The sequence below is a fragment of the Pleurodeles waltl genome, chromosome 2_1 (genome assembly GCF_031143425.1).
Source record: "Pleurodeles waltl isolate 20211129_DDA chromosome 2_1, aPleWal1.hap1.20221129, whole genome shotgun sequence".
NCBI classification, from domain to species: Eukaryota; Metazoa; Chordata; class Amphibia; order Caudata; family Salamandridae; genus Pleurodeles; species Pleurodeles waltl.
Window position 1 is genome coordinate 815,760,266 of NC_090438.1, and position 72,089 is coordinate 815,832,354.

Here is a 72,089-nt window from a genome sequence, read left to right on the forward strand (position 1 = left end):
GAAAATCGCGACGGGTGCAACTGCACCCGTCGCACCCCAGCAAATCCGCCGTCTCCATTCGGAGCCGGCTTCATCTTTGCTGGGGCTTTCCCGCCGGGGTCGGAATGTCCCCCTCTGTCTGTTGATGCTTGGTGCAGGGTGTCCGGTACCCTGGGGATTGCTGCGGTGGGTCCTGATGTCATCACACTTGGTGGAGGGACATTCCTAGTCCTTCAGAGCATGGGTACTTCCTCTTGGACATCTGCTGCATTGGTCAGTGCTGGGGAGCCGCAAGGCAGTAGACCAGACTCTGCTCTTTGGTGCCTGTGGCTGCAGGGAAGTAGCTCGTCTACTCAATGGGATGCTGGTGGTGATTTTTGAAGTGCTGGCAGGCTACATGAGGCTTTGGTAGTTCTCCAGCTTGGAGGATGAGTCACTCTGTCATGACCTCCGAGACAGGTGTGGGCAGGCAGGATTTTGAGCCAATATATCCACAGGCCTTCTGCTGTTCTCGTCAGACAGTGGCAGTTCTTTGTCCTTCTAATCTTGATCCATCAAATCTGAGTTCTTGGATTCAGGGGTCCCACTTAAATACTTTAGGGGCATTACAGGGATTGCCAGACAGCAGCCTTTGGGTTACCTACCTGTCAGGTGACTACACCCTCTATATAACCACTTCCATTGGGAGGTGGCATAACCCTGACCTTAGAATACTAATTCCATCCAAAACAAACTGGAGGAATTTAAAAAGAGGTGTCCACATCAGCTGGTCCGCCTTAGGGGTGGGACTGACATGAGGTGGGAACACCTCCTAATCTTACTAATTTTCCCGCCTGGCTTGCCACTAAAAAGTGGAGTTAGGACAGGGGGTCGGTTCACCTCCACCATCTGGAGAGACCAGGGTTGCATTACAAAGACAGCTTGCCCTTTGATGTTTTCTGCTCTGGAATGTCCATCCTGTCTGGAAGAGGAGATAACACCTCGGCCCAGAGCAGGCATTTGTTCCTGGCCTCCGAGAGTGCTGGCTCTCACCTCAGGAGATCAGAAATCTGTTTAGGGTGGCTGTACTGGTTTAGATCAGTCAGTTAACACACTAGCAGTTGGGTAGGTTTTCATGGGGCACTTCTAAGGTGCCCTCTGAGTGCATGTTTTAATAAATGGATCACTGGATTCAGTGAGGGCTTATTAATATGAGATGTTTAATACCAACATCCCTAGTTTCAGAGAAGCTACTATGTAGCTGGGGAGCTCATAATGACCAGTGTCCAGCACATGCCCTCAAAATGGCTTCAGTTTTTACTTACCATGTCTAAGAATCGACAAAGACATAGGCCCATATTTATACTTTAAAAAAATTAGTGCCGGCTAACGCCATTCTGAAGCACCATGCAGGCGCCGTATTTATTGAATGGCGTTAGCCGGCGTTAGCCGACCGGCGCTGCCTGGTGTGTGTGAAAAAAACCACGTACACCAGGCAGCGCCGGCGTAGGGAAAAATGGCGTTTGGGCGTCCAAAAATGGGGCAAGTCAGGCTGAGGCAAAAAAATCGTCTTAACCCGATTTGCGCCATTTTTTTGGGGCGCCCAGACGCCATTAACATGACTCCTGTCTTAGCAAAGACAGGAGTCATGCCCCCTTGCCCAATGGCCATGCCCAGGGGACTTCTGTCCCCTGGGCATGGTCATTGGGCATAGTGGCATGTAGGGGGGCACAAATCAGGCCCCCCTATGCCAACAAAAAAATTAAAAAAAATACTTACCACAACTTAGCTTTTCTTCCCTGGGATGGGTCCCTCCATCCTTGGGTGTCCTCCTGGAGTGGGCAAGGGTGGCAGGGGGTGTCCCTGGGGGCTTGGGAGGGCACCTCTGGGCTCATTCTGAGCCCACAGGTTCCTTAACGCCTGCCCTGACCCAGGCGCTAAAATCCGGCGCAAATGCGGGTTTTTTAGTCCCGCCCACTCCCGGGCGTCATTTTTGCCCGGGAGTATAAATACGACGCATATGCATCGGAGTCATTTTTTAAGACGGGAACGCCTACCTTGCATATCATTAACGCAAGGAAGGTGTTCACGCAAAAAAATGATGCTAACTCCATGAACTTTGGCGCTAGACGCGTCTAACGCCAAAGTATAAATATGGAGTTAGTTTTGCGTCGAATTTGCATCGAAAAAAACGACACAAATTCGGCGCAAACGGAGTATAAATATGCCCCATAGTAAGGGCATGTCTGCTCATGCAGATATGTCGTCACTCATGATATAATACACCCTGCCTTAGGGCTGTAGGCCTTCCGTAGGGGTGACTTATAAATATCAGTTGTAGGGGACCTGGCACACAGGGATGTGTGACAGGTCATGTTTTTTATTTTGTCTGCACCAAGACACGCAGCCTGTGATGACAGCACTTGGTGTGTTTTGGTGCAAGGTCTCTGAGGGTGGCACAATTAATGCCGCATCCCTAAGGGACCTTCTTGAGTACCCCAAGTCCTAAGTACTGGGGTGCCATTTTCAAGGGACTTACAGTGGGTGCTAAAGGTGTTGCCAATTGGGAGAAAAAATTGTACCATTTTAGGTAGAGAGATCTGGCACCAGGGTCCTGGATAGCAGGTACCCCGTGCACCTCCAGTCAAAATCACATCAGATACCAGGCAAAAAAGTGGGCGGCTAACCATGCCCAAAAGGCTGCTTTCCTACATGACTCACTGCCAGTCAAAAGAGGATGGAACTAACCTTTCCCAAGAAAGGTTCATCTTCCAAGTGGAAGACCCTGGAAAGTCCATCTTCATTGGTGTGGACAGTCCCAGGTCTATGTTTCACTGTGAAGCCCATTCCCTGTAGGGCGATGGACCATCTGAACAGTTTGGGATTTTCACCTTTCATATGTTTGAGTCATCTGAGAGGCCTGTGGTCAGCTTGAGCAAGGAAGTGAGAGCCAAACGTGTATGGCCTCAACTTCTTCAGGGACCTAACCACAGCAAAGGCTTCCCTTTCAATGTCACTCCAAATGGAGTTCTCTCGGCAGTAACCTCCTGCTAATGAAAGTAACAGGTTGGTCATGGCCATCCTCATTGATTTGGGATAGGGCCGCTCCAATCCCATGTTCAGTGGCACCTGTCTGCACAATGAACTGCTTTGACTAATCTGGAGCTTTCGGAATGAGTGCTGAGCACATTGCTTCTTTTAGGATATCAAAGGCCTTTTGACAGCTCACTGTCCAGTTTATTTTCTCGGGCATCTTCTTGGAGGTGAGATCAGTGAGGGGGGGCACAATAGTGCCATATCCCTTCACGCACAATTTTGTCTTCACTGAGACACGCAGCCTGTGATGGATTTCTTTTGGTTCAAGGATTCTGAGAGTGTCACAATTGTGCGGCAGCCCTTAGGGCCTTCTTTAGTACCCCAAGCCCTAGGTACCGGGGTACCATCTACTAGGGACTTACAGTGAGTGCTAAATGTGCTGCAAATTGGGAGAAACAACTGTACAATTTTAGGGAAAGAGATCTGGCAGTGGGGATCTGGTTATCAGGTACCACGTGCACTTTCAGTCGCAATCACATCAGATACCAGCCAAAAAAGTCAGGGGCTAACAATACCAAAAAGGATGCTTTTCTACAGCAAGTTATAGTTATTGTTGTCTGGTTAGCGAGCTGAAAAGACTATGGGCCTGATTACAACCTTGCCGGAGGGGGTTAATCCGTCCCAAATGTGACGGATATCCCACCCGCCGTATTACGAGTTCCATAGGATATAATGGACTTGTAATACCGCAGGGGGGATATCTGTCACATTTGGGACAGATTAACCCCCTCCGCCAAAGTTGTAATCAGGCCCTATGTAATGAGGTCTGCTACTTATGTTCATTTGAAGGTGGTAGATAAATTGTGAATGAAAGCTTTAACTAACTTTAGAATTTTGGAAAGTTTGTGTAGCTTAAACTTGATTTGTTTAGGGAAAATAAGTTTTCCTAATTGTTTGTTTCAACAAATTTCTATGTTTTTTAACATTTTTAATAAAAATGTGTTTCAAATCATAAAGTCCAGTGTCACAAGTGGAGATCTGTTATGTGGAGTGTCGTACAGTTCAGTGGAGGAGAATGCTGTAAAGTCTATTGTCATAGACTGGAGTATTGTAGATTGGAATTGAGTGGAGAAGTAATAGCTTATCATACAGTGTACTAAAGTGTTATATAGTGTAGTGGCATGGTGTCCCACATAGTGGAGTCAGGTACCATAGACTGGAGCATCGAGTTGTGTAGTGAAATGGCATGTTAAACATTGGAGTAGGATGTTGTAGACTGTCAGATAGTGGAGAAGAGTGTTGAGGGTCAAGTAAAGTGTCATAGAATGGAGTATTCTTGAGTGGCGTGTCAAAGAGTACAGTGATGGAGAGTGTCATATAGTGGACTGCTGCGCCATATGAGGAGGGGCTTCTCATAGAGAGATGTTGGGTGGTGTGTCATTGAGTGTCATACATTGTAGTACAGTGGCCTAGAGTGGATGGGCATAGAGTGCAGTAGAGTGGCATAGAGTGGCATAGAATGTTGTACAGAGTTTTCGAGTGGAGTTGCATACATTGAAGTAGAGTGTCAGACAGTGGAACAGTGTAGAGCAGAGGGTTGTACAGTGGGATAAAGTATAGTAGAGTGGAGTACATTGGAGTGGAGTACACTGGAGTGAGAAAGTGTAGAATGGAGTAAAGTGTCATAGAGTGGAATGGAGTTCTGTAGACTATAGTGGTGTGGAGTTCAGTAGAGTGGAGTGGTGGAGCATACATTTGAGTAAAGTGCCATAAATTTGAGTACCATGTTGTACAGTAGAGTGTGAAGGGGTGTCGCACAGTATTGAAAAGTGATGTATACTATAGTAGATTAGAGTGGCATGCAGTCTAGTTGATCTTTGAAGAGTGCAGTGAAGTACAGTACAGTGTAGAGTGTGGTACAGTGGATTGGCATACAGTGTTCTAGAGTACAATGGCATTGAGTGGCGTAGAGTGGAGTGGGGTACAGCAGAGAAGTGGAGTAGGGTAGAGTACTGTGTCAGAGTAGAGTGGAATAAAGTTGAGGTAAGTGGCCTAGTGGAGTTTTGTACATTGTTGTATGGAGGACTAGAGAATCATAGAGTAGAGTGGAGTAGCGTGTTATAGAATGGATACAGTATAGCGTAGCAGGTACAGTGTAGTGAAGGGCAATAGATAGGAGAAAAGTGTCAGAGAGTGCCATACAGTATAGTAGAGATGCAAGGTGGAGTTGCACAGAGTAAAGAAGTAGTGTGTGAAAAATTGGAGCTGCGTAGATTGGATTTTTGTATGGTAGCATTGAGTGAAGTAAAGTCTTGTACAGTGGAGAGGAGTGGTGTAACGTAGTGTGGAGTAAAGTACAGTAGACTGTATTGGAATGTTGTAGAGTAGAGCGGCATGGAGTTAAGTGCACTGGTGTAGTGTAGGTCATAAACTGTTATAAATTGGAGAGGGATCTCGTACAGTAGAGTGGAGTGCTGTATCACATAGAAAAGAGTAAAATAGAGGAATAGTGTTTCACATTGGAGTGTATAGGCATAGAATGGAGTATAGATTTGGACAATAGAGTGTACAGGGATATAGTCGATTATAATGTTGTAGAGTGCCATGAAGTGTGCTAGACTTTTATAGAGTGATGTTATATAGAGTGGAGGAGAGTGTCATACGATGGAAATGTATAGAGTGGAGTGGTGTACACTTTGGTGGCGTAGAGTGTATTACAGTAAAGTGGAGTAGCATTCAGTGGAAAAGAGTACAGTGGATTACTGTACAGTGGAGTGTAGAAGACTGGAGTGTCAATGAATGAAGTAGCATACAATGAAGTGGTGTTCAGTGTAGTGGTGTAGAGTGGAGTACAGTACAATGGATTAGCATTGAGTGTGGTGACATACATTAAAGTGACATAGCATAATCTCCAGGAAACTCTAATAAACAGTAGGGTGGAGTGCTGTGTCGTACAGTGCTGGAAACTGCCGTAGAGTGTGTAGAGTGTTGTACAGTAGAGTGTAAGGGCATGGAGTTGAGTGCATATTTGGACAGTGGAATGTAGGGGAACAGAGTGGAGTAGAGACTAGTAAAGTGGTCAGAGTGTAGTAAAGATTTGTAGAGTGGAAGTTTACAGAGTGGAGTAGAATACACTGGTGTAGTGTGTAGTAAAGTAGTGCACAATGGAGTGGAATTGAGTGGAAAAGTGTAGACTGGAAAACAGTAGACTGGAGTCGAGTACAGTGGAGTAGCATGGAGTGTAATAGCATATGGCATAGTAGCATAAAGAGTAGTGCAAAATATAATAGCGTGTAGTGTAGTACCATACGAGTACAGTGGAGTGGCATACAGTCAAACGGTTTAGACTGGAGTGATGTATTGTGGGGTAGAGTGACAGCATACAGTAGAGTAGGGTGCAGTGGAGTGGAGTAGAATGGAAGACCATAATTAGAGAGGCAAAGATTGAAGTTGCGTACAGTGTATTAGTGTGTAATGGAGTGGCGTGCAGTAGAATAGTATAGAGTGGAGTACAGAATAGTGGTGTAGCGCATAATAGCATAGAGTGGAGTGGCATACAGTGGTTGGTATAGACTAGATTAGTGTACAGTGGAGTGGGGTACCATGAAAAAGCATATAGTGGAGTGGCGTAGGGTGGAGCGATATGGAGAGGAGTGATGTCCAATGGACTAGTTTACAATGGAGTGGCGTAGATTGGAGTAGTGTACACTGGAGTGGCACAGATCGGAATAGTGTATAGTGGAGGGGCATACAGTGAAATAGTGTAGAATGGAGTGGTGCACAGTAGAATGGCATAAACTGGAATAGCATATAGTGGAGTACCATACAGTGATGTGGTGTAGACTGGAGTAGCACACACTGGAATGGGGTAGAGTAATAGCACACAGTAGAGTGGTATACAGTGGAGAGGATTCCAATGGAATAGCGTAGAACGGAGTGAGGTACAGTGGAGTGGCAAACACTGGAGTGGCATAGAGTGGAGTAGCATACAGTGGAATGGCATAGAGTGGAATAGCAAACAGCAGAGTGGTAGAAAGTGGAATTGGGTAGAGTGGAATAGCATATACTGAAGTAGCGTATAGTGGAGTGGCATACAGTGGAGTGGATACACTGTGGAGGCATAGATTGGAGTTGCATACAGTGTAATAGGATAGAGTGGAGATGGGCACAATGTAATAGCGTAGAGTAGAGTGGAGCAGAGTGAAGTGTTCTACAGTGGAGTGGCATAGAGTATAATACTCTATAGTGGAGTAGTGTACAGTGGAGCGGCATATAATGGAGATGTGTAGCCTGGAGTGGCATACAGTGGCGTGGTATAGAGTGTAACAGTATAAAGCGGAGTGGCTTACATTGGAGTGCGGTCCAACAGAATAGGATAGAATGAAATGGTGTAGAGTTGAGTGCCATACACTGGAGTTGGTGTAGAGTGGAGCAGCATGCAGTGGAATGGCATACAGTGAAATAACATACAGTGGAGTGCTGTAGATTGGAGTGGTATACAGTGGACTAGAGTAGAGTGAAGTGGTGAACAGTAGAATGGCATAGAGTGGAGTTGTGTCCAGTGGAGTGGCATACAGTGGAGTGACGTTGACTGGAGTTGCATGCAGTGGCATTGCGTACAGTTTATTAATGTAAAATGGAGTGGCATACAGTGGAGTCTCATACAGTGGAGAGGCATTGAGTGGAGTGGCTGAGTAGAACAGCATATAGTGAAGTGTACACGGTGGCGTGGCATACAGATGTATGTGATGTGAAATTTAGCAGCAATGTAGATTATGGTTTGTAGAATAACGCAAAACAGCAAATTACACGCCTTGCATTTCTCTAGATTTACCAATCAATGCAGGGCTACACATGTTAGACTTGCGCTCCTTTTTAAATCTGACTTAAGTATTGCAGTGCCCATGTCACAGCATGAGTGAAGCAAAGGTTCTGCAATCCAGTCTTACATCTAGGCTTTAATTATGTTTTGGGCCATGGTATACCATGATAACTTTGCAGAATACTGAGGCACATGACGATAACAAGTCAATGACAAGTCAGGATATAATTGGGTAATTGCTGTTCTTAGAGAATGAAAAGGCAGCCATATTGTTTTTACTACACTTTTGTTGTGTTTAGTGCTGTGGCTGACATATAGGTAAATAGTAGGTTCCTACGTATTAGGTTCATTGTTGTATATTTTTAAATAAGTTGACGGCCATGTATCGCTGTGGTTTCACAAAAGTTTGTCTAATTCTGCTAAACCTCTGCTGTGACAAATATCACTAAGTTGAAATGCCTCATAACGTAAAAAATACCTACCCTACTTAACTGCAGTAGCCAAAAAGCATCATCTCTGTACCATAATGTATAATCCTTCTACATTTCATATAAATTCATTCAGCCATTTTCACACTATGTCAAATACAATAGTCTAAAGAAAATGTATTGGTAAAAAAAGCACATTTTGGGACCCCCTTTTTATTTGCACTCCCTTAAGGATTCACCAGAAAAATTTACATCAACTTGTAGAAAATGCTATAGGTATGAAAAGTTTTGTGGTGATTCGTCAAACGGGAGAAAAGTTATTAGGGAGATATTGTCCTAGGAATTTCTATTTTTGGGAATACTAGCTATAACTACAGAGTGACAATCAGGTTTAATGTAATTTCTTTCTTTTTATCTATTGTATTTATGTCTTTGCTTATTAGTTTACATAATCATGTGACCACAAAATCATCTTTTAGTTGTTTGTGTAGAAATTCTGAATTTTTACATCTGCAGTCTGATTTATTTTTTGGGCTTCTTTGCTACTTTTAGTAGGATTGTGCTACATACAGTGGCAGCTGGCACATATTTACAATAGGGGGCGGGAGGAAGGAAACAATAAGAATAAAACCAAAAACAAAAGGCACTTACCTGACGACGATCTTTTATCTCGTCCACTCTCCCACCTCTGATGAGCGAAGGTCAATCGACCCAGGAAACGCCACAAGCCAATCCTGATGCTGGTTTCATGCCGAACCAGAATAAAAAAAGCATCAGGATTGGTGAGAGTGGCCTCTCTTAGCACTCACCATAGCGCTGGAGACCTGTGCTTTCTCTAGCTCAGCTGTCTTAAGACAGTTGGTGGGTTAGAGAAGTTTAAAGTGCCCATGTCAGGTGGCTGCTGCTAGACGGCTGGCCAAAGGGACATGCACACTTTAAACAAGGGCACAGCTCCCTACTGCCACTCTGCAGCATTTGCCCTGCCCTGTCCTGACACTCGGTTCAGAGCGAGGTGCTGAAAAATAAAATGGTACTAAACAAAGTTTATTACCATTTTACTTTTCCCTTGGGGGCTTTTTTTAGGGGGGGGCAACTCTCCTCCGCCCACGTGGAGGGGCAGTCCCTGGTTACAAATGACGCCCAAAGTGAATGAATCCTCGTTTTGTGAGCCAGAGAGTATGCAAAGAAATCTTATGTAGACTAAGATGTATTCTATTTGTTATGTATTTGTTTATAGATTTCCATTAGCATGTAACCATAAATGAGTCTTTCAGTTCATGTAGTAAATCTGAAATTTTACATATGCTTTCTAGCTTATTGTTTGGGCTTCCTTGCTACTTTTAGTAGTACTGTGCTACAAGATATCACTAAGTTGAAAAACTGTAAAACTTAAGAAATACATATTCTACTTACCTGCAGTACCCAAAGGAATCATCTGTGCACCCTAATATCTAATGCTGACAAATTTCAGCAAAATCCGACTGGCTGTTTTAACGCTATGTGAAATACCAAAGTCTATGTAAAACGCATTGGACTTTAAGCCCATTTTGGGACCCTCCTTTTTTCTTTGACCCCCCCCCTTTACTAAATGCTGCTAAACTGTCAGCATCCTGACATCGAAATGGGGGCAGCAGGTCTGAAAGGTTTCAAGGACATTCATCAAAAAGTGCAAAGAAACTGAGGGTGAAAAATCCAAAAAGTCTCTATCTCTGGTCACCCTAACTATAACTACAGAGAGGCTACCACCACTCTGGTCTTCCTAACTAATACTACAGAGTGGGTACAACTATACATAGTGTGTGTGTGTTTCAGAATATCTCCTTCTTCAGTAGAGAGTAACTAACAACCTAATTTTTGGGGCCCTGGCAATGTATTCTCATGATTTTGTACCACTCCAGAGTGAACTGGCAACCACACCCCTGCTTTGCAGAGCCTTTGGTTGTGTGCATCTTGGGGTTGGCTGTCGGGCCTGACTGCAGGACAGCATGGGGTTCGGCACAGTGCCTGTTGCACACCCAATCATGTGGGCTGACTATGTGATGTAACAATATACAGGGTGTCATTTTAGGTAAGGCAGACCTCCTGACTTTGTCAAGAGGTCAGAACACCAAAATGTAAAAAGTGGGCCTATTGGTTTTATCAACAAGCCGGCTTATCAGCCACATCAGCACATATAAAACAGACGTCTTGTTTTTGTCAAAAACTCACCAATTATCATATAAAATATATGTTTCATGAAGTCACACACAATACAATCTCTAATAAAAGTGTCAAAAATGTGTTTAATAAAGCTTTATTAAGAAAAGAAGTCTTCAAGTTTTTATTTTAGCATTTTTCAGGTTACAAAGTGCAACCATAGAAACAACCATAAGGTGTCTCCACACTATAGCTGCTCCTGTCGCTCATTTATCATTATTTTCTCTCCCTTTTTCTTTTTGGTGCCCTAGTAGCCACTTGGGACGCCCCGGTGTTATTTCTGTTAGGGGCCATTAGGGGACCTGCCACATCCCTACAAGCGGCTCCATGGGCAGGGCAGGGGCCGGCAAAGTGTTGCCACTGTTTATTTATTGTTAGGACCAGGTTTCTACAGGATATGGATTTTTTGACTTGCTGAGAACTATGGCACCATTTGACGAATCCTCAGGAAACTTATTAAAAAAAGGTTCATCCACCCAAGCTCCTTCCCCGAAACATTTTGGGGTAATTTGTGAAGTGGGGCTGAGAAAAAGGGTGGTGGGGGTGCCAAAACATAATTTCCCGGGGCAGTTCCCCATAGGAATTTCCCATAGAAAGTTTAGACACAGCTGCTGCAAAAACAGCTGAACAGAATTAAACCAAATTTAACAGAAATCTAGATCTTGATCTAAGAAAGGTGCTTTCTGTGATTTGATGAAACCTGTTCAGTAAATCTATTCAGTAGTTTTTGAGAAATTAGGATTAAAAATGTATAGATAACCTGCGGCTTGGTACCTTGACGGTACTTCTGCAGAGTACTGCTGAGCAATAAGCTGATATCATACAATTGATTGGTTGGTTTTGTATTACCTCATTACTACTGCAGTATTACATGATCTGATTAGCTGGTTGCAGCAACATGAAAAGAAAGTTGTGGCCACTCTTTTTTGACTGGGGACTTAGTTCCAGAGTCAAATAAATCAAAATAACAATAAGGAACAAGGGGGCAAGGAAGAGGTACCTTGACCCCCGGCTCTTGCCTGCAGGCCATTCAGCAGTGCATGGGGTAGGCTTAGGTAGGTATGATAATAAAATATAACTTTGCATTAAAAAGTGCTAGAAATTCATGTAAAATGACTAAAGACTGAAGTGATACTATAGTTAGGCATGGCTATAATATCTTACTGTACATTTTTTAAAAACTGAGAAAATCCCTGAAAATAAAAAAAAGTTAGTGTTATGTTATTGTTAGGTGAAAATGTCATTTAAAATGTTACGTTTTGAACAAAACAAAACACTGAAATTCACCAGTGATATTTAACTGATGCAACTATAACTCGTCACTATGCACTGCTCATTGCCTCACACATTACATCACTCATAACATGTTTTATTACATCATTGATAACATCAATGCACCATCTGGAATGACATTGTGCATAGTGAGGGCATAAGGTATAGTAGCTGCAGTTAACTAAAACTGGTGAATTTCACTGGTTATTTGAGTTTAAAATGTAATGTTTTAATTAACATTATCAGTTAATTATAATGTTGCTTTAACCTTCTGTTTTTCAGTGAATTTCTCATGTGTGTTTAATGTAAAGTAAGATATTATAACCATACCAAACTATAACATCAATTAAACCATTGTTTTTTTCAGTGACTATATAATTTACATACATACATACAAAGATTTACGTTCCTTGGTCAATCCGAAATGAGTATATAATTTACATATATACATACAAAGATTTACGTTCTTTGGTCAATCTGAAATGAGCGAGCCACATCAGAGCACTTGTACTGCAAAATGTTTTTATTTTGGCAGAAAAACATGATGCGTTTCGGCCCGTATGGTTCTACATCACACACAGTCTGCTAATTTAAAGTGCAGAAATTGTGCCAACTCAGTTTTGCACCAAAAAGTTTAGCACCGGCTTGCGCCATTTCTGTGCTCCACCCGAGCACAATATTTATGGAATGGTGCAAGCCGGTGTAAAGGCTAGGCTAGTGGCAAAAAATGACTTTAGTCGGGGTGGGCTGGCAGTATGGAAGAAGAGGTTTTTGCACCAAAAATTGACGTTAGGCAGGTTAGAGTAAAAAAATTACTCTAACCTGCCTAGAGTAATTTTCTGATGCAAAACCATCCATACCAACTGACTCCTGTCTTTGAAAAGCCAGGAGTCATGCCCACCACCCAAATGGCCAGCACAAGGCACCTGGATCCCCTGGACATGGCCAATGCACACAGTGCCATGTGGGGGGGGCCATTTCATGCCCCCCAATGGCACTTTAAAAAAATATATATATACTAACCTGTACTTACCTGACTTACCTGGGATGGGGTCCCCCATCCTCTGCTGTCCCTCTGGTGTGGGAGTGCCTGGGGCCTGGGGGAGGGCACCTGTGGGCTTATTGCATGGTGTTCCACCATGGAAATAGGCCCACAGGTCCCCTAACACCTGTCCTCACCCAGCAAGCTTTGCACCATTTTTTGACCCCTCCTCCCTCCCGTGCACCATTTTTGCACGGGAGTATAAATATGGCATTTAGTCCATAGAGTCATTATTTGCACAGGAACGCCTACCTTGCATCTCATTAAGGCAAGATAAGTTTCCACTCCCAAAAAATGACTTTAACTCCATAAATTTGGTGCTAGATGGGTCTAGCACCAAAGTATAAATATAGAGTTAGTTTTGCACCGAATTAGAGTAAAAATAAATTACACTAATTCAGTGCAAACAGAGTATAAATGTGCCCCATAGTTGGTAAACTACCCCTTCCAAAATTGGTATGGATGTTAGCGAGCAGTTGAATGTAGATCTTAAGCAATGAATTCATGAAGTCAGTTGCACCCTGATTGTCTGTAAATACTTATTTTCTAGTTTTTTTAATACTTAAGAGAATATTTGTTATTATACACTTGCACTGTTTTTTGTGGAAATTAGATTTTATTGAGTGATGACTCCCCCTTTCTTCTTCTTTTACGATTGTTTCACTGTCAAGATTCAATTTACAGCAACCTCAGAAGAAAACATTGGTTGTTGAGTGCATGAAGCCTATAAAGGAACAATTGTGATGAGATTACAATTCAACACTTTCCATTATATCTTAATGATGATAATATTGTAATGAATGGTGAGAAGAGTAATCCACATGACCACTAGAGTCTGTAATATGGTGAACTAAGTATCCATCTGCTGACAGCAGGGTGTACAGAGATGCATGCATGACCCTATGGGATGAACAGAGCGATATTGATCTAACTAGGGAGTGCAGATTTCATGGACATTCTCATGAAATGTTGCCAAATTATTATCGCCATACTACATATGATATGATATTGTCCAAAGTGGAAGTACAAGAATGAATGGAGGTAATAGTGGCTGTCATACCTGTAGGAGGATGGATGAATGGAAGTGGAAAGTCTTTTTTCTATATCTATATGTCAAATTGGCACAAACTACGAAATTGCCAAACTGCAAATGTTAACGATATTTGTGAAATGATTGTAAAATTGTATAATTATAGACAACATGAAGGAAGGAAGGAAGGAAGGTCCTTATGGTTGTTTTAACACTTACAACTCTAATCAAGATCAGTGAGAGTAATCAATAAACTTTCACTTGTAGGAATTTGACAGTGTACTTCATTATGTACTTGTGGGTGTTTTCTGTATTTCAGGCGACACTCAAATTATCTTCTCCTTGTCGTCTGCTCAGGATCACAACTCTGGGGATCTAAACTCGAGCCTGGTTCTTGTCGCCATCTGGATGAACACCAACGCTCTAAAATAAACAGCAATAAGACCAAACTTATGGTGCTGGGCACGAATACCATGCTTTGGGGACCTCAGACCTTAGGCGCTCTTCCAGAACCACCCCACTAGGTAGAGAACCTAGGCTTCTGGTTGGAGCCCATAATATTTCTCATCTATTTCAAGCAAGTATTAAGGAAATAATTGATCTTCTTGTAGTACTGCAATTTGTACAAATATCAAAAGGGAAAAGTTAAAACGTTTTAATTTTAATCTGAATAGTTTATTTTAAATTGGCAAACTCACTGCATACATTATAAAGCCGAAGGCTTTCTTACTGCAAATGGGCACAGGAGCCACTGTAGATCCAACTTCTGTCTTAAAGGTGTGCTCGAAATAACCAACGTTTCTTTTAATCACTGAAGGGTCAGCTTTAGCATCAATATCACTGTCTGAAGCTTTTCTCTTTTGAATAAACCAAGCCACAGCTTCTTCGATTTTGGATGCCAAAAATATCTCTTTGAAACAGCAATGCCTTGCAAGAACAAATGCTAAGTGACGTTCAAAAGGTGCAGCAACTTTGCTTGCTGCCATGCATTGTGTGAAATATTAATAATGTTGCCCCTTTGTGTCTTTCGTAGACTTGGAATAGTATTACATGTTAGTCTTCTGGGTCCTTGGGCTTAAAAAGTCTGCTGTGGCTGAATGTTTCACATACGTGTGACTGTTATGCTGTGATATTGTAATTTATGTTTGACATTAGCTCTGTTGTTCAATCATATGAATTTGTAATGTCCAACTTATTCTATTGTGGTCAGTGGCGTAACAAAACTTGAGCCCCCCCCTTGCAAAGTACATTGAGGGCCCCCCCTACAGACTTAATCAGTAGCTATCAGTTCCGGGTACTGTGCTGAGGGGGCATGCTGGAGCTCAGGACCCACTCTGCACCGCAAGGGGCTCCGGGGGCCTCTGTTACACCACTGCTTGTGGTGCTGCCACACTTTGCTGCTTGGGCATGCAGCTCACACCGCAGCCAGTGATGTATCAAAACTTGAGGGGGCACCCCTGCAAAGTACCTGGAGGAGGCCTCCTTTCCCCAGGCCCAGTCCGGGGCCTGCTGACCATGAACAGTGTATTGTGCTGAGGGTTATACCTATAGGGGCAATCCGGCACCTTGGAGGCTGCGGGAGCCTTTGTTACACCACTGACCGCAGCACAAAACAAGACACTTAGCAATATTTCTCATCTATTTCAAGCAAGTGTCAAGAACATAATTGTTCTGTTTGTAGTACTGCTGCAATTTGTAAAATTAACAGGGAAAGGTTAAAAAGTTCTAATCTGAATGGTTACTTTTAAATTGGCAAACTCACTGCATACATTATAAAGCTGAAGGCTTTCTTACTGCAAGTGGGCACAGGAGCCACCGTCGAGTCAACTCCTGTTTAAAAGGTGTGCTCGAAATAACTAACGTTTCTTTTATTCGCAGAAGGTTCAGTTTGTAAGAACGTTTCTTTTATTCGCAGAAGGTTCAGCTTGTAAGTGAGCTTTAGCATCAATACCACTGTCTGAAGCTTCTCTCTTTCGATTAAAGCAAGCCACAGCTCCTCTGATCTAGGATGACAAAAATATCTCTTTGAAACAGCAATGCCTTGCAAGAACAAATGCTAAGTTCCATTCAAAAGGCCATGAAACAGCACGAGTAACACTGGGAAAGGTCAAAGGGCAGTATCTCATAGTTATTTCTGCAGCGAAAAAGGGGAGAAACTCTAAAGAGGGTTATGATTGGCATTAATCTTGTATATATCAAGATATTCCGCTTCTATTATGTCCTAGTTGAGCAATCTACAACTTTCACTCAGGGTCTCAAAGGGTCTGTTAAACAATACAGTTTAGGTAGCTAATGAGAACATGTAAATGTAATACTAAGGCTTTCAAAACATGTTGGTCTCTCCTAGAGGTAGGCTTCAACCCAAAGCAAGGCAGTTATTGATACAGGCCTGATTTAGATCTTGTGGAAGGGTTACTCAGTCACAAATGTGACGGATATCCCGTCCGCCGTAATGCAAGTTCCATCGGCTATAATGGAATTGTTTGTGATGGAGTAACGCCCTCCGCCAAGATCTAAATCAGGTCCACTGTCTGCAATCCGTGCTTTTCACCAACAAATTACTGTATTTCAGGTGTGTTAGTATAATTAGTTCAATGGAAGCAAAACGAGATTACAACTCCCAAGATGAATTAGGTTATCACAGGAAACTCCATACTAGAAACAGTGTCCCCAATGACCAGAATTTAGGTGATCACTCTGCCCTAGAGGTTAGAGATCGAGATCCACAATTATGCTTTGGTTACTAAGTAGGCTGGGTGGCCAAAACACAATTCCTGGAAGTTTAGAATTGGCACTTGAAATTATCCCAATGAACTCATATTTCGACAAGGAAATAGAGGTTGGACTGATTAGAGAGACGAGACAGACTATGGTTGAAAGTTTTTTGGGTACATACTGGCGACTTGGATTAGTCTCATTCAACTCTCCTTCTGTAGATCTGCAAATGGCTGTATGCAATCAATACCCAATATATGACTACAAATGTAAAAATTACCGGCTAGAAATACTGTTCAAAGAACAATCTGTATTAGACGGTAACCAGCATCCAATGTTAACACAGTATCAATATAAATACATCAGCCCAATGTGTTCCAGTTAGCAAGAAAACCACAACCAAAAGTGCAAAAGGCGAGTGACGTCAGGTGACAAAAAATCTTTGTTTCTTTATGGCAAACACCGAACACAATTTCAACTAATAGACCAATGTCACAAATGGTTGTTTGTTTGTTATGCATGTCGACATAGTTTTGACCCTAGACTTGATGCAGTGTTCTCATCAGGACAGGAAGAATGAGTGGACATCTGAAATGAATAATAACTATATATTATACGGTGGTCTGGACCAGGATATGTAGAACATAGACTTGATGCACCTAGGATTACCTACATTGGCCAGCCAGTAAGGGGTATTATTGGGCCAAACGGTAGGCGAGCCAGTGATTGTAATCTCTCATGTCATATAATGAGGTTTATATACTCACTCAGATGGTGGGAGTATCCTAAGTGAAAGTAACAAGGGATGAATATTGCCCAAACATTAAGAGTGAGTGCAATCTACAATACACCAATATTGAATTTACCCTCATTGATTGAGAGCACTCTAAATTAGTAGTGCTGTTGCCAGGGGGAGGAAGCCATCCTTTCTCAGCCAATACAGCGATCAACAAAGTTGACACCACAGGAAGGATGCCCATCACTGTCCGTTGAGAATCTGTAGTGCGATGCGTGGAGCTGCGCACAATAAGATGACCACCTTCAAAGTGAGGGTAGGAACGTGAGTGCGCTTCAGAAGTCATCCTGTCACTATTTAATGGATGACAGTGGGAGGAAAGACTAGCCCGCCAATCACGGAAGTCAGATCGTCACCTTCCCATGGGAGATAGTGGGACGAGGTTGAGGTGGATGTGTATGGAGAATTGTTTGGGAGCCATGGGAAGTGCAGAGAGAGTAATTGTAAACAAATATTGCAAAGAGTTGAAAGCATTCACTCTGGGATAATAACTAGTGAACAGAAAAAACAGAAATAAATTAATTTCAATAATTATACCTCATCATTTCAAACAAAGACTCTATGAACAAAATGCCTTATACAAATACTATGACTCATTTGGTCATATCTAAATATGCCAATCACAACAGGGCTCAGATGCTTGAGAGTCCATTAGCATGCTGATCAGTGACCCGATAATAATACAAAACTATGCATCTCCTTGGCGGTGTTCAGTGCTTTTTCTGTTTTGAGTTACATTTGGTAATCTCATTTATATTCCAGTCTTCATAGAATGTGTGATTCTTTTCTATGTCATACAGGACCGAGGGGGCGTTCATCAAGATTACACTTGACCTAGCTAAGATGCTGAGCAATCTGTGCTTTAATATGTTGAATTGTCTGTCCAATATAGATGTAGTTGCATGGACACCTTATGCAATAAAACATGTTTGACGTATTACAATTGGAGAACTGGCTAAGTTCAATATATATGGTATCATGAACAATTAATTTTCTGTTCTGATTGAACTTACAGGCTATGCAATTACCTCATTGTTAGTGGTCTTTTATAGGTTTCAATCCCCAAGTTTAATTAAATGTCTTAAACTGCGTGTGGTTGTAAGCAGAACTACGTGATCTTTAATATTTCTATCTCTTATAATGCAAACAAGGGTATGGTGGTCATTCTGACCTCGGCGGTAAAAGGCGCCTACCGCCGGTCAGAAATCCTCCATAATCCCGCCGCGGTCACGGAAACCCGCCACGGTCATTCTGACCCGCAGCAGGCAAACCTCCGAAAATCCGACAGCCACAACAGACCGCCAGACCAGCGGTCGGCGGAAAAGTGGAGGTGACAAAACCTCCACCGTCACGCCAACAGAAATACGCCCATGCCATTACGACCCACGAATCCACGCGGCGGTCTTTCAAACGCGGTATTCCATTGGCGGGACACACCGCCGCGGTCAGAATACACACAAACGAACAAAACTCAGCCACATTGGCCGATTTGAATTCCACACACCTGATACACATACACACACCACTCCCACACACACAATACAATATAAAACACACACCCACATCACCCACAAACCCCTACGACTAAAAATTCTGAAAGAAGGCCAGAGCGAGACACCACCATCCACAAACTAGCAGCCATAGCCACTCAACACCATCACCCACACAATATCCACACACAAAACAACACACACCACCACACTCAACACACTTAACTACACATACTCCACCCCACACATCATACACACCACCCCATGGCACCCCAAAGACACCCCCGCTTCTCAGACGAAGAACTCAGGGTCATGGTGGAGGAAATCGTTCGGGTAGAGCCCCAGCTGTTCGGCACACAGATCCAATACACCAGCATTGCCCGGAGGACGGAGCTATGGCAGAGGATTGTCGACAGGGTCAACGCTGTGGGACAGCACCCCAGAAATCGGGAAGACATCAGGAAGCGATGGAACGACCTACGGGGGAAGGTGCGTTCCATGGTATCCAGGCACAACATCGCCGTGCAGAAGACTGGCGGAGGACCCCCACCTCAACCCCCACAATTTACAACATGGGAGGAGGAAGTCTTGAACATCCTGCATCCTGACGGCCTCGCAGGAGTCGGCGGAGGAATGGATACTGGTAAGTTGAAGCTTCACTACTGCTTCCCCCCCACCTGCATGCCAAATCATACCCCAACCCTCACCCCCATCCTCGAACCCCACCCTCACCCCCACCCCCATCCTCACCCCCACCCTCACCCCCACCACCATCCTCACCCCCACCCCCAGCACACCTATTCCCTGCCAATGTCTCACCATCACAACCCACACATCCAAAAACCTAGGCCTGCATGCGTCCACTAAGCATGGACACCCATCACCAAAGCATGCCCAATGCATATACACATCCCCCCCACAAGCCACCCTCACCAAAGCCCCCACACACGAATGCCAGCACTTGGGGACACGCGAACCCACAGATACACCCATATGCCACACATTGAAACTATAACCATACCTCTATACCCCTGCAGGACCCGACCGTCAACACACCGCCGCGGAGGGCCCAGAATTCTCCACACCCCCCACCCAAGAGGCCGTCAGCGATGACAGCAGCTCTGTCGACCTGGACACCGATGACCAGCCCGGACCATCGGGGACCTCTGGACAGTCGGTTCCCCTCACACAGGCACAGGCCACTACAGACCCAAACCCCTCTGGGAACACCAGCACAGCTCCCACCCAGCGGGCCCATGCCTCGGTCTCCAGGGCGCGTCAATCTGCGGTGTGTCTACCACTACAGGGCACCCAGGATAACCCACCACCCCAACAACAACAGGGACCTGGGGGCAGTGGTAGTGGGCACACCGGCCAGGGGGCAGAGGCCCAGGGAAACAGGGCAACTCGGAGGGCAGCTGTGCGACAGGGGGGGGACGGGCCCAGGGAACCCACTCTCCACGAGGCCCTCACCACCATCATGGGAGCATACAACCGCTCCCAGGAGACGATGGCGACGGTACTGGCCCGGTTCCAGGAGATCCAGGTACTGCAGGAGGAACACTATCGGGGGTACAGGGAGGACATCAGAGCCCTCACCTCCACCCTGGTTACCATGGTAGGGCTGCTGCAGGACCTCATCAACACCAGGACGGACACTCAACAACACCAAAGGGCCCCTGCCACTAGCCTGGACCAAGAACAGCCAACCACCTCCGCCGGCGCTAGTGGACAGGAGGCCCCCGCACAGCAGCAGCCCACCAGACCCCCACCTCCTGCAGGAGAAGAACCACCCCGCAAGAGGGCCCTGAGATCTCGCAAGAAGACAGAGTAGGATGTCAAGACCCCCGCCAGCAAAGGATACCACCTGATGTCATCCCACTGTCCCACATTGTCACCCTGTCCATCCTTGAACTGCCCATGCTCCATCTCTCCACAGGCCTCTGGACAATGCACCTGTGTGACTGTTACTCTGGACTCTGCCATGGACATTCCTTCACCATAGCCCCCACCCACTTGAAACCACCCATCCCATTTTGAGCACTTAAATAAACACCTATTTTGCACAAAACTATCTGGAGTCTGGCTGTGATTTCAAAATATTGTAATTGACATGACAGTGCAAATATGTCCTTGTACATAGTGAAGTCAACAAACAGCTGCCACAAAGCTGTAGTCCATGGGGAAACGAAGCACAGGACTCGTAGTGGGGACCCCAGATCTGAAATAGGGAGGGAAAAGCCACAACTCAGTCATCATACACTGGGGCAAATAGACAGGCAGCAGAGATGCAGGAGAGTAGTTCAGATTTACTAAATTATCTTTGAATTGTTACCTGTGTCCTATTGGAAGTACTGTTCAATGATTCTGTCCCTGTTGTCTGTTTCAGCCCCGTCGTCTTCCTCCTCGTCACTCTCCACAGGTTCCACCGCTGCCACAACACCACCGTCTCGACCATCCTCCTGCAGGAAAGGCACCTGGCGGCGCAAAGCCAGGTTGTGAAGCATGCAGCAGGCCACGATGATGTGACACACCTTCTTAGGTGAGTACATTAGGGATCCACCTGTCATATGCAGGCACCTAAACCTGGCCTTTAGGAGGCCAAAGGTGCGTTCGATCACCCTCCTAGTACGCCCATGGGCCTCATTGTACCGTTCCTCTGCCCTGGTCCGGGGATTCCTTACTGGGGTCAGTAGCCACGACAGGTTGGGGTACCCAGAGTCCCCCAATAGCCATACACGGTGTCTCTCTAGCTGTTCCATCACGTAAGGGATGCTGCTATTCCTCAGGATGTAGGCGTCATGCACTGACCCTGGGAATTTGGCATTTACATGCGAGATGTACTGGTCAGCCAAACACACCACCTGGATGTTCATGGAATGGTAACTTTTTCTGTTCCTGTACACCTGCTCCCTGTCTCTTGGGGGAACCAAAGCCACATGGGTCCCATCAATGGCACCAATGACGTTGGGAATATGTCCAAGGGCATAGAAATCACCCTTCACTGCAGCCAATTCGCCCACCTCAGGGAAAATGATGTAGCTCCTCACGTATTTCATCAGGGCAGACAACACTCTGGATAACACCTTCGAAAACATGGGCTGAGACATCCCAGAAGCAATTCCCACTGTTGTCTGAAATGACCCACTTGCCAAGAAATGGAGTACTGACAGGACCTGCACCAGAGGGGGAATCCCTGTGGGTTGGCGGATGGGGGACATCAGGTCGGGCTCCAGCTGGGCACACAGTTCATGTATAGTGGCACGGTTAAGACGGTAGGTCAGGATAATGTGGCGTTCTTCCATTGTCGACAGGTCCACCAGCGGTCGGTACACGGGAGGATTCATCCGTCTCCTCGCCAAACCCAGCGGACGGTGCCTAGGAAGGACAACATGGAGCACACAGTCAAGCAACCCACATGTACGTACTCACAGCTAGCACAGTAAACGATTCTCTATGCAGTGAATGGCGTGTCTGAGTGGCTATGCAAGGCCTAGGCCTGTGTGACGCAGTTGAAATTGAGCCATGTGGACCCTCGAAATGGCGGCTGCCTGACCTGTGAAGTGTGACAATGGGATGTGAGGTCAATGCGCTGGCGTGGCACACCGCGGCGGGCGGCGGGCAAAGACCGCGGCGCGAAGCCGCATTGCTTAACATTGAAGCCTATGGGTTTCAGGAGCCAATGGCGAAGGGCGCCGGCGGTGGCGGTACGCACCGCCGCGGTACGCACCGCCGCGGACGTGACCGCCATTTTCTATCTACTTATCCACTTGCGACTTGAACTTTCACAGGAGAGGACCTATTGTCACGGTTTCGGGCGGGTCTGATCAGGACTTTGGTTGGGACACCCCTTGAGGTCACCGAATATCCTAAAGAGGTAGAACACTGCGGCAGAGGAGCAGCTAAAGGCACACACGGAAAGGACAGCTATGGATAGGCACAGGAAACAGGAAAGTAAAAGCAGAGCAACCCTTGTGTGAACAAACAGGAAACGGATTACCAGTGGACAAACACGCTGGGGTTGTACACAGAGTAAGGCGCAGAACCTCCCACAGTGACAGGGAATCTCAATGCCTCTGTGCAGTTTGCTCTTACAGATAGTCACCCTGCCAGCCCCATAGAAAGGAGGCAGCAGAAGTGATTCTGTCTCTGGACCCTAGAGCACAAACAAGGATAGTACTTACATACACAGGACACGCTCTTGTGGGTCCAGCTGGAAACTCAGTGGCGATTCCTGAGAAAACAGCAATAGCACACTGTCACTGTTAGGCACGAAATACAACGTATAACACTAGACAAGGATGGGGGCTGGAATTGCCTCCTGGAAACCAGGAGCCAACCCCAGTACACAGGAGGACACGTATACACTGGTGAAGACTGATAGAACACTTACCAGACACAAAGAACCAAGAAGAAACAGAAACAGAAGGGAACAAACAAAGAGGCAGAGGCAAGAACTAGGAACAGGCTCAGGCTGAAGCAAAGGCGGGTCTAGGACTTGAAAACAGGGCGCAAACTTCTGTCTGGGACAGACAGAGACAGGACTGGGAAACTGAGAACAGGCTCTGGCTGGAACAGGCAAGGACAGGACTGGAATACAGGGAGTAGGAAATGAGCAGTAAACAGGACTGGGAAACAGAGAGAAGGTTCAGGCTGAAACAAGGCAGGAGCAGGGCAGAGAAACAGGGAGCAGGCTTTGGAAGAAACAAACAGGTACAAGGCTAAGAAGTAGGGAGCAGACTCTGGCTGGAACAATCAGGAGCAGGGCAGAGAAACAGGAAACAGGATCAGGCTGGAACAGGACAAGAACAAAACTGGAACACCATCCGACAAGGGGTCTGTAACACAAAGGAATTGAAGTCCGATGCACGACGGGGAGCTTGAGGAAATGGCTGCTTATAAGCAGTTCCAAGCTGGGCTGCACAGGAGAGGTTTCAGGTGTGTGTGGTTTCGGACACTTGCAAGTCCTGGAGGAGAGGATCCAGTGAAAAGGAGCAACTGGACTTCTCCCATTGAAAACAATGGGAAACAGAATCCGGGTTTTCATGACTACCAAGCTGTGCATTATGGGATTTGCAGTCCCCAGAAGCAAATGTAGTCCTACACAAGTGTACCATGGAGAAAAGAGAAACAAACAGGAGTCAGCAAGGGACTCTAGATAGGTGTTCAAGGTGATTCCCAGGCTTCTGACAGTCCCCTTACAGCGCCCCCTGGAAATGGGACGACCGAGTCGTAACAGTATACCCCCTCCCACCAGTCTGCTCAAGAAGAGAAGGCGATCCTTTGGCTGAAAAAAGTTGAAGAGGAAAAGCCAAAGCAAGAAAATCCAACACCAACCTTGGTTGATAAGTTTACAGTCCTGCCACAGATGAATCATCCAATGAGCAAAGCATGTATTAATACCCATATGGGCTCCGATGTCTTTCCTCTTTATTGTTCGAGTGATACGGGAGGAGTGCATGGAGTTGGTTTCTGGTGAAGTGGATTCAGGAGCAAGGAGATCTGGAATGGCATTACGGACGGTATTCTTTATGACATTAGTTTCCTGTTCAATACTTTCCTCCTTGGAAGAGCTGATTGGTGTATTAGTAACTGTCAGGTCTGTAACACCTTCTGACAAGCAGGATTTGTCTGTTTCTGCAGCTGTATTTACATTGATTGTGGTCTGAGGCTTGCAAAGCATAGAGACTTGGGAAACATGGGTAACTGGTGTTCTCAAAGTAAACATGAAAAAGTCAGAATTTTCTTTCGTCTTGGATGACTTCGGAGTATCAAATTCAGGAGCAACAAGAGTTTTCATGTCTTTAGAAACTAAATTGACATCTGAGAATGTAGAAGTTCCACAAACTAATTCTTTAGGGTGATCTTCTGACAAGACTGAGATTTCTTCATTGCAAGTGCTCTGTGGTGTATTTGTGGTATCAGAAATGGTTTCTTTGCAAGGCGTTTCTACTACAGGTAGTTGATCTTCAGCTCTGTTAACACTGAACGGTTGTTCTTTGAATTGAAATAGAACTGGAGTCTCTTCAGAAATCGCCTCTACATTGTTATCTAAATCTTCATCTTTAGCCTTTGAATTGATGATGGTTTCTTGCAATAAAACACTAAGAACAGTACTTATCATCAGATCTTCGAATACAAGATTCAAATTCAAGTCTTTAGTTTTAGTGGGAAGTATTACATCTTTCAGCACTTGAGCTTCGGTTTCAGATTGCTGGTTTTCAGGAGTCTTTAGTTTCAGGGACACAGCAGGTGATATTGGTGTGCCTGATTTTTCATCAAGATCAGATACCGGTAGCTCAGAGATCTGTTCTTCACTAATCGTGGAGCTGGAAACAGGATACGCAGTGGCAGGGAACAGCAAGTCAGAATCAGTGGTTGAGGCTGCAACTGTGTCCTGTTCTAGGAGAAGGCTCTCATTTCTTATGACAGGCTGATCAGTTTCAGATTCCTGGCTTTCTTCCTTGTCTGAAATCTCCACAGTTTGCTTTGACACAGAAGAGATTTTTAAACTTTCTGAGAAGTCCATTACAATCTTAGTAACTGCAGGTATTTCTTCACGGTCAGAAAAATCCATTAATTCACTTGAAACAGGAACTGTCTCTTCATTATCTGAAAATTCTATGATATTGTTTGAAAGGGCAGGAGTATCCCCACAATCTGAAAATTCTGGTGTGTGCGCCATTTGAACAGCACTATCTGCAGGTTTATTCACGGCAAGGCAGGAACCACTGTCATCACTAGATTCAGATTCTCCAACACTGTTGCACAACTTGCCATTAACCTCCAGTAAAGTCATATCTTGGTTTCTTAAGGTGCAGCTATTGGAGTCTGCATCAGAACTCTCTTCTTCCTTTGGCTTTATTTGTTCTGATAGAGGGGCTGAGACACTTCCTTCTGAAGACTGTGATCCATCCTTTGAATCAAGAGGTGTCAAATCTCTCAGAGATATCAGAGATTCAGTCACCTGTACAGGAATTTTCACTGGAGAACTACAGGCTGAGAGAGAGTCTGAAGAAGAGGCTGATATATTTATAACTGGAGCTGTCTTTTGACTGCCATTAATAGAAGGGACAATCTGCTCTATAGAAGTCTTTGGAGAGGCGCACAAAGTAGCATACTGTTCTTTAAGCCAAAGCTGGTGATCATTTTCTTTTTTCAGGTTTTCAAATTGCCTTGCAGTAGTTTCCATCAGCTGCTCTGTTACTTCTTCTACCTTACAGATAAACAGAATGTCTGGTTCTGGGAACAGTGAAATATGCATTGATGAAAAGAGCCCACGGGCAAGATTTCTAGTGTATGTTACAACATATTCATCATAGAAGTCCAATATCTGCCTTTTAATCTGCCAAAACTGCTCTTTTAGTGTGTGTATGTCCATATTGTTATCAAACCCACTCAGAATAGAAAAGGGTTTAGCAGAGCTTTTAGGGATTGAGACTGGTGTATTATCATCCAGTTTGGGAAGAGCACAAGCCTTTTGAGTGGAACTAAGGAATCCCACAGTCTTTACTGATCCATTTGATACAGGTTCTATCCAGCTCACTTGAAAGCACTGAGGGACTTGTAGATCCTTACAAGAGTCAGCACAACACTTAGGAATTGAGACTGATGTACTGTCATCCAATTTGGGAGGAGCATAAGCCATTTGAGTTGAACTAAGGAATCCCACAGTTTTTACTGATCCCTTAGATACAGGGTCTAGCCTGCTGACTTGAAAGCTCTGATGGACTGAAAGGTCTTTATAAGAGTCAGCACTGCACTTTGAATTCTGAGAAACTGGCCTAGATGGGCTGAAGCACTCAACAGAAAACAAGGGAATCCCTAGTGTGGCTTCTTGAACAGTTTCAGGGTTCTTTGTTTTGGCAGAGTGCTGGAAGTGAATTTGGGATGCACTAGCATGAGGCAAGGAATTAACCAGTTTTTCTTGAGTGTGAGTGTCTTGTGCAGAGGTAGCAAAAGCACTTCCACGGTTACGAACATTCTTACTGGCTTCAGCTAATAGATATTGCAAAAACTCATTACGTCCTTGTAATTCTTCTACAGACAGGGACTGGGGGTCATAGCCACAAATAACATAATAGTCTATCATTGAAAGATTAGCAAGCCACTCAGTATAGTACTGAACTTGCAAGTTCAGGTTTTCTTTAACAAGTCTATCCTTTAAACTAAGGTCTTTTTTAGAGGATTTCAGAGAATGTATAGGCTTAGAAAGGGGTGTCTTAACATGATAGGAAAGCCCTTTAGGTTTGTGTGTGCCTTTACTGCCAGGGGAGCTTGAAATGTTTGGGTCGTGCATTCTGTCACGGTTTCGGGCGGGTCTGATCAGGACTTTGGTTGGGACACCCCTTGAGGTCACCGAATATCCTAAAGAGGTAGAACACTGCGGCAGAGGAGCAGCTAAAGGCACACACGGAAAGGACAGCTATGGATAGGCACAGGAAACAGGAAAGTAAAAGCAGAGCAACCCTTGTGTGAACAAACAGGAAACGGATTACCAGTGGACAAACACGCTGGGGTTGTACACAGAGTAAGGCGCAGAACCTCCCACAGTGACAGGGAATCTCAATGCCTCTGTGCAGTTTGCTCTTACAGATAGTCACCCTGCCAGCCCCATAGAAAGGAGGCAGCAGAAGTGATTCTGTCTCTGGACCCTAGAGCACAAACAAGGATAGTACTTACATACACAGGACACGCTCTTGTGGGTCCAGCTGGAAACTCAGTGGCGATTCCTGAGAAAACAGCAATAGCACACTGTCACTGTTAGGCACGAAATACAACGTATAACACTAGACAAGGATGGGGGCTGGAATTGCCTCCTGGAAACCAGGAGCCAACCCCAGTACACAGGAGGACACGTATACACTGGTGAAGACTGATAGAACACTTACCAGACACAAAGAACCAAGAAGAAACAGAAACAGAAGGGAACAAACAAAGAGGCAGAGGCAAGAACTAGGAACAGGCTCAGGCTGAAGCAAAGGCGGGTCTAGGACTTGAAAACAGGGCGCAAACTTCTGTCTGGGACAGACAGAGACAGGACTGGGAAACTGAGAACAGGCTCTGGCTGGAACAGGCAAGGACAGGACTGGAATACAGGGAGTAGGAAATGAGCAGTAAACAGGACTGGGAAACAGAGAGAAGGTTCAGGCTGAAACAAGGCAGGAGCAGGGCAGAGAAACAGGGAGCAGGCTTTGGAAGAAACAAACAGGTACAAGGCTAAGAAGTAGGGAGCAGACTCTGGCTGGAACAATCAGGAGCAGGGCAGAGAAACAGGAAACAGGATCAGGCTGGAACAGGACAAGAACAAAACTGGAACACCATCCGACAAGGGGTCTGTAACACAAAGGAATTGAAGTCCGATGCACGACGGGGAGCTTGAGGAAATGGCTGCTTATAAGCAGTTCCAAGCTGGGCTGCACAGGAGAGGTTTCAGGTGTGTGTGGTTTCGGACACTTGCAAGTCCTGGAGGAGAGGATTCAGTGAAAAGGAGCAACTGGACTTCTCCCATTGAAAACAATGGGAAACAGAATCCGGGTTTTCATGACTACCAAGCTGTGCATTATGGGATTTGCAGTCCCCAGAAGCAAATGTAGTCCTACACAAGTGTACCATGGAGAAAAGAGAAACAAACAGGAGTCAGCAAGGGACTCTAGATAGGTGTTCAAGGTGATTCCCAGGCTTCTGACAGTCCCCTTACAGCGCCCCCTGGAAATGGGACGACCGAGTCGTAACACCTATACTGCAAGTGTTGCTGTGACCTCGGTCTGGAAGGGACAATGGCTGCTGCGCCTGGGGAAAGGGCCCCTGCCTTCACTGGAGAGGAGTTAGAGAAACTTGTGGATGGGGTCCTCCCCCAGTATGCGCTACTCTACGGTCCTCCAGACTAACAAGTGAGTTTAATTCAATCTGGATTTGGGGCCACTGGCTGGCTTGGGGGCCTGGCGGGGGGCCTGGCGGGGATGGGGGGCATGTTGGGGCTGGCGGGGGGCCTGGCGGGGGGCCTGGCGGGGATGGGGGGCATGTTGGGGCTGGCGGGGGGCCTGGCGGGGATGGAGGGCATGTTGGGGCTGGCGGGGGGCCTGGCGGGGGGCCTGGCGGGGATGGGGGGCATGTTGGGGCTGGCGGGGGGCCTGGCGGGGGGCCTGGCGGGGATGGGGGGCATGTTGGGGCTGGCGGGGGGCCTGGCGGGGGGCCTGGCGGGGATGGGGGGCATGTTGGGGCTGGCGGGGGGCCTGGTGGGGATGGGGGGCATGTTGGGGCTGGCGGGGGGCCTGGCGGGGGGCCTGGCGGGGATGGGGGGCATGTTGGGGCTGGCGGGGGGCCTGGCGGGGATGGGGGGCATGTTGGGGCTGGCGGGGGGCCTGGCGGGGGGCCTGGCGGGGATGGGGGGCGTTGGGCCACTGGCAACGAAAATGCAGACAAACTTGAACGTGGTATTTCTCCCTCCCTGTACGTGTCACATAGGTCCGCGCCCATGAGAAGATCGGGATTTGGCGTGCCATCGCCAAGGAAGTCCGGACCCTGGGGGTCCACCATCGACGGGGCACCCACTGCCGCAAGAGGTGGGAGGACATCCGCCGCGGGACCAAGAAGACCGCTGAGTCTCTGCTGGGGATGGCCTCCCAACGTAGGCGGGGTGCCTGCCGTCAACTGACCCCCCTGATGTTCCGGATCCTGGCGGTGGCCTACCCTGATTTGGATGGGCGCGTGAGGGCAGCACAGCAGACACAAGGGGGTGAGTCCAAGCATTATCTACTCTGTTGTCGCGCAGTGGAGGTGTCTGGGTGGGGGAGGAGGGCTGTGGGTCCCCCTAGGCCAGGGCGATATCTGTAGGCTGGGCACCCCCGTAAGCCCCTGTGTCCCCAGCCAACACCCTCAGTAGTGGGTCAGTACAGCCATCCCTGGTCCGTGTCATCCATGGGTGCAGTTGTCAACTCTAGGCGTGTAGGGCATATTCCACGGAATGCGTAGCGGACCCCAAGTGCGCAACTTAGTGCAGGGGGCATCTGTGTCTGTCATGTCCGCTAACTGTACCGGAGATCCATGTACTCAATATCCCTTTATTTCTCTCTCCCCCCCCCCTTTTTGTTTGTCTTTCTGTGCTTGTGTGCATCAGCATCATCAGGCGGAGGAGAAGTGGCATCGGGGCAGGAGGGAGCTGCATCTCACATGGCCCAGGAGGGCCATGCCACAGAGTCTGACTGGACCAGTGAGACGGAGGGCGAGGGGAGCTCCACAACGGGGACGACTGGACCCTGCAGCAACACGGACACGTCCTCGGAAGGGAGCTCCCTTGCGGGGGTGGCACCATCCGTGCCCCCGCCATTACAGGTACAGCCGCCACCCAGCGCACCATCACCGCCCTCCCAGCAGCCCCTCAGCGTTCGCCCCGTGCCCGCTCTGCCAGGAAGCCGGGCATCTCCTTCGCCCCAGGCACCTCAGGCCCTGCCCCTGTTACCCCCGCTGCCCTCAGTGAGGAGGTCATTGACCTCCTCCGAACGCTCATTGTTGGGCAGACTACCCTTTTGAATGCCATCCAGGGGGTGGAGAGGGAGGTTCATCGCAGCAATGCGTACCTGGAGGGCATTCATTCGGGTCAGGCTGCCCATCAGCGATCGTTCCAGGCTCTGGCCTCAGCACTGACGGCAGCCATTGTCCCTGTCTCCTGCCTCCCTCTACTAACTCCCTCCTCCCAGTCTCCTGTTCCTCTGCCTGTCCCACCCACACCCTCAGACCAGCCTGCACACACCTCAACACCCAAGAGAAGCTCATCCAAACATAAGCACCACAGATCACGCAGACATTCACACACGAAACATTCCGATGCAGACATGCCAACAGTCACTACCACCTCTGTGACCCCCACCTCTTCGTCTCCCTCCTCCCTCCCTGTGACGTCTACACTCACACCTCCATTCACCTCACCATCAGCCAGTGTTTCCATCACCAGCACACCCTCCAGTCCAGTCCGCACACGTGCAGTCACCACCCCCACTGCCATTTACACGTCCCCTGTGTCCTCTCCCACTGTGTCTGTCACCCCCTCTTCCACACCACACAAACGCAGCCACCCACCCACCCAACAGCCATCCACCTCAAGACAGCCTATCCCTTCTGCACCTGCACCCAAAGACAGCAAACGTGACTCACCTACAACCACATCCTCTCCCTCCACTCCCATTCCCACTGTACCTACCACTCTCCATTGTCCCAAGAAACTCTTCCTCGCCACTGCTAACTTCTTTCCTGACCCTGAGCCCCCCCCTCCTTCTCGTCGGGGTAAGAAGAGCACCTCAGCCACCACCAGCCCTGCAGCCCCCTTGACAAGGGTGCAGGGGTATTGGAGCCCACCAGCCCGCATGTCTGGATCTTCGCCCAGCAGCAAGGGGACAGCCAGCCCACCCCCTGGGAAGAGGAGCAGAAGGCGGAAGGGGCGCCGCAGGAGCCCGGCTTCTACATCCCCCCCGGACACCACCCAGACACAGTCACCAGCCACAGCTCCAAAGGGAGGAAAGGGCCACAGACTCCCGACTAAGGAGGGCAAGGGCAGCAAGTCGGAGAGGTCAGGCTGCAGGCCTGCTGCCCAGGAGGAGCCCACCACCCCCATAGCCGCTGGCCAGGTAGGACCCAGCCCAGCTGGCCAGGAGGGCCCCAACACCCACAGCCCAGGTGGGCATTGAAGGAGCACCATCCCCGCTGGCCAGGAGGGCACCACCAGGCAATGAGCAGTTGGCCATAGACCGGCCGCCGTCTCAAGAACCGCTGAACTGGGCCCCGCCGTCTCCAGCACCGCTGAACTGGGCCCCGCCGTCTCAAGCATCGCTGAACTGGGCCCCGCCGTCTCAAGAACCGCTGAACTGGGCCCCGCCGTCTCAAGAACCGCTGAACTGGGCCCCGCCGTCTCAAGAACCGCTGAACTGGGCCCCGCCGTCTCAAGCACCGCTGAACTGGGCCCCGCCGTCTCAAGCACCGCTGAACTGGGCCCGCCGTCTCAAGAACCGCTGAACTGGGCCCCGCCGTCTCAAGAACCGCTGAACTGGGCCCCGCCGTCTCAAGCACCGCTGAACTGGGCCCCGCCGTCTCAAGCACCGCTGAACTGGGCCCCGCCGTCTCAAGCACCGCTGAACTGGGCCCCGCCGTCTCAAGAACCGCTGAACTGGGCCCCGCCGTCTCATGAACCGCTGAACTGGGCCCCGCCGTCTCAAGCACCGCTGAACTGGGCACCGCCGTCTCAAGAACCGCTGAACTGGGCCCCGCCGTCTCAAGCACCGCTGAACTGGGCCCCGCCGTCTCAAGCACCGCTGAACTGGGCCCCGCCGTCTCAAGCACCGCTGAACTGGGCCCCGCCGTCTCAAGAACCGCTGAACTGGGCCCCGCCGTCTCAAGAACCGCTGAACTGGGCCCCGCCGTCTCAAGCACCGCTGAACTGGGCCCCGCCGTCTCAAGAACCGCTGAACTGGGCCCCGCCGTCTCCAGCACCGCTCCGCTGGGGACCGCCGTCTCAAGAACCGCTGAACTGGGCCCTTCAAGGCAAGACCCGCTGAACTGGGCCCTTCAAGGCAAGAACCGCTGAACTGGGCCCTTCAAGGCAAGAACCGCTGAACTGGGCCCTTCAAGGCAAGACCCGCTGAACTGGGCCCTTCAAGGCAAGAAGCGCTGAACTGGGCCCTTCCAGGCAAGAACCGCTGGCCCTTTGGCAGACGTGGCAGGGCAGGATCTGTCTCGGGCAGGGCTGCAGGATGTCCTCTGGCCAACATGCCTCCTCCAGTGGCAGTGGAGTCTGTTATGGACTGTTTGGACTGTGGCTTTGCTCTCCCCAGGATGGCCCAGTGGCAGGCCACCCACTGTATGGACTGTATGGACTGTGGCTTTGCTCTCCCCAGGATGGCCCAGTGGGCAGGCCACCCACTGTATGGACTGTATGGACTGTGGCTTTGCACTCCCCAGGATGGCCCAGTGGGCAGGCCACCCACTGTATGGACTGTATGGACTGTGGCTTTGCTCTCCCCAGGATGGCCCAGTGGGCAGGCCACCCACTGTATGGACTGTATGGACTGTGGCTTTGCTCTCCCCAGGATGGCCCAGTGGGCAGGCCACCCACTGTATGGACTGTATGGACTGTGGCTTTGCACTCCCCAGGATGGCCCAGTGGGCAGGCCACCCACTGTATGGACTGTATGGACTGTGGCTTTGCTCTCCCCAGGATGGCCCAGTGGGCAGGCCACCCACTGCATGGACTGTATGGACTGTGGCTTTGCTCTCCCCAGGATGGCCCAGTGGGCAGGCCACCCACTGTATGGACTGTGTGGACTGTGGCTTTGCACTCCCCAGGATGGCCCAGTGGGCAGGCCACCCACTGTATGGACTGTGTGGACTGTGGCTTTGCTCTCCCCAGGATGGGCCAGTGGTCATGGAGTCCCCTCGTGGATCTGGCGTCGTGTACTCAAGTGGCTGAGGTGCCCCCCCTTCCCTTCCCCCTGAGGTGCCTGTCCTATTTTCTTTCTGATGCCCCTGCAGTGTTCTCTCCGTGGAGTTCTTGTCGTGGGACTGGGCCTTGCCCCTTTGCACAGGACCCTTGTGGTCCACGGACAGTGGTTGGACTACATTTAGTAGCTGTATATATTTTGTACATAGTTTATTTATTTATTGGGATTACTGGTGTCCATATTTCAATATATCTGCCCGTTTATGATCTCTTCTTTTGGTCTTTGCATTATTTCGGAGGGGGGGGTTTGTGGGTTGTGACAGTGATCTGTGGGAATGCATTGATGTGTGTGTTGTAGTGGGTGTGGGTGGGTGGGTGTGTGCCGGTAATCTTTTCCCTCCCCTGTGTCGTAGGTGCAGTACTCACCGATGTCTTCCGCGCCGCCGGGCGTGCTCCTGGTACAGGAGCAGGTATAGGAGTGCGGGGATGACCTGCAACTCGGGTTCCATACTGCCGGAATCTCGCGTGGAGTGCGTAGAGGTGAGCGTTTTCCCGTTCGTAGTCTGTTTCCGCCGTGTTTTTATCGGCGGTGCTCCCGCCCCGGAAAAGGTGGCGGATTGGTGGGTCGTGATAGGGTGGGCGGTACATTGTCTGCCGCCTGGCTGTTGGCGAGGACCGCCGCGCTGTTTGTTTGTTCCGCCGTGGCGGGCGGAGTGTTAATGCGGCGGGCTGTGTTGGCGGTTCCCGCCAGGTTCAGAATTGCATATTTTGGACCGCCGGCCTGTTGGCGGCTTGGCCGCCGCATTATCACCGACCGCCAGGGTCAGAATGAGGGCCTATGTCTTTAAACTCATCAATGTCTTCCAAAAGATACCAATGGCGATGTAGTATCCTTACAGCCAAGATAATGGTCCACCTGCCCAATTTATTTGCAGGCAGAACATTGGTGTAATCAAGGCGGAAACTACTCTGGCTACGTCATTGGTACAGCCCTCTGATGGCCCAACGGACTAATGGACATACGAGGCTGACCGCTATGTTCACCCATCTAATTTGGATGGGTGAACATAGAGGTCAATGACTGCTGGCTTGGCAGTAATTTCTAAATTTGGTGGACAAAGTAGCCTCTGCTTGACAGACGTTGCTTCCTCTGCCAGGCCAATGGAGATTGCTTTGTCCTCCAAATATTAAATTGGGCTTTTTGTCTGAAGACAAAACCTTCATCTGAGTGGAGCCTGGTTTCTTTAACTGACCCATGCTCCATCACAGTCAGCCTTAACTCGCACCTGCATACTGGTCAAGTGCAACCACATGAGCGTTATTAGCACCTAATGCTTTTTGGTGTTATTTTTATATTTCAACTTTCAAAATTCATAACTTTGGTTTCCCTTACTATATTTTTGTCATTTGTGGTGTAAGTTTATTTATTAACATTTGCTCTATTTTTCTAAATTGGTTTGGGATGTCTATTGTTTTGCATACTGACTTTATTACTGTCTTGGTACTCCATAAATACTTTACACATTGCCTTTCGGTTAACACTGTCTGCTCTGTGCCATGGCTAGCAGGGGATTGAGCTCAGGTTAATTTAGGGGGTTATTCCAACTTTGGAGGAGTGTTAATCCGTCCCAAAAGTGACGGTAAAGTGACGGATATACCACCAGCCGTATTACGAGTTCCATAGGATATAATGGACTCGTAATACGGCTGGTGGTAAATCCGTCACTTTTCCGTCACTTTTGGGACGGATTAACACCTCCTCCAAAGTTGGAATAACCCCCTTAGTGTCTTTAGTAATTCGCCCTAACAAGGATTGTAGTTATTACTTGTGGCAGGTACCTACCCCTCTCAAATAACACCCCAATTTCTTACACATGGCTTTTAGTGTTCTCTGAATATATGGATTTGGCAAAGTATCTCAGGGAGTCTTTATTGGCATATCGGCATGATTACAGTTTTTACTTTTCATTCATTATATTCACGTTTTTCTGTTTCAGCTTAGCTATGTTATTTTGTTTATATGTTTGTTATCACATGGCAACCATTCAGGAGCTGGTGGCCTGACTCAAGCTTACTGTTAGAAATTGGGTTTTTGGTCAGCAGTCAGGTTACCCCCTGTCCAAGCAAAAACCCTCACTCTAGTCAGGGTAAGTCACACACAATCCAAGATTATCCTGTGCCCACCCTCTGGTAGCTTGGCACGAGCAGTCAGGCTTAACTTAGAAGGCAATGTGTAAAGTATTTGTGCAATAAATCATACAATACCACCATATAGCACCACAAGAATACACCACACAGTGTTTAGAAAAATATATAATATTTATCAGGATAATTGTAGGTCAAAATGAATAAAGTTGCAATGTGAATTTGTAGAGATATCACTGAAAAGTGATATAAAGTGTCTTAAGCCTTTAAAAAGCAAACAAAGTCTCTTTCAAGCACAAAGTACCTGGTTTGGAGTGGAAAATCTTCTCAGAGGGCCACAGAAGAAGAGATACGTGAAAAAAAGGTGTGTGCGTCGATTTTTCCCCAGCACACATGAACTTGCGTAGGTATTTTCCACGCGGGGAAGTCGTGCGTCATTTTCCGGCACGCGGACAGTCTCTTTCTGTGGATCGCGGGGTTTACCAGATGTCCCGGGTCTGTGCGTGGATTTTCCTGCTTGTTTTCCGGCTGCGTGTCGTTCTGCGGGGCTGTGCGTCGAAGTTTCTCTCTCACGGCAGGCGTCACGTCGATTTCTCCTCTGGAGGTCGGGCGGCGTTGTCCTTGCGAGGCCGTGCGTCGAAGTTCCGGTCGTCCCGAAGGCGTCGCGTCGATCAGCGTCGGTGTGCGGCATTTTTCTGGCCGCAGAAACAAGCTGTGCATCAAAGATTTCAGCGCACGGAGCGTCCAAGTGAAAAAGAGAAGTCTTTTTGGTCCTGAGACTTCAGGGAACAGGAGGCAAGCTCTATCCAAGCCCTTGGAGAGCACTTTCACAGCCAGACAAGAGTTCAGCAAGGCAGCAGGCCAACAGCAAGGCAGCAGTCCTCTGTAGAAAGCAGACAGGTGAGTCCTTTGAGCAGCCAGGCAGTTCTTCTTGGCAGGATGTAGTTTCTGGTTCAGGTTTCTTCTCCAGCAAGTGTCTGATGAGGTAGGGCAGATGCCCTGTTTTATACCCAAATGTGCCTTTGAAGTGAGGGAGACTTCAAAGAGTGGCTAAGAAGTGCACCAGGTCCCCTTTCCGTTCAATCCTGTCTGCCAGGGTCCCAGTAGGGGGTGTGGCAGTCCTTTGTGTGAGAGCAGGCCCTCCACCCTCCCAGCTCAGGAAGACCCATTCAAAATACAGATGTATGCAAGTGTGGCTGAGTACCCTGTGTTTGGGGTGTGTCTGAGTGAATGCACAAGGAGCTGTCAACCAAGCCCAGCCAGACGTGGATTGTAAGGCACAGAAAGATTTAAGTGCAAAGAAATGCTCACTTTCTAAACTTGGCATTTCTAGAATAGTAATATCAAATCCAACTTCACCAGTCAGCAGGATATGGTATTACCATTCTGGCCATACTAAATATGACCTTCCTACTCCTTTCAGACCAGCAGCTACCACTCCAATACTGTATGAGGGCAGCCCCAATGTTAGCCTATAAAGGGAGCAGGCCTCACAGTAGTGCAAAAATGAATTTAGGAGTTTTACACTACCAGGACATGTAAACTACACAGGTACATGTCCTGCCTTTCACCCACACAGCACCCTGCTCTAGGGGTTACCTAGGGCACACATTAGAGGTGACTTATGTGGAGAAAGGGGAGGTTTAGGCTTGGCAAGTACTTTTAAATGCCAAGTCGAGGTGACAGTGTAACTGCACACACTGTGTAGGAGGCTGGCCTGGTTTGTAGTGAGTACCAAGGGGTACTTACACTCTGCACCAGGTCCAGGTATCTCTTATTAGTGTAGAAGAGGTGTCTAGCAGCTTAGGCTCATAGAAAAGGTAGCTTAGCAGAGCAGCTTAGGCTGAACTAGGAGACATGCAAAGCTCCCACTATACCACTGGTGTCATATGCACAATATCATAAGTAAACACAATACACAGATATACTAAAAATAAAGGTACTTTATTTTTATGACAATATGCCAAAAGTATCTCAGTGAGTACCCTCAGTATTAGGATAGCAAATATACACAAGATATATGTACACACTACCAAAAATATGCAGTAATAGCAATAGAAAGCAATGCAAGCAATGTACAGTCACAATAGATTGCAATGAGAACACATAGGTATAGGGGCAACACAAACCATATACTCCAAAAGTGGAATGCGAACCACAAATGGACCCCAAACCTATGTGAGCTTGTAGAGGGTCGCTGGGACTGTAAGAAAACAGTGAGGGTTAGAAAAATAGCCCACCCCAAGACCCTGAAAAGTGGGTGCAAAGTGCACCTAAGTTCCCCAGAGAGCACAGAAGTCGTGATAGGGGAATTCTGCAAGGAAGACCAACACCAGCAATGCAACAACAATGGATTTCCAGATGAGAGTACCTGTGGAACAAGGGGACCAAGTCCAAGAGTCACACTCAAGTCGTGAGTGGGCAGATGGCCAGGAAATGCCAGCTGAGGGTGCATAGAAGCTGCCACCGGATGGTAGAAGCTGTGGATTCCACAAGAACGAAGAGGACTAGGACCTTCCCCTTTAGAGGATGGATGTCCCACGTCGTGAAGAAGCTTGCAGAGGTGTTTCCACGCAGAAAGACTACAAACAAGCCTTGCTAGCTGCAAGGGTCGCGGTTAGGGTTTTTGGCTGCTGCTGTGGCCCAGGAGGGACCAGGATGTCGCCAATTGCGTGAGGAGACAGAGGGTGCGCCCAGCAAGACAAGGAGCCCTCACAGAAGCAGGCAGCACCTGCAGAAGTGCCGTAACAGGCACTACGAAGAAGAGTGAACCGGAGCTCACCCGAAGTCACAAAAGAAGGCTCCACGACGCCGGAGGACAACTCAGGAGGTCGTGCACTGCAGGTTAGAGTGTCAGGGACCCAGGCTTGGGTGTGCACAAAGAAAATCCTGGAAGAGTGCACAGGAGCCGGAGCAGCTGCAAATCACGCGGTACCCAGCAATGCAGTCTCGCATGGTGAGGCAAGGACTTACCTCCACCAAACTTGGACTGAAGAGTCACTGGACTGTGGGAGTCACTTGGACAGAGTTGCTGAGTTCCAGGGACCACGATCGTTGTGCTGAGAGGGGACCCCGAGGACCAGTGATGCAGTCTTTTGGTGCCTGCGGTTGCAGGGGGAAGATTCCGTCGACCCACAGGAGATTTCTTCGGAGCTTCTAGTGCAGAGAGGAGGCAGACTAGCCCCACAGCATGCACCACCAGGAAAGCAGACGAGAAGGCGGCTGGATCAGCAATACAAGGTTGCAGTAGTCGTCTTTGCTACTTTGTTGCGGTTTTGCAGGCGTCCAGAGCAGTCAGCGGTCGATTCCTTGCAGAAGGTGAAGAGAGAGATGCAGAGGAACTCTGATGAGCTCTTGCATTCGTTATCTAAAGAATTCCCTAAAGCAGAGACCCTAAATAGCCAGAAAAGGAGGTTTGGCTACTTAGGAAGGAGGATAGGCTAGCAACACAGGTAAGAGCCTATCAGAAGGAGTCTCTGACGTCACCTGCTGGCCCTGGCCACTCAGAGCAGTCCAGTGTGCCAGCAGCACCTCTGTTTCCAAGATGGCAGAGGTCTGGAGCACACTGGAGGAGCTCTGGGCACATCCCAGGGGAGGTGCAGGTCAGGGGAGTGGTCACTCCCCTTTCCTTTGTCCAGTTTCGCGCCAGAGCAGGGCTGGGGGATCCCTGAACCGGTGTAGACTGGCTTATGCAGAGATGGGCACCATCTGTGCCCATCAAAGCATTTCCAGAGGCTGGGGGAGGCTACTCCTGGCTGAGGGGTTGGCAGCAGCAGCAGCTTCAGTGAAACCCCAGGAAAGGTAGTTTGGCAGTACCCGGGTCTGTGCTAGAGACTCGGGGGATCATGGAATTGTCTCCCCAATGCCAGAATGGCATTGGGGTGACAATTCCATGATCTTAGACATGTTACATGGCCATGTTCGGAGTTACCATTGTGACGCTATACATAGGTAGTGACCTCTGTATAGTGCACGCGTGTAATGGTGTCCCCGCACTCACAAAGTCCGGGGAATTTGCACTGAACGATGTGGGGGCACCTTGGCTATTGCCAGGGTGCCCACACACTAAGTAACTTAGCACCCAACCTTTACCAGGTAAACGTTAGACATATAGGTGACTTATAAGTTACTTAAGTGCAGTGGTAAAAGGCTGTGAAATAACGTGGACGTTATTTCACTCAGGCTGCAGTGGCAGGCCTGTGTAAGAATTGTCAGAGCTCCCTATGGGTGGCAAAAGAAATGCTGCAGCCCATAGGGATCTCCTGGAACCCCAATACCCTGGGTACCTCAGTACCATATACTAGGGAATTATAAGGGTGTTCCAGTATGCCAATGTGAATTGATGAAATTAGTCACTAGCCTGTTAGTGACAATTTGTACAGAGAGAGCATAACCACTGAGGTTCTGGTTAGCAGAGCCTCAGTGAGACAGTTAGGCATCACACAGGGGACACATACATATAGGTCACAAACTTATGAGCACTGGGGTCCTGGCTAGCAGGGTCCGAGTGACACATAACAAACATACTGAAAACATAGGGGCATATTTATACTCTGTTTGCGCCGGAATTGCGTCTTTGTTTTTACGCAAATCCAACGCAAAACTAACTCCATATTTATACTTTGGCGTTAGACCCGTCTAGCGCCAAAGATCTTGGAGTTTGCGTCATTTTTTAGCGTGGACACCTTCCTTGCGTTAATGATATGCAAGGTAGGCGTTCCCGTCTAAAAAATGACTCCGATGCATGTGTGCTGTATTTACACTCCCGGGCAAAAATGACGCCCGGGAGTGGGCGGGTCAAAAAAAATGACGTCCAGCCGCTTTAGCGTCATTTTTTAACGCTTGGTCAGGGCAGGCGTTAAGGGACCTGTGGGTTCGGAAGGAGCCCAGAGGTGCCCTCCCATGCACCCAGGGACACCCCCTGCCACCCTTGCCCACCCCAGGAGGACGCCCAAGGATGGAGGGACCCATCCCAGGGAACTTAAGGTAAGTTCCGGTAAGTATATTTTTTTTTTGTGGCATAGGGGGGCCTGATTTGTGCCCTCCTACATGCCACTATGCCCAATGACCATGCCCAGGGGACATAATTCCCCTGGGCATGGCCATTGGGCAAGGGGGCATGACTCCTGTCTTTGCTAAGACAGGAGTCATTTCAATGGGGGTTGGGAGTAAAACAAAATGTCGCAAATCGGGTTGAGGCGAAAAAAATTTGACGCCCAAGCTCCATTTTCCCCTACGCCGGCGCTGCCTGGTGTAAGTCATTTTTTTTTACGCACACCAGGCAGCTCCGCCGGCTAACGTCATTCCATAAATAAGGCACCCGCATGGCGCTTTGGAATGGCGTTAGCCGGCGTTAAATTTTTTGACGCACAACTGCGTTGGCGCGGTTGTACGCCAAAAAGTATAAATACGGCCCATAGTGTTTTCACTATGAGCACTGGGCCCTGGCTAGCAGGATCCCAGTGAGACAGTGAAAACACCCTGACATACACTCACAGACAGGCCAAAAGTGGGGGTAACAAGGCTAGAAAGAGGCTACTTTCTCACACACAGGTCTTGCAATGGAAGGCCTGAGACAAGGTAAAGGGGCTACTTAAGTGGGTGGCACAACCATTGCTGCAGGCCCACTAGTAGCATTTAATCTACAGGCCCTAGGCACATCTAGTGCACATTACTAGGGACTTATAAGTAAATTAAATAGTCCAATCAGGTATGATCCAAGGTTACCATGTTTAAAGGGAGAGAGCATATGCACTTTAGCACTGGTTAGCAGTGATAAAGTGCGCAGAGTCTAAAAACCAGCAAAGACAGAGTCCAAAAAGTGGAGGGAGGCAGGCAAAAAGTTAGGGGTGACCACCCTAAGGCTGTCAGGTCTAACATGTGTCCCCCCCAGCTGAAAGTGGGGAGAGCTACCCGACCTCCTGGGAGCTCTCATCGCTAGGGCGGAAGTATCTGGAGAGACCATCAGCATTGGCGTGGTCAACCCCTGGGCGATGCTCCACCGTAAAGTCCATTCCCTGCAGGGAAATGGACCACCTCAAGAGTTTTGGATTCTCACCCCTCATCTGCATGAGCCATCTGAGGGGCCTGTGGTCTGTCTGAACCCGGAAGTGAGTCCCAAACAGGTAGGGTCTTAGCTTCTTCAGTGCCCAGACCACAGCAAAAGCTTCTCTCTCAATAGCACTCCACCTCTGTTCCTGTGGTAATAGCCTTCTGCTAATAAAGACTACTGGTTGGTCTAGGCCCTCCTCATTTAGCTGTGCTAGGACCGCCCCTTTGCCATGCTCTGAAGCGTCTGTCTGCACGATAAATTCCTGGGAGTAGTCAAGGGCCTTGAGCACGGGGGCCGTGCACATGGCTTCCTTCAGGGAGTCAAAGGCTTTCTGACAAGCCTCTGTCCAATTCACCAACCTAGGTTGTTTCTTGGAAGTGAGTTCTGTCAAGGGTGACACAATGATACCATAGCCCTTGACAAATCTGCAGTAGTATCCTGTGAGGCCTAAAAAGGCTCTCACCTCAGTCTGAGTTCTAGGTGGTTGCCAGGCCTTGATAGTTTCAATCTTGGCCTGGAGTGGCTGCACCTTGCCACCACCCACTAGGTGTCCCAAGTACACCACGGAACCCTGCCCAATCTGGCACTTACTAGCCTTGATGGTCAGGCCTGCCTGTTGCAGGGCCTGAGGCACCTCCTTGAGGTGGAGCAGGTGTTCCTCCCAGCTGGAACTGTAGACAGCTATGTCATCCAGGTAGGCTGAACAGAAGGCATCCTTGCCAGCTAGGACCCCGTTAACCAACCGTTGGAAGGTAGCGGGGGCATTTTTCAATCCAAATGGCATCACCCGGAATTGGTAATGGCCATCAGGGGTTGAAAATGCGGATCTATCTTTAGCCCCCTCAGTCAGGGCGATCTGCAAGTACCCTGAAGTAAGATCAAACGTACTCAGGAACTTGGCAGTGCCCAGCCTGTCAACGAGCTCATCAGCTCGGGGGATGGGGTGAGCATCAGTCCGTATGACTGAGTTGAGACCCCGGTAGTCCACACAGAACCGGAGTTCTGGCTTCGCACCTGGGGCAGTAGCCTTAGGGACCAACACCAATGGGCTGGCCCAGGGACTACTGGATTTCTCGATAACCCTTAGAGCTAACGTCTTGGAGACCTCCTCCTTGCTGGCCTTCACCTTATCCGATAACATGTCAATTTTGTTCTTCACAGGGAGACTGTCACCGGTGTCAATATCATGAACACAGAGGTAGGTCAGTCCAGGAGTAAGGGAGAACAGGGGGGAGAACTGCTCCAATAGCTCATAGCAGTCTCCTTTCTGGTTTAGAGTCAGGGGGTCAGAAAGAATGACCCCTTTCACTGACCCATCACCTTCTTGGGCAGAGAGGAGGTCGGGGAGAGGTTCACTCTCCTCTTCCATTCCTTCATCTGCGACCAGAAGCATGTTGACCTCAGACCTCTCAAAATGAGCCTTTAGTCGGTTAACATGGAGCACCCTTAGGGGGTTCCTAGGGGTTTGGAGGTCCACTAGGTAAGTGGCCTCCCCTTTCCGCTCCTTTATTTCAAATGCTCCGGACCAGCGGTCCTGGAGAGCTCTAGGCTCTACTGGCTCCATTACCCACACTTTGTCTCCAGGTTGAAACTCTACCAGGGTGGCCTTCTGGTCATACCAGCATTTCATTACCTCTTGACTGGCCTCAAGGTTACTTTGGGCCTCTTTCCAGAAGCAGGTCATCTGGTTGCGGAGGGCCAACATGTAGCTGACCACATCCTGAGGGGGAGGCTTTGGAGCTTTCTCCAACCCCTCCTTGACAATGCTTAAGGGTCCCCTGACAGGGTACCCATAGAGAAGCTCAAAGGGACTGAACCCCACCCCCCTCTGGGGGACCTCTCTGTAAGCAAAGAGAAGGCATGGTAAGAGGATGTCCCACTTACGCCTCATGGCCTCAGGGAGGCCACCAATCATGCCTTTCAAGGTCTTGTTGAATCTCTCCACAAGACCCTTAGATTGGGGGTGATAGGGTGTGGTGAACTTGTAGGTTACACCACACGCATCCCACAGAGACTTCATGTATGCAGACAAGAAGTTAGTGCCTCTGTCAGACACTATCTCCTTTGGGAATCCCACACGGGTAAATATCCCCATCAGAGTTCTGGTCACCACCGGTGCAGTTACGGTCCTCAGAGGGATTGCCTCTGGGTAACGGGTGGCATGGTCCACTAAAACCAGGATGAACCTGTTGCCTAGGGCAGTTTTGGGGTCCAATGGACCAACAATGTCGATGCCCACCCTTTCAAAGGGGGTGCCAACGACAGGAAGTGGAATCAGGGGGGTTTTATCCCTTTTTCCTACTTTACCACTGGCCTGGCAGGTAGGACAAGATCTACAGAGCTTATCTGAGTTTGTCCTCATTCTGGTCCAATAAAAGTGGGTGACAAGCCTGTCAAAGGTCTTGCCTTGCCCCAAATGTCCTGCCAGGGGAATGTCGTGAGCCAGACCCAGTAGGAAGGTTCGGTAACACTGGGGGCCACCAGCGCATGTGCTACCCCAAAGGCCGGAACCTTAGGCTCACTAATGAGGAGATCATTCTCCCAATATATGTGGTGATCGCCAGAGGCTTGACCTGCCGCCTGGTCTGAGGCTTGCTTCCTCAGACCCTCTAGAGTGGGACATTCTTTCTGCGCCTTGCAGAATTCCTCCCTGGTGGGTCCACCCTCAACTTGCCAGCCAGCAAGCTCAGGTAGGTCACCTAGGGTGGCAATGTCTTCCCCAGTTGGCTCGGGAGCCTCCTCCTCAGGAGCCCCGTCAACCACTGCGGGAACTTCTGGGACCGGTTTCCCGCACCACTTGCCCCTCCTCTTGGTAGTTCTCTGGGCCATTGTTCCAGGCTCCAGACGCCCTTGTCTTCCCTCTCGGTCAGCCATGGACCGTGTGGTCATACAGACCCACTCAGGTAACCCTAACATCTCCAGGTGAGATCTGAGCTCTACTTCTTTCCAAGCAGTATGCTCAAGATCAATGCCTAACAGACAATCTACATGCATGGCAGGACTCACAGCTACTTTCAGAGTACCAGAGATCCCCCCCCACTCAAAGGGAACCAGAGCCACTGGTAGGTGACTCTCACGATTGTCAGCGACTATGACCTGGTGGAATGTGTTAGGGACTATCTGCTCTGTTGACACCAGCTGACTCTTGATAGTAGTCATACTGGCTCCTGTGTCACGCAGAGCCTCCACCTTCTGCCCATCAATGGTGACCCACTGCCTGTACTTGGAAGTATTTTGGGGCATGTGGGCTTTGGGCACCATCTGTCCTTCTCCCAGGGACACTAGGGAAATCTCTACCTGTTCCCCAAAACTATCTGGGTCCATCTCCCCCCCGAGCGCTACACTAGTCAACCCAGGTGTCTGTCTGGTAGTGGACAGTGCTCTCTTGGAGCACTGGGGGTCGCCTTTACAGTGACCATACTGGTAACACTCCATGCATTTGGGGTTGGATTTCCCTGACCTATCATATGTCCCTGGCTTTTTCCCAAATCTGGAAAAGGAATGGTTGCCACCCCCTCCCTGGGAATTCTTTTGGGGGCCTTTGGAGAGTTCCTTATCTGTAAGTTTATCTCCCTCCTCTTTCTTCTGTTGGGAACCCTGACCACCTTTGTGGGTGTGCCCCCCAGGTATCTTCTTGGACACTCTGGTGCTAACCCAGAGGTCCGCCTCCTCAGCAAGCTTCCTGGGATCAGTCAGCTTACTAACCACTAAGTGCTGGTGCAACTCTGTAAAAGTACTATTAAGCATATGCTCTCTCAGAATCAAGTCATATAACCCTTTATAATTATCTACTTTGTTGCCCCACACCCATCCATTCAGTGCCTTACTGGAAAAGTCAAAGAAATCTACCCATGTTTGTGTGGTTTGTTTGGTGCTGTCCCTGAACCTCTGATGGTATCCCTCAGGGGTCAGCCCAAACTTGGCAAGTAAAGTGGCTTTCTGAAGTGGGTATGTGTTTTGATCAGGTTGATCCAATGTGAGAAGTGTGTCCCTCCGCAATGGCGGCACATAACCCCACATAGCTACCCCCCATTGCCCTTCAGGAACCTCATGAGCCCTTAGTGCAACTTCATAAGCAGCTAACCATTTATCTATGTCATCTCCCACCACAAAACTGGGCACCACATTTTTGGGTATACAAACCTTCTTTTCTCCAGCAGGTCCTGTCAGTATGCTGCCACCATTATTGCTGGATTCAGACTGCTTTGTCTTGAGATCCAGCTCCTTGAGACTCAGTTCATGAGCCAATAAAGGTTTCTTTTCAGCCAAGGCTCTCTCAGCTGCAGCTTCAGCTCTTTCAGCTTCAATCTGTTTGGCTGCTCTTTCAGCCTCAGCTTGCTTGGCTTCTCTCTCTGCCCTTCTTTCCTCCTGTTGAGCCTCAATTTTCAGTTTTGCCATTTGCAATTGGAACTCCCTTTCTTCTCTCCTTTCCTCTGCGGTCAGGCTTTGCACAGAGACACTGCTCCCTGGTCTGGAAGGGGGCACAATTGCAGTGGTAACACCATCCACAGATAGCAACAAATCCCCTGAGGGGCCACTTTCTGGCTCCTCTTCCTCATCATCCTCTTCTAAATGGGCTTCTGCCCAGGCCCTCAGCGCCACTTGAAAGTCCTCCTCTTTGGAGGCCCCTTGGTTGGGTACCCTCATTGCCCTGCAGAATCCTTTTAGTTGTTTGACCGAATATGTATCCAACAGGACTAGGTCAAAGTCTCCTATCTGAGACCCAGTCAGAGACATGTTGAGTGAGGATTTTGTTTTTGAAAATTGTCAGGAAAAGAGAATTTGCAAAAAGACATAAAAATCAAGTTGACCTTCAACTGTGGATAGGTAGTGAAATACTTAGCTACTGTATGTCACTGCACAAATACAAGTCCTATCCCACCGCTGCCACCAATGTTAGAAATGGGGTTTTTGGTTGGCAGTCAGGTTACCCCCTGTCCAAGCAAAAACCCTCACTCTAGTCAGGGTAAGTCACACACAATCCAAGATTATCCTGTGCCCACCCTCTGGTAGCTTGGCATGAGCAGTCAGGCTTAACTTAGAAGGCAATGTGTAAAGTATTTGTGCAATAAATCATACAATACCACCATATAGCACCACAAAAATACACCACACAGTGTTTAGAAAAATATATAATATTTATCAGGATAATTGTAGGTCAAAACGAATAAAGTTGCAATGTGAATTTGTAGAGATATCACTGAAAAGTGATATAAAGTGTCTTAAGTCTTTAAAAAGCAAACAAAAGGGGTGATTCCAACTCTGGCGGGCGGCGGAAACCGCCATTTGGCCGCCATGGCTGCTAGGCAGACAGTGAAAAGCTGGCCGGGGCCCTGTTAGGGGGCCCCTGCACTGCCCATGCCACTGGCATGGGCAGTGCAGGGGCCCCCAGGGGCCCCAGGACACCCCTTACCGCCAGCCTCTTCCTGGCGGTGAAAACCGCCAGAAACAGGCTGGCGGTACGGGGGTCAGAATCCCCAGGGCAGCGCTGCTTGCAGCGCTGCCCCGGCGAATTCTCCGAGCCGGGACAAAAACGGCGGAATACCGCCGGCCCCGGCAGGGTGACCACGGCTTTACCGCCGCGGTCAGAATGCCATTTGAAGCACCACCAGCCTGTTGGCGGTGCTTCCGTCATTCGTGACCCTGGCGGTCAGAATGACCCCCAAAGTCTCTTTCAAGCCCAAAGTACCGGGTTTGGAGTGGAAAATCTTCTCAGAGGGCCACAGAAGAAGAGATACGTGAAAAAATGGTTTGTGCGTCGATTTCTCCCCAGCACACACGGACTTGCGTCGTTATTTTCCACGCGGGAAAGTCGTGCGTCATTTTCCGGCGCGTGGACAGTCTCTTTCTGTGGATCGAAGGGATTACCAGATGTCCCGGGTCTGTGCGTGGACTTTCCTGCTTGTTTTCCGGCTGCGCGTTGTTCTGCGGGGCTGTGCGTCAAAGTTTCGCTCTCACGGCAGGCGTTGCGTCGATTTCTCCTCTGGAGGTCAGGCGGCGTTGTCCTTGCGAGGCCATTCGTCAAAGTTCTGGTCGTCCCGAAGGCGTCGCGTCGATCAGCGTCAGTGTGAGGTGTTTTTCTCGCCGCGGAACAAGCTGTGCGTCGAAAATTTCGGCACACGGAGCGTCCAAGTGAAAAAGAGAAGTCTTTTTGGTCCTGAGACTTCAGGGAACAGGAGGCAAGCTCTATCCAAGCCCTTGGAGAGCACTTTCACAGCCAGATAAGAGTTCAGCAAGGCAGCTGGCCAACAGCAAGGCAGCAGTCCTTTGTAGAAAGCAGACAGGTGAGTCCTTTGAGCAGCCAGGCAGTTCTTCTTGGCAGGATGTAGTTTCTGGTTCAGGTTTCTTCTCCAGCAAGTGTCTGATGAGGTAGGGCAGAGGCCCTGTTTTATACCCAAATGTGCCTTTGAAGTGGGGGAGACTTCAAAGAGTGGCTAAGAAGTGCACCAGGTCCCCTTTCAGTTCAATCCTGTCTGCCAGGGTCCCAGTAGGGGGTGTGGCAGTCCTTTGTGTGAGAGCAGGCCCTCCACCCTCCCAGCTCAGGAAGACCCATTCAAAATGCAGAGGTATGCAAGTGTGGCTGAGTACCCTGTGTTTGGGGTGTGTCTGAGTGAATGCACAAGGAGCTGCCAACCAAGCCTAGCCAGACGTGGATTGTAAGGCACAGAAAGATATAAGTGCAAAGAAATGCTCACTTTCTAAAAGTGGCATTTCTAGAATAGTAATATTAAATCCAACTTCACCAGTCAGCAGGATTTGGTATTACCATTCTGGCCATACTAAATATGACCTCCTATTCCTTTCAGATCAGCAGCTACCACTCCAATACTGTATGAGGGCAGCCCCAATGTTAGCCTATGAAGGGAGCAGGCCTCACAGTAGTGCAAAAACGAATTTAGGAGTTTTACACTACCAGGATATGTAAACTACACAGGTACATGTCCTGCCTTTCACCCACACAGCACCCTGCTCTAGGGGTTACCTAGGGCACACATTAGAGGTGACTTATATGTGGAGAAAGGGGAGGTTTAGGCTTGGCAAGTACTTTTAAATGCCAAGTCGAGGTGACCGTGAAACTGCACCCACAGGCCTTGCAATTGCAGGCCTGAGACAAGGTAAAGGGGCTACTTAAGTGGGTGGCACAACCAGTGCTGCAGGCCCTCTAGTAGCATTTAATCTACAGGCCCTAGGCACATCTAGTGCACATTACTAGGGACTTATAAGTAAATTAAATAGTCCAATCAGGTATGATCCAAGGTTACCATGTTTAAAGGGAGAGAGCATATGCACTTTAACACTGGTTAGCAGTGATAAAGTGCACAGAGTCTAAAAACCAGCAAAGGCAGTGTCCAAAAAGTGGAGGGAGGCAGGCAAAAAGTTAGGGGTGACCACCCTAAGGCTGTCAGGTCTAACACTTACAAATAAGGCAATAAACTAAAATGGAAAATTAAATACTGCCTCATGTGCTTACTAAATTATACAGTTTTGATTGATTGAAAAACCTTAAAGTCTAAGTAGAGTCAAGTCAGACATTATTCTTGGTAGGAACATTACAACATTGAAAGTTGGTGGCAAGGGCTAGTCAATACAGACACAGATGTAATCTAAGATGGAGATATTGATATGTAGCATTTAATAAACGTAACAGATAAGCTGTATTATTTTGTATCATGTATGCCCTCTGTCTCTCACACTTTTCTGAAGTCCACTGATGCAACCTTCAAATGCTTGCTATGGAGATACTAGTTGCAAATTGTATCTTTTCTAGCTAAAATCACTTTGTGTCCTTAGAACAGCCGCTAAATTCACCGACAATTAAAACTCAGGACTTAAATGCTAAAAAATCTGAGATTTAAGTTAAAAGGCAAAACAAAATTAACAGAATATCTGAAAATTGACAGAGGTTAATTTAAAGATTCTAGCATATCACCTATGTTCTGGTTCACATTTCTCACAACCATGGCAGATTAAAACAGAAGTTGTCACTTGAGTTCATGTTATCAGTATAGGCTGTTTGCGTAAAAAATTGAGCTAGAAAGGCAGGTGATCAACTTTTTTCTGGGTGGCATGATTGTCCAGGAGCCAGTGGAGACGGTGTATTCATGAAAAATTGCTATCCATATACGTTGCAGTGGAATGGAGCTGGCAACAATGACTTTCAATGCTTCACTTTGCTCCTGGAAGGTTCAATCTTGTGTCATTCCTCTAGGTAGATGGGGGACCTCTCTGTCATCAGACAAAATGCTGTCTTTTAATGTTACTTGAGCTGAAGAGTTCCTTCCAGGCGCCATGATCAAAACCACTGGATAATACATCCCAGTGTACTGCAGAAAATTGCTGCTACTCTGTCCAATTGTGATCTGAAGTACCCCCACAACAGAGGAGTAATGAGCTTCAAAGTCATTGTTTGGAATTTAAGATAGTTGTGGTAGTGGTGATTATATTTAATGATTACCCAGCCATGTATCAGCCCTTTAGAGGTTTTGCCTGGGGGGAATTGACACATGGTACTGTAGAGGAATATGTCCTATAGAATTAAATGCATCAGCAAGCCACATGCTGCTGCCATGTTTGAGACTGTGATACTGCCAGTCATCAAAAAATGAACTTAACTGCCTATATGGGTAGTGTCCATGTAAATTAAATCTCATGGGAGGACAATGTTTTGAAGAGTTTACTTCTCATTTACCACTCAGTTTATAAATTGCTTCTTCCTTTTTGGATGTATTTTCAATGTTCCCCATTATGACCAGGTGGCACCAATTTGCAAATAAATATGTCCTTCAGCCCCACCAAATGCAAAATTAATCAGACCATTTCTAATGTATATTTCTTATTATAGATTCTGGAAAATATACCCTGTTTTGCTGGAGGAATTTCGTAAGTCAGATGACACACTTGGGATTGGCAACAGGGCTTTAGAACGCACAGACATAATCACAGAAATGTTCAGCCCTATGACCTGGATATTCCAAAAGGTATGTCACCTGCCATGCTAATGCCCTGTGACCTGTCTGAAGCTTTTGTAATTCTTGAACACCCCCTCCTCTTTCAAGAATGTGGAGATTTGTGGGGGTATCTCTCTAAAAGGTGGAGTAATTGCCTTCCTTCCAGAGAAATAGGGTCTCTAGAGTATGTAATAGGAAATATATGTCAACAGAGACCCATGTAATATGTGGTGCTTGGAGGGTTACTATATATATTTAATGTTATTTAACATCTATTCAGTCATGAATCCGGTTAATGTGTGCCTCTTTTCATAATTTTGCTGATGAGACTTGTTAGAATTTAAAGTACTGGTTGCATGAGGTGTGCATCCTGGCCAAGCAGGAAGTAAAATCCTACTCAGGGTAAGTCAATTACACACCATAAAGTAACCTGTGCTCACCCTCTGGTAGCATGGCACAGAGCAGTCAGGCCTAACTTAGGAGGAAATGTGTAAAGTATTTGTGCAATACTTCAAACAGTAAAACAGTGAAAACACCACATAAAGACTCCACACCAAGTTAGAATTGTTTATCTTTTTCTGAATGAAACAAGATTTAAAAAAAATCCAATAGGTAGGAGTTGAGATATTAATTTTTGAAGAATAAATGAAACTCTAGCTCATCAAAGCATAAAGTCCAACCGGGGCTATCAGGTCATGCTAGACCGGAGCAAAGTCCAGAGTTCAGGCCAACTGTGATGGAGTGTGGGCCAACTACAGCGACCACGCAAGTCCCGCTAAACAAAAGTACCTTGATCCTAGTCGCAACAGCGGGATGCAGGGTGCAGCCGAGTGATGGGTCGTTGCTGATACTTCAGTCAAGGTGATCCATCAATTTTCTCCACACATTGAGGGCAATGCGTTGGTTCCAAAGATGAAGCGCCGGTTCCAAGATGCACCGGTTATGAGGTTGATGCAACAGGTTTTCCACGCATTCGAGGGGATGCGCTGATCGTCTTCCTGCAGTGAGGGTGATGTGGTGATTCTGATTCGATGATGATGTGTGGATTCTGGTAGTTGTAGCACTTTATGCCCACTTACAAGGGCCCAAGACATTATTGGCATTACTTGGCAGGGCAAGACTTGCAGCAAGCAAAGTCCAGGTGCTGGAGGTGATGATGAGTTAAAGTCTTTGATGTCATTGAGACTTAAGAAGAACAGGAGGCAAGCCAGAAACAGTTGGAGTCACTCTGGGTTCAAGTGAGATGGGTCCAGTCCTTCCTCAACAGGGTAGAGGGCAGCAGGCACTAGGTCTGCATAATAGAAAACAGTTCTTCTAGAGCAGCAGTCCTGAGTAGCAGTCCTTGTAGCATCGCAGCAGTCTTTCTTCCTGACAGAGTTCTCATAGATCCAGCAGTGTGCTGAGTTGATAGGTTCAAAGGTCCAGTACTTTTACCCAGTTGCACCTCTGAAATGGAGGTGACTTTAAAGAAGGGTGTTTGAAGTGCACAGAGGTCCTTTCATCCTGCCCTGGCTCCAGACTCACTAAAGGGGTTTATCTAGCCCTTTGTATTGGAGCAGAACACTACCCATTCAGGTATGTGTCAGCTCCTCCATCCCATCCTGCCCAGGATGGCCATTCAGGATGTTGATGGCCCATCAGTCAAACCTAAGAGTCCTTTGTGTGTGACTGTCTAGAGGGAATGCACATTCCCAACTGTCACCCCAGCCCAGACATGTATGGGAGACAGTCTGCAGGCACACAGAGCTAGGAGCAGAAAAATGTCAACTTCCTAAAAGTGGCTGTAACCGGGCCACGAAGTCCCTGGTTACTGGTGTCGACCCTGGGCCGATCGCGCAGTACCCCGGGGAACTGAGGAGCGAAACGGCCCAGATGAGTCCTGCCCAAACCCGGTAATCCGGGTTTCTATGGAAATAAAGGATGAACTTCCAATGTGAGTGGCATCTGAGAAAGATACAGAAGAAGAGGACGGAGAGGAGAAAGAAGAAGCGCGACCAACACCGGAGGACGAAAGAGGAGCAGCAGGAGGTCAAGGCACTGAGATGCTGTCGGCGAAACAGCGGACAGGAGCATTATCCCTCCACATCCCTGGAGGGACGTGGCTAACGCAGGTACGTACCTGCCTTCGAAATCCATACAGTGCAATGTTTGGGCGGGAGGGGAAAGCAGGTGGTGTGAGTCGAGTGCTGGGGAAAAGGTAAGAAGGGCAACTAGGCACCATTAAAAAGGACAAACAAAATCCAATGTTTATGTATCTTTGTTTCTTTGGGCATTAGTGAGGGTCTTACTAACAAACACCAAAAACGGTTGTGAAGTTAACAGCCACCTGCTTAAGTTCAAAGAGTAATTTGGAACGTACACAGCAATACCCCACAAACTGGTGAGATCTTGGCACCAGTTAAGAGTTTCCCAGTCCCACCACCTACCAGCCCGCACTTTCTCTCCTAAGCTCCAGAATACCCCATTTACCTTTTTTTTTTGTTTTATTTTCTTTCCCAACCGAACTTTATCCCGGCGGTACTTCCGATCTTATTCGGACGACGGGGGAGCGTCTTCCCAAAGAAAAGATTCCTAGAGGAAAACCATACTAAGGAATTAGAAGTAAAAAAGGAAGAGAAGATTCACAAAAAAAAGACAAAACAAGAGACCTGAAATCATAGAGAAGATAATAAGGGAAAGACTGAAAGGCTAACAGAAAGGAACTGAGAACAAAGAGAACACTGACTGCATAGAACTCATAAGAGCTGAAGGGCATGAAATAAGTGAATTAATAAAATATCAACGTTTCTAACACCAGAGTCCGTCTATTATAGAGTCCTTTACATCCTTTCCTTAATAACGCTATACCCTCACCTCCTACAGTAGCATTTTCAGAATTGTAACAATAAATCAAACTTTACCATTAAAGATGATTCATTATTACAATTCCATATGTACTAAACATGAAATGCCTACTCCTTCTCAATTAGGAATTACAGCCTAGTAAATGTATTAAGGAATCCCCAATGTTAACCTATGAGAGCAGTAGGCCTCACAGTAGTGAAAAACGAATTTGGGAGTTTTTGACTACCAGGACATGTAAAACATAAAAGCCCTACCTTTTAATTACATAGCACCCTGCCCTGTGGGCTACCTATTGTCTACATTAGGGGTGACATATCTTATAAAAAGGGGAGCTTAAGGCATGGAAAGAGGTTTTAAGTGACAAGTCAACATGACAGTGAAAACTGCCGCCCATACAGTGTCAGCAATGGCAGGCCTAAGGCAATTTTAAGGGCTACTTGAGAGGGTGGCACAAGCAGAGCTGCAATTTCACTAGTAGCATTTTATTTACAGGCCCTAGGCACATGTTGTGCAATTTACTAGGGACACATAAGTAAATTAAATATGCCAATTGTAGATTTATCAATCAAACCATATTTAGGGGAGAGAGCACAAGCACTTTAGCATTTAACATGTCAAAAGAGGGTACATATCCATATCTGTCTACAGTCAGATGACATTGTCAAAGTTTCAATTTTTTCCATGTTATTCACTCTTTTCAGGAAAAGGTCAGTTAAAATGGGTGTAATCGCAAAAGTACCCAATATATAAAATGTACTGGTGCATACCTCCAATTTATACCACAATAGCAAACACAAATTGCTCATTTGTAGATTATTTCAACAAATTTTACATCATGGTTTATAAATAGGACGCCTGTTCCACTCCTTCCAGATGAAGGTAGTGATTGAGCATTGGACTACCATGATAGAGATATAATTTCAAATTATAAGATAGAGGCGTGGCTACGCCAGTGACTAAAATGGCAGCAAGGAGTTAGAGCTCCTGTCGGGCAGGGGCCTAACTTGGCAGAGCCTGGGACCTACACACATCTTCATGCCCAGCCGTCACATCGACTGGACCCTTGGTCTGATGGCGGACACCCTGAGTGACTCAGGGCATGCTGCAGTTGCACTGCAGCCTGTGCCCCGGCCCCTGGCCTCATAAGCCGCACAGTGACAGAGGCTATGGGCAGGCTTGAGGTGTGGGTCGAGTAGTCACGCTGTGCAGCTCTGGCACAGGCCATACGCCACTTGCTGCCTCCCCCGTTGTTCGTACATCATAGGCTGATTGATGGCCACTGATCAGAGATACATCGGGCGGCGCAGCTATCCCTCTGCTGGTGTGATTGGGTACCCATCCATAGCAGTCGTTGCGGAGGTGGTTCATCGCTGTCTGGGGTCTGCTGGCCACCTCAGGTGTGAGGTGGAGTTTGGATGACGCGGCCCCTGGGGGTGACTACACCGAACATGCTTTGCTTCAGGGTGCTAGGCACTGATGTGGGCCCGGGACTGGCTGTGGATGCCGCCTGCTCGCAATAGCAGTGGTGCGACGGTATGCTGGGGCTTGCACGGTGGGTGTTGCTGCTGGGTGCACACTTTGCAGTGTGCGCCCTATGCGCCTGGTGCCTGGGGGGCCTGAATCCTGACCCTTGTCCGGCAGCCAACTAGCTGCTTTCTTCACCCTTTGGGTGCACCTGGTGATGGTGGGTGTGCGGTTTGGTGGTGAAGCTAGCGCTGGTGGAGGTAGAGGGGATTCACTCTTTGAGCCAGCTCTCCTGCTGGCGTCCTTTGGAATGCGTTGAGTCCGCTCTCTGTGCTTTGCCTGCCAAATGTAAAATGGGGAACAGTGATCCCAGGCAGCAAAAATTTCCTTTTGACAAGCAAATACAGACACTGCACCGAGAGCCATTTGCAGCGATGGAAACGGATGCCCAAGAGGGGGCCATCACAGATGCGTCCATCAACACGGCTACGATCATGATGGACCTCCGTGTTGGATTTAAAGGGATGAACGCCAGATTTGACACTATGGCAGGCTGCCTCATCCTCATTGGGTGAACAACTGGACAAACAAGATGCACGATTGGAGCATGCGGAGGGCCGTATCTCTGAGACAGAAGATGTCAATTTGGCACTATCCAGCAGAGTTGAGGTCCTGGAATCGAGCTTACGAACAGTGGCTATCAACAACGAGGACCTGGAATCAAGGAGCTGACGTAACATTATCCAATATCATCGGGGTACTGGAATCTACCAATACAGGACACATGGATCTGTTCGTGGAGCACCTACTCATGGATCTATTTGATCGGTCTACTTTCACATCGACCTTTGTGGTGGAGCGGGGCCCACCGGTCATTGATGGCACTTCCTGTTCCAGGGGCCCTTCTGTGACCCATTGTCGCCACCTCCTACATTTTAGAGACCGCAACACAGTGATTTGCCTAGCCCCTCTGCAGTATCAGCGCTCCAAGCTTTCATATATCCTGATTATACTCTAGCGGTGCAGGATGACAGGTGTAAGTTCCAAGATGCTAATTCTGCCCTCTGAAAACTTGGGCTCAGGTATGGCATGCTATATCCTGCCAGACTCCTTATCTAATTGTGCCTGCCGACTTTACCCCCTCACCCTACTGATCACAGCTGAGACAGACCAAAACTTGGTCTCAGAGCATGTCTTGCTTTTCTGTCTGTCTGTGACCAAGAGTGCGGGGCCTGGGAAGCGGACCTGGGGCGGCAGTTGCCAGACAGAATGTGGTATGCCTGTTGCTTCATGACCCGCACTGTGTCCTTGGATCACAGAGATAAATTTCTCCATTACAAATTTATTTGCAGAATCTACGTGACTCCTTCTGCACTAGCTCAAATCTATCCTCTGCAATCCTCCGCCTGCCCGAAATGTGCTGCGGAACATGCAGATTTTGCACGAATGACATTGACCTGTCCTTCTATCTCAGCATATTGGCAGTAAGTATTCACCACCTTGTCCTCCATGCTTGAAGTCTAGGTCTTGCTGGATCCCCTGCTGGCCCCATTAGGCTATATGGAATCTATACCTAAGCCCCTATGGCGTTACACAACTGTAGCGTTGCTGCCGGTCATACGTAAGATAGCCTTATACTGGGGCTGCAAGACCCCTCCTGCCAAGTCTGCTTGGCTCAAAAGCCTTTTGCATTGTGACACGACCAGCGAAGTGTACGCCTCTCTGCAACCACCGACTTCCTGCCCTAGAGATGTCTGGCAGCCATTGCACACTTACCTCCTGTCTCTCCAGGATGCAGAGCTCCCAGCAGGTTCTGATATGGCGTTCCCCGCCCGCCCAGTACTTAAACACCTACACATGATATTACTATGTTTCTGTGCAACCCAGAATGGGTTTAGTTTTCATTGCTGCAATGTTGATTCCTGATTCATGGTCATTGGCCCTTATTGTATTGGCGCACATCCCACGTATCCCATGTAGTCCAAATTGATGCTATTGTTGTATTGTGAAAATACATTCCAATTATGGTGATATTGTGTAATTTAAATCAGACCTAGTTATCTTTTTGGGTTCTGACCGCATATTGCGTAAAACTATGCCAAGCCACATTATAACCACAGATGGTGATGTTAGTGCTTTTCTCTGTGCAGATTCGGGCCATAAAGCTCTATCTGATTAATTGAATTTCACAAATGAGCTTGGTCAACAAAACAATATATTCAATAAAGTTGAAGCCCATTAGGATCCAGAAGAAGAGATTGATTACTGCTGTAAACCATTATGTTTTATTAAAGGTTAATGGTTTGCAACAGTGAAATGGTTTGTAAAGTGAAGGAAGTTGAAATTGGGGGCTAAACATTAATTTGGAATCCTAAGCTTCATTCTTTGGAACCAGACAACAAATAGAAAATAGTATGGATGATGGGCGGCTTCAATTGAGGTGCAGACTTAAAGAGAGCATGGATTAGGAGCAAAAAGGACAATGTGCTATACTGTGGACGGATTGCCGTCAACATGGTGGTCTTCTGGCAGCCGCCAATGCGGCGGTCTTGCCAAAAGTCTGCCAAACTCGTAATGAGCCTTACGTGGTAGGCTAGACCAGACACTACCATCACATACATGCTTACAATGTATATCTGCCTCATTGCATCAAGTAATGTCAACATGGAAGATGTCTGGCAAGAGCAAAACACCTCTCTACAAGAATCTACATTTCATACACAACCAAGTAATTCATTTTCTAGAACAGATTATGTACTAGATATATATAGATGTATATTTTTTTTTTCTTCACCCGTTGGCGGCTGCTAAAAGACTGCCATTTTGGTGGCAATCCGACCATCGTATGAAAAGTCACACTGGGAAGTCTGCCAAAAAAAAAACATTTCTGAAACTGCCAGGAAACTAGAGGATGGAAAAGAGGCAATCCCACCACCAGCACCGCCAGCCTGTCAAAAATCCACCCATCAGACTGCGATCCACAAATCGCGATGGTGGTTCGTGCATGGCAGAAAACCATTGGTGGTGTGAATCGGGGTTCTATCAAAATACTACACTACATTCGATAGTTTGAATACCCCACACCTCATAGGCATCCACTCTCCCAACACACCTATTCACTGCACTATTTAACACACCTTAACACAACCCACAATCATTTGCAATCAAAATGCCACACACAACCACAGACAACCAACATGAACACAGAGTTCAACATAGAAAGAATAGGCACTCATTTACACCTCACTGTGGACACATCACACACCTGCACAACATACAGAAGACACACATAAACACCACACACAATCCAAAACACCTGTCACATACTCACATCACAGCACCTAAGCCTCACATTTTTCCTAACTCTGCATCCATTCACTTAGTACACAACCAAACCATCTTCCCAACCATTTCACTGATGAGGAGTTGAGGGTCATGGTGGATGAAATTGTAAGGGTAGAGCCACACCTGTTCGGAGCACAGTTCCAACAAACATCTATTGCCAGGAAAAGGAGTTGTGGCAAAGGATAGTCGACAGGGTCAATTCAGTGCACAAGGAACGACATCAGGAAGAGTTGGAACGACCTCAGGGGGAAAGTCCGTTCCATGGCATCCAGGCACCAGTTAGAGGTACTGAAGACTGGCGGTGGGGCCCCCACCTCCTCCCCATACTTTCACATCTTGTGAGGAGAACGTCTTGAACATCCTGCATCCTGAGGGCCTGACAGAAATAACTGGGGGAGTGGAGTCTAGTAAGTACCAACAACATTCATGTCACACACTTCATGTCTTGTCTTGCATGCTCCCTCACCACCTATGCCCACCCCAAATTACACTCCACCCACTACAATTCTCTCCTAATCACTTAATACCCCTCTCTGGCATGCCACATGTCCACTAATCACATCTAGCCCCACAGCTCTTGGAAATGGCACACAAAGCACTGGCTAATTATAGCACTACAGCTCCCAGAATGCAAAATCCCAACAAATTCAATACCAGCACACTGCACCAAATATAACTTGTCATGCATTTCAAACCAACATCTGATCTAACCCGCCTTGATTGTTTTAGTGTAGAACAGTAAGTGGCAATGACAGCAATCCAATGGCTCACTCACACTTACATCCCAAGCAAAACACATTTGTAGCTGAGTGCCCATATGTAATGGCCACAGAACAAAGGTCCCAAGCTAGAATATACTCACCTGGTTTGGAAAGTCAGCTGACTGAGTGGATGTATTCCTACAAGGACACCAATGTGTATTCTACAGCTCTTATTTGTGCCAGCTATCATGCCAGGCAGTTCTCTAGGTAACGGAGGTGAACAGCCATTTCAATTATCAGACAATATCAGATGCCATCCACTGTACAATCACTACCAACATAGTATAACAACATAAAACATGGGGTATGGAACTGAAGTTACAGAGTTTTATGTTGTAGCAAGTTACATCAGCTGTCAATGTCATTGCTGTGAATCATGTCAAGGCACCCTCTGCATCTCACACAACTGCTACAATACCCCCATTGTAACCTGAACTCTGTGTCCCACTCCCTCCACAGGTAACCTTGTCATTGTCAGCATGAAGAGGATACCAGAAACTGCCACTACCTCTCTGGATGAAGGACCTAGTGGGGACAACACCCCTGGATGTCTGGGCACTGAGGAAGAACCAGGCCCATCTGGGATACCTAGTTGGTTGACCACTGTCAGCCTCACCATGCCCACATCAACACCTCCCAGCTCTGTTGCATCTACATCACAGACACACATTCGCCCCCAACCTGTGTCCCAAGGACTCTCTCATCCATTGTGTGCCCCACAGTACAGGTACCCGAGTCTCACCTTACCACCCTTTACAATGAGGGACCTGCCACCACTGGGAGTGAGCACACTGTGCCAGGGGCACAGACATGTGGGGGCAGGGTGTGTGGGAAGCATGCTGTGGGCCAGATGATGGGGTCTCAAAAGACACTACTGACCAGGAAACCATCTCCAGAGTCTTGGAAGCCTACCAAAGCTCCCAAGGCATGATGGGCCAAGTCATCACCATGTTGGGAGAAATCCAAAAGCTGCAGAGGGACAACCACCAGGACGCCATGTAGCAGTGGCAAACACAAATGCCTACTTGTCTTCCATTGCAGGGGCAATGAGAGAGTTGAATACCACACTGAGTAGGTCTTGGACCCAACATCGGGCCCCTTCCACTAGCAATGATACAAAAGGCCATTCTACATCTGGGGCTGCTAGTGGAATCTAGGCCCTGCCAGGGGAAGGACATGCATCAGACACCCCACCCTTGGAAGCTGAAGACCCCCCCCCCCCCCCACAAAAGTGGACGTCCACCCAGACATCTAGCAGCCAGCAGCAGATGCCAAGACCAAACCCACTGCCAGGAAGTAAACCTCTCCTGAACGAACTCTTCCCCTTTTGTGCCACAGATACACCTTGTTGACTGTTCTGTAACCATTCTTCATTTTCCTATAGTGCAAGGACACTGGACCTGTGTTCCCAAATGGTGTAGCAGCTACCCTGATGATGTCATCCACCATGACTAAACCTATCACCATTACTTTTGTGTGTGTTCAACGTTTATAGTCACATATGTTTTTTGTATTTCCACAATAAATCACACTTAAACACAGGTCCTGTGTATGTCTCATTTATCAACCATGTACAATAGTTATGCATGACAACTCTGGTCTGATCAAGTCCCTCTGTATTATACACCCATATTTATGGTCCTCATATGTGGACTCCATCAGCAGGAGATTCATTACAACAGGATTGTAACATGACGTTTACATATAGGTTGTAAACTACAACTACAAACAATCAGTGAACGATATGCTATCAGCACAAAGAGCATAATTGAAAGTAGCATCAGGATGTCTGCTAAGCTTTAACACAATGCTAAACTACACAATACAGAAGTTAAGGTCATGTCACTCTACCAACAGGGCAGGAGGCACACAGATTGGTTCTTTGTATCATCTGGCAAAGCCTTATCACATGCCCATACCATGGCTTTCAAATATGCATATCCCATGGTACAGACAGAGATCAGTACGGCTCTACCCATACCTGGAAACTTTCAGTTACATTGGTCACATACCTGTAGGCTTCACACTCACCTACGTTAGTCCACAGTGACATGCACATTGGTCTGCAAAATAGGAACACACTGACTGCTAGATTCAAGGTGGAATGCATACAACTGTTGCCATTGTGCAGGGAGAGGCTATGGACCTACATTTACACATGAACCAGACACATATTCAGACACAAATGACAGCATTGGACAACCTCATGTACTCTACTTGTGACATTGGCGGGAAAACACTTTTCCACAGAGTGTCCTAACAGTCTAACAATGTCAGTTACACTCCACATAATCAATACTGATAGTACCTGGTATCAGCAATGTCCACTTCTCATGTCTGTTTGCAATTTCGGTCTGCTTCTGACACTGTCCGTTATTTGCCACGGTTGATGAGCCTAACAGGATCTAGGCACATCTGTGTTTGTACGAGAAGAGGGATGGGACATAGCAGACTACACTCCTCAAATGAGAGAAGTCATGTCCAGAAGTCATTGGAGCTATCTGCAATCCCACAGATAATGCAAGAAAGGAGGTGACATGCTACCCATCTACATCAAGTTGCAAATTTGAACCACTCCATTACGTCTACTTCACATACTTTTTAGTCAGTTGAAGTACTGAGTGATGAGATCTCCCCTAGAGTCTCCTGCTTCATCTTCCTCTGGCTCTTCATTACTAGGCAAATCTGCATTTTCACTCACAGGTTCTGCTGGCTCCCCCTTAACTGGTATTAATGGTATCTGTCGTCTCAGGGCAAGATTGTGAACCATGCAGCAGCCAACTATTATTTGACATAGCTTGTTGGGTGAGTAGAGGAGGGTTCCTCCTGATCTGTCCAATCACCTAAATCTTGCCTTCAGGAGCCCAAAAGTCAGCTCAATGACAAGCTTTGTCCTCCTGTGGGCCTCAATGTAGCGTACTTACCCTGGCGTGGTTGGGTACCTCACTGGTGTCAACAACAAGGATGGTTTAGATAGCGTGTCACTTGTGAACAAATTGGTAGAAAAACACACATATATCTGTGGAACATCAAACATTGTGATGGCAGGAGACATACATTGTAAACACATATTTCAGTTGTAACTTAACAACGAGCCAGACCCTCTCAGTGTGGAGTTGTGTCTTCATCAGTGGGACATTGCTGTTCGGCATGATGAAGGAATCATGGACTGATCCTGGATACTTGGCACTGACTTGTGAAATGTACTGGTCTGCCAGACCCACCACCTTAACTTTATGAAATAGTATTTTTTCCTTTCCCTATACACCTATTCATTGCACTGGGGGGGAACCAAGGCTACATGGGAGCCAACTATGACTCCATCGACATGTGGAATGTGTCTGATAGTATTAAACTCTGCCTTCAAATAGGCCAAATCCGCACGTTGGGGAAACCTCATGTAACTGTCCAGGTGTTTCAACAATGCACACAGTACATCCCTCAAAACAACACTGAACATGGGCTGAGGAAATCCTACAGTAAAGGCCACTGTATTCTGAAAGGACCCATTGGCCAGGAAGTGTAGCACTGATGAGACTTGAACGATGGGAGGTATGCCATAGGGATTGCGAATGGCAGGCATCAGTTTATCGCATAGGCTCTCATTTTTCTAATGAGACTACTGGATTTGAGCAGCAGAATCACCTGCCGTGTGGGAGACTGAGTCTAACCCACTACAGGTGTCACCTGTCACCCCAATTTTGCTCTGGCTTACTAGCAGTGCCTCATCTCTACCCAAGAGCAGGGATGATTGGACAGCCGAGCGCATGACACAATTGACTCCTCATGGAAATTGTGGTCACTCAGATCTCATCCATTTCTCTCACTTACATTAGTCTCACAGATAAAATGACAACCAGATGCAGTGTATGTTTCAATAAGGTTTTAAAGAAGCAACTGCATCTCAGATAATAAAGCATGTACTGCAATAACCAGGAAGATAAAGCATGACAGGATTTAAATTGTGACAAGGAGAATAAAGCATAGAAATAACGCTACCATATTGTCACTAGAGTCAATAGACTAATTACTACCTAGGCTATATTAGAGCACAGCATGTTAAGCTCTAGCTCTGCCCTTCAGGTTCCCCTGGGAAGACATCATCCCCCATACCTAAGCAAAGGCCTGAAGCCTGCATAAGCAGTTGTAGCAAAGCTTTCAGCAATCAGCATACAGTCGTGGACGTCTGGCTGGAATCTCCCTCTAACGTGTATGGGACAGGGAAGTGTTTCATAATAAAACTGCTGATGTTCTGAGAAAATGTCCCAACGTAAGGATGTGCATGTTTCTATGAATACCAGAGACAAAATGTTACCAGGTTTACCGGCAACCTATCTTACTGCAGCCTTGAGAAAAGAACAGAGTGAAAGAAATGTCTTGTTTAAGAACACAGTGCTGCCCTGGGTAAAGAACAGCTAGATAGAGAGAAATAAAACAAGACTGCAAATGTAGCTATCATTAAGATAATAAACAAAGCTGAATAAAATATATCTATGTTAAAGTGCACAGCAGCAGGCCTAGTGTGCTAAAATAAGGTGCATGGAGCTATAACTAAAATGGTTACACAACAGGATCTGGCTCCAATTGATTACAAAGATCCATGATAGTATGACGATTCAGCCTATATGTCTGGATACAATGTCGCTCCTCCATGATGTGCAGGTATACTTGTGGATGGTACACTGGTGTGTGTCCTCTTCTCCTCATGGAATGAAAACTGTGGCCCTCATTACAACCCTGGTGGTAAAAGCCACTTACCGCAGTGCTGACGGCCGCCAACATACCGTGAACACACCTGTAATCCGCCACGAGTATCATGACCCACACATAGAAATCTGCCACTATACAGACACCCACACAAGTCCGCCAGACCAAAGGTCAGTGATAAACTGGCGATAGCAAAACCCACACCGTTACGCCAACAGGAATACGCCCACAGTATCATGACCCACGAATCAACAGGGTGGTCTTTCAACCGCGGTAAACCATTGACGGTACACACCGCCGCATTCAAAATACACACACACTTAAAAAAATACACCACATTGGACAATTCAAAATACACACACTTGACACATATACACACACCACACCCACACACCCACAACACTATAAAACACACACCCACATTACCCACAACCCTTTACGACCAAAATAAAAATTGCAAACAGAGAGAGACACAAGCCAGGAGCACCCACTCAATCTGAGCCACAGAACACCAGCACCTATACACCATCCACGCAACTCACAGCACACACCACAACACAGCACCCCACACCTTACCCCACACATATCACTCACACCACATCCATGGCACCCCAAAGACACCCCAGGTTCCCAGAGGAGGAGCTAAGGGTCATGGTGGAGGAAATCATCCGGGTAGAGCCACATCTATTCGGATCACAGGTGCAGCAGACATCCATTGCAAGGAAGATGGAGCTATGGCAGAGAATCGTGGACGGGGTCAACGCCGTGGGACAGCATCCAAGAACAAGGGATGACATCAGGAAGAGGTGGAACAACCTACGGGGGAAGGTGCGTTCCGTGGTCTCAAGACACAAGATTGCTGTACAGAGGACTGGCGGTGGACCCCCACCTCCTCCCCCACAACTAACAACATGGGAGGAGCAAGTCTTGGCGATCATGCATCCTGAGGGCCTCACAGGAGTTGCAGGAGGACTGGACTCTGGTAAGTCAAATCTTTACTACTTTATCCCCCCTACCTGCATGCCATCACAAACTCCTACCCCCAGCCCCATCACTCCACCAACTGTCATATACCCCACTAACACAACCCACCCATCCCAATACCAAGCACTGCATACACCCCCAATGCATGGACACCCATTACAGACCTGCATGGACACCCATCACCCCAGCATGCCAAATAGAGAGACTCACCCAGCCCACAAAATCACTACTCACACAAGTCCAAGAAGACAGGGAAATCACATTCATAGAGGAAAACACAGCTATGCATAAGATGGCACACACAGATACATTGACAATGCATTTTTCTCCCAACAGGACCCCTACCCAACGTCACCAGAGAGGAGGTGCCAGCTACACCCAGCCCCCCCCCAGAAGAGGCCCACAGTGATGACAGCAGCTGGATCATGATGACCAACCTGGCCCATCTGGGACCTCCTGACAGTCGGTTACCCTGCCACAGTCCCAAACCACCACTAAGCCTCCCCCCTCAGGAAACACCACCACAGCACCCACCCAGCGGGCCCATGCCACCGTCCCCAGAACATGTCAATCAGCAGTGTGTCCACCACTAGAGGGACCCCAGGCAACCCCACAAACACAGGACGATAAGGGACCTGGGGTCAGTGGCAGTGGGCACACAGTTCAGGGGACAGAGGCACAGGACAACAGGGAAGCTGGGAGGACTGCTGTGCGACAGGGGGAGGACAGGCCCAGGGAACCGACCCTCCACGAGGCACTCTCAAACATCATGGGAGCATACCACCATTCCCCGGAGACCATGGGCCAGGTACTGGCCAAGTTACACGAGACCCAGCGGTTGCAGGAGGGACATTACCTGGGTATCAGGGAGGACCTAGCAAAAATATACACCATCCTGGTCACCATTGCAGGGGTGCTGGCTGACATGGGCAAGACCATGAGGGAGGCAGTGGCACAACAACGGGCGCCTGACACTAGCCAAACCGAGGAACAGCCTGTCACCTCTGCCAGTGCTAGTGGACAGGAGGCCCCACCACAGAACCAACAGGCCACCAGCACCCCACCCCCTGCAGAAGGAGAACCACCCTGAAAACAGTCCGTGTGATCCAGGCAGAAGACAGAGAACATTGCCAAGACCCGCGCCAGGAAATAAGACGCTCCAGATTGTCACCCTTCTGTCCCACCATGTCACCCTGTCCACCTTGAACTGACATTGCTCCACTTCCTATGTCCCCTGTGACAATGCACCTGTGATACCAATAGACTGGACTCTAACTGGACATTCCTCCACCATCACCCCAACCCCTTGCATGTACTCCATACTTATTGGCACAAAAATAAACACCCTTGAAACAAATACCATATTGGAGTCAGTGTCATGAATCGATAAATGTATTAGTACAACATTATCAAAGCATTGCAATGTATATGTATAGTGATATGTACTACAGGATGACCTTTGGTGGGCCCCAGTACATATAGGAGGAGCCAGAATGGGGCACACAGATCTGAGAATAGAGAATCCAAAGGGCACAGTCAGTGTCCATAGACAGAGGGTAAGAGGCTGCCATGTACAATGTCCAAAAGATTACTAAGAAGAAAAGTTGAGTTACAGTCTCATACCTGTGTGTCACTGGAAGTACTGCTGTATAATGTTTGTTCTGCTGTCTACATCTTCTTCATCTGCCTCCTCTTCCTCACTGTCCACAGGCTCCACCGCTGCCACAAGACCATCTCTAGGCTCATCCTCCTACAGAAAAGGCACCTGACGTCTCAAGGCCAGGATGTGCAACATACAGCATGCCACAATGATCTGGTATACTTTCTTGGGTAAATAGTACAGGGATCCACCTGTCAGATGGAGGCACCAGAACCAGGCCTTCAGGAGGCCAAAGGTTCTCTCAGTAATCCTCCTTGTACGCCCATGTGCCTCATTGTTACGTTCCTCTGCTCTTGTCCTGGGATTCCTCACTGGGGTCAGTAGCCATGACAGGTTGGGGTAACCAGAGTCACCTGTAAATATTGAGGGACAAATGTTAAGCACACTCTAACCCTTAGGGACAACCCCATACCCAGACACCTACTTATAGTGGTTGGGGACCTTGGGCTCACCTATGAGCCACACCCTGTGCCTCTGGAGTTGGCCCATGACATATGGGATGCTGCTATTCCTTAAGATATAGGCGTCATGCACAGAGCCAGGATATTTGGCATTCACATGGGAGATGTACTGGTCCGCCAAACACACCATCTGCACATTCATCGAGCGATAGCTTTTCCTATTCCTGTGAACCTGTTCATTTCTCCGTGGGGGAACAAATGCCACATGTGTACCATCCATGGCACCAATGATTTTGGGGATATGTCCCAGGGCATAGAAGTCATTTTTCACTGTGGCCAAATCCTCCACCTGGGGGAATACGATGTAGCTGCACATGTGTTTCAACAGGGCAGACAACACTCAGGTCAAAATGTTGGAGAACATTGGCTGAGACATTCCGGATGCCATGGTCACTGTAGTTTGAAATGAACCACTTGCCAGGAAATGAAGCACTGACAGAACCTGCACTAGAGGGGGTATTCTTGTGGGCTGGCGGAAAGCTGACATCAGGTCTGGCTCCAATTGGGCACATAGCTCTTGAATTGTGGCACAATCAAGTCTGTATGTGATGATAATGTGTCTGTCCTCCATTGTCGACAGGTCCACCAGGGGTCTGTACACCGGAGGATGCAACCATCTCATCATCTGCCTCAGCGGTTGTAGCCTATGGAGGAGAACGATGAGCAGAAGATCATATTTCCACATCGAATGCACTACTGTTGCTGAAGTTAGGTCACAGAAGCAGTATGTGAAGTTGAGAGTCAGTTGATGGGCCAATGTCTGCTGTGATGCAGTTAGGTGCCATGCCATGTGCCCCCCTGAAATGGTGGCTGCCTGATCTGTGAGGAAGGACAAGGGGAAATGAGGTAAGTGCGCTGGTGTTGTGCGCCGTCGCGGTAGGCGTTCGATGACCGCCGCGCAACTTCACATTGGTTATCATTGGGCCCTATGGGTTCCAGGAGCCCATGGCGATGTACGCACCGCTGCGAATGTGACCGCCATTTTCTAACTACTCACTCACTTGCTACCTGACCGTCAACAGGAGAGGACCTACACTGCAAGTGCTGCTGTGACCTGAGTCTGGAAGTGACAATGGCTACAGTGTCTGGGGAAAGGGCCCCAGAGTAGTTAGAGAAACTGGTGGATGGGGTCCTACCTCAGTACACGTTACTCTACGGACTTCCAGACAAACAGGTGAGTACATTGAGAGCATGATGTGTGGGCAATGCATTTTTGGAGTGGTGTGGATGCAAGCCACAAGTTGTGGGGTGCTGAGGCATCCTGGCCTGAGTGCTGCATGAGAGGTGGCCAATGTATGTGCGTCAGGGCATGGGTGGGAACTGGGGGGCAATGAGTATACCGGTCCAGATGGGTGAGTAATTTACTTTCCTCCCTTCTTTTCTTTCTAGGTCAGCGCCCATCAGAAAAAGGGTATTTGGCGTGCCATCGCCAAGGAGGTGCGAACCCTGGGGGTCTATCACAGGCGGAGCACCCACTGCCGCAGGAGATGAGAGGACATGCGCAGCTGGACCAAGAAAACGGCGGAGGCCCAGCTGGGGCTGGCCTCCCAACGTGGAAGGGGTGCCCATCGCACCATGAACCCCTGATGTTCCGCATCCTGGCGGTGGCCTATCCGGAGTTGGATGGGCGCTTGAGGGCATCACAGCAGCCACAAGGGGGTGAATACAGATTCTGATTCCTGGCTTTGCGCGCTTTAGGTGGTAGCTGGGTGGGGTATGTGGGCTGTGGGTGACCCTAAGCCAGGGCGATCATGGTGGGGTAGGTCCCTTGTGTGCAGGCTCTGAAGTACTCCAAACCCAATGGTGTAAGTGGGCATGTACTACTGGGCAGGGTCCTGTGGGTGTCAGGTGTGCAGATGCTGGCGTTAGCCAGTGTACCCCATGGGCTTGTGACTACCTTAGTGACTGGTTAGGCATGGCCTAGTGCACAGGGCAGCTCCCTGTGTGTTGTGTACGCCAACAGTAGTGTTGTTGCTGGCATTGACCAAGTGTATCCTCTGTCTCTCCCCCCCCTTTTTGTTTTGTCACCCTGTCCTTGTGTACATTAGTATCATCTGGCGGCAGAGCAGAGGCACCGGCGACGGAGGGAGCTGCATCCCACACGGCCCATGAGGGCGAATCCACCTAGGGGTAAGGCACCAGTGGGATGGAGGGCGAGGGCAGCACCACGACGGGGACAGGAGGGGAGACCAATGTCAGCGATTCCTCCTTTGATGGAAGCTCCCTGGAGGTGGCGGACACCTCTGTGCCCACCCCAACAACTGGTACAGCCGCCACCCCCCCACCAGCACCGCCCTCCCAGAAGCCCCTCAGCATGTTTCCCGTGCCCGCTCAACCAGGAGGGTGGGCATCTCCTTCGCCCCAGGTACCTCAGACCCTGCCCCAGTCAGCCCTGCTGCCCTCAGTGAGGAGGCTATTGACCTCCTGAGATCCCTCACTGTTGGGCAGTCAACCATTCTGAATGCCATCCAAGGTGTCGAGAGGCATTTGCAACAAACAAATGCATACCTCGAGGGCATTCACTCTGATGTGGCGGCCCAACAGAGAGCATTTCAGGCTCTGGCCTCAGCACTGATGGCAGCCATTGTCCCTGTGTCTAGCCTCCCCCTACCAACTGCCTCCACCCAGTCCCAATCCCCCCAACCCCAGCCTATCCCAAGCACACCTTCAGACCAACAATCACCCAAATCAAAAAACAGAAGTGGCTTAGGCAAACACACTTCATCCCACAAGCACTCACACAAGCACCATCCCCATGCAGACACACCAACATCCACTGGCTCCACTGTGTCCCCCTCCTCCTCCTCATCCACCCTCCTCCCAGTATCGTCTCCACTCACACCTGCATGCACTACATCCTCATCCACTACGTCCATCACCAGCATGCCCATCACAACACACCCCTCACGAGCAGTCACCACCCCCACAACCATGCCACATCCCCTGTGTCCTCTCACAGTGTGTCTGTGACCCCTCCTCCCAAAGTACACGAACGCAAGCACCCACCCACCCAACAGCCATCCACCTCACAACAGCATCCAGCCCATGCACCTTCACCCAAACTCAGCAGAAAGACACCTACTACAACCATTCCCACTTGCTCAACTCCCAAACCCTCTTCATCCTCCCGGCCCAGTGTGTCTCAAAAACTTTTCCTTGCAAACCTTTACCTCTTCCCTACTCCTTTCCACCGTCTTTCCCCTCGGGCCAGGGTGTCAAGATCCCAGGCCAGCACCTCAGCCACCAAGTCGGTGTCCGCGGTGGTACCTGCAGGTCCCAGGGGATCAAAGGGTGCACCCGTCAGGGCTGCCAGTGTGCCAGCAACCCCTACAAAGGACCAACCCATTCCGCCACCTGCCAAGGTGAAGAGGGTTCCAGCAAGCAGCATGGCCAAAAAGCATGACCGACCCAGCAAGTCCTCCTCCAAAACTGCATCTACCAGTGCCAAGGTACCAGCAGCGTCTGGCAAGGTGGGGAAGGGCAAGAAAACCCAAGACACTTCAGGCCTCGGACCCTACAGGTGAGGAACTGGTGCCCACCATAAGTGCTGACAGCCCAGCAACCTGTACTGCAGAATGCACCGCCGCAGGCACGCCCACCTGCACCGCCCTCTGCACCGCCACCGGCACTGCCGTTGCCACAACAACAGTCAGCAGCATCATCCCCAGTGGGGAGCTGTCCAGGGATGCAGGAGACGGCCTGGACCCTCCACCTACCACTTGAAGCACCACCACCAGCACCGGCACTACCAGCAGTTTGCAGCCTAAGGTGCCGCAGGATGGGGTGTGGCTCTGCCTCCATGGCGTATCATGCTACCTGTTCCCTGCACATCTCGTGCCTCAGACACCCAGGTGAGGGAATGGGAACTGCCACACCCCAGGTGCAGCTTCACTGGACCAAGGCCCCCTCCAGAACCAGTGGAAATATGCATCCACTGTCACTTTCCTTGGCAGGATGAAGCAGACTGGGTACAAGGCCCCCTCCAGAACCAGTGGAGATATGCATCCACTATCACTTTCCTTGGCAGGATGAAGCAGACTGGGCACAAGGCCCCCTCCAGAACCAGTGGAACATGCCACCCACTAGAGAGACAGTGGCCTTGCACTCCCCAGGACCAAGCAGTGGGCAAACCACCCACTTGAAAGACTTGAGAGACTGTGGCTTTGCACTCCCCAGGACCAAGCAGTGGGCAAACCACCCACTTGAGACACTTGTGAGACTGTGGCTTTGCACCCCCCAGGACCATGTAGTGAGCAAACCACCCACTTGTGAGACTTCAGAGACTGTGGCTTTACACTCCCCAGGACCAAGCAGTGGACAAACCACCCACTAGAGAGACTGTGGCTTTGCACTCCCCAGGACCAAGCACTGGGCAAACCACCCACTTGAGAGACTGTGGCTTTGCACTCCCCAGGACCAAGCACTGGGCACACCACCCACTAGAGAGACTGTGGCTTTGCACTCCCCAGGACATCGCTGTGGGCATGTTGCCCCCTCAAGGAGCAGTGGAGTAGTACCATCTTCCTGCTGAGGTGCCCCCTCCCACTGAGGTGCCTGTGTGTTTTTGACCGGATTCCCCTGCTGTGTTCTCTCCGTTTTGAGGCAGGAGTCGAGTGTGGGCTTCGCCCATGTTTGTTTGCCCACTGGGCCACGGACATTTTCAAAGTACAGTGTTCGGCCTTCTGTTGTAAATATTTATATATACTGTTGTTTACAATCGTTAACTTTATCTGCATATTTATAAATATCTCTATTTGCACTCAATTCCTTTTGTCCTTGCATTCTTCCAGGGGGTTACGGGGTGTAAATGTCATGTTGTTGCATGTTTTTGTATGTATGGTGTTGTGGGTGAGGGTGGGGGTGGGGATGTTGCGTGTTGCGTGTGTGTGTCACTCTCTTTTTCCTCCCCCTCCCCGTGTGCTAGGTGCAGTACTCACCGTGGTCATCGCCGCCGCCTTCTTTGATATTCCTGGTGTATTAGCAGATACACCAGCATCGGCAGGACCTGTAGTTCGGGCTCCATGGCGTCCTGGTTCTTCGTTGAGTGTCGAAAGGTGAGTGGTACCCTTTTGTGTACTGTTTCCTCCATGCTTTTGATGGAGTTGGTACCGCCCCGGAAAAACTGGCAGATTGGTGGGTTGTGATAGGGTGGGAGGTACATTGTCTTCCGCCTGTCTGTTGGCGGTGACCGCCACAGTGTTTGTTGCTACTGCCGTGGCGGTCTGAGTGTTATAGTGGCTGTCTGTGTTGGCGGTTTCTGCCGTGGCCGTCATCCCATTTTGTTTACCACCGGCCTGTTGGCGGTATTACCGCCACTTTAACACCATCCGCCAGGGTTGTAATGAGGGTCTATGTGAAAGAATTTCAAAATAGTATGTGACATGGATCATGCAGACATCTTGTAAAGTTAGATACACAACTCACACATATCTACTGTCGAGCTCAGTTACAAACTCAGATATCTCCGGTACAGCACATAGTTATGAACCCGATGACACCCTCCTT